Genomic DNA, 72089 nt, shown 5'->3' on the forward strand with positions numbered 1-72089 from the left:
AATGCAGTTGAATTTCAGGCTTTAATATGACATGCAACCTTTTTTAGATATAACTTCGATGAATGAAGTTCATGCATGACGAATATGTGACATGCAACCTTTTCCAGATATAACTTCCTTAAATGAAGTTCATGCATGACAAATATGTGACATGAAACCTTTTCTAGATACAACATCGGTAAATGAAGTTCATGCATGACGAATATCATAAGACTAATGTTGACTTCATCCGTTCTACCGCAATTGATCCGACTTAAAATGCACGCATCTTCGCATGTAACAGGCAAGTTCATGGTTTCGTTTCCATGCAGTGCAACTACTTGGACAATAGCGGCAATGATTATGTCATACAAATCTACAAGTAGAAAATTACTACCTAAATGTCTTATGCGCTTTTCTTTTCTGCGGCCAATCAAAGATGCATTTAAACAATTACATCTTTTTAAACCTATGCAATAAGCGCTTAGGGTTTGCAACTTGGAAAATGCAAGGAGCCCAAATGTACGACATGCAGTAACTCTTGTAAATCGTCCAAGGAGATAATTTTCCAAATGTATTTTAACTTTAATACGTGAATTGGAGACAAGCATAAATGCATTCTTTCCATGAAGTTAAACATGCCTAATGCATTTCTTTTATGCGGAATTGAGCTCGTAGAACCTAGGCATGAGAACTTGTAGGAATGTCCACGCGTATGCTCGGGGAAGAAACTCCTACGTGAGCACCTCGCGTCTTTGGCTTTGGAGCGATGTAGTGGACTTGGACTCTGCAATTTGTTCCTAGTCCTTATTCTCGTTCTCCGAAGCTGCCTATTAGGTCGATACCTCTTTCCTTGCGTAGAAATTGGAGCTTACGAGCCCGATTTTTGAAACGGAGAAGGGCATGTGAAAACAAGACTTAAGGAAGCCCCTTAGTAGAAGCTTCCAAAGAAGCTTCTATGCTCCTGAATCAGAAGCTTATGTGGAGAGAGAAGAAGGTAAATGGAAGGATGAGGACGCCGACGATGGGGAGGGTGGTGGTAATGATGATGGGGTCGTGAAGTGGGGCAGCGTGGCTGCAGGAGAACTACGTGGTAGAATTGGCGACGGCGATGGCGGCAGCTCTTCTGACAACAGTAGCACAGCATTTTTTTTAAATTCCTCCTTCTCTCCCCTCTCCCAAGCTCAAGGGGAGGGGGTAGTTTTATAGTGCTGGGGGGGGGGGGGGGGGGAAGGTAGCCTCCATGAGTCAGCTGCATGCCACTCCCCATGCCCTCCACGTCTCAAGGACTTCTCACACTCCCTCTTACACTCCTCTCCCCTGCCATGCATTGGTTGAGGGGAGAGGATAATCATTTATCCATTTGCCTTCCCGTAAGGGGTGTTCTCGTGTGGCTTGCGGTTTTTTAACCTCGACCTTATTTGCACAACGCGGATGGGGATTATTATCGTGCACGCAGGGTAAGTGTTTAACTGCCAACATTTTTTAATGTGGGAGATCACTTTGGGGTGCTTTACTGTGCGGGGTGTGCGGGGTTTAAGGCTGACTTAATATTTTGAGGGGAAATACTACATTCTCTCCCCCTTAGAGGAATCGAGATGTCCTTATCTCAAGAATAACTGGGGGTATTGTTGGTTGAGAGCACTTGCATCCATCCAAGTGGCATCCTCTTCGGGATAATCTTTCCACTGGACAAGGTATTCTCTCAAGGTTTTGGATCCCAAATATATTTTCCTAACATCTAATATCCTGTTAGGCCATAGCTCAAGGACTCCTTGGCTAGGCATTACAACTTTTTGATCATCAAGTATATGACTAGGGTTAGGTACATACTTTTTCAGTAGACTGATATGGAACACATTATGAACTTTTAGGTTCTCGAGGAGTTGCAGTCTATAAGCATTAGGTCCTAGGCACTGGAGGATATTGTAAGGTCCACAATACCTTGGACTTAGCTTCTTGCATTCACCTAAGGATAGGGAACTCTTCTTTGGGCATACGGGAATGAAGACCATATCTCCTTCAGCAATGAAGGATCTATCTTGACATTTCAAGTCTGCGTAAGCCTTCTGTCTATCCTTGGCGGCTTGGATGTCCTGTCTTATTGACTTCATTTGGTAATCCATATCTCCTAGCATTTGCTTTGAAGCTTCAACCCTTAAGGTTGGATGCGAGAAGTTTAAAGGACTTCAACAATCGTGCCCATACAATGCTTGAAAAGGGGTCATCTAAATGCTTTGTTGGTAGGAAGCATTGTAGGTGAACTCAACCAGTGGCAAATATTGAATTCACTTTTTGGGTTCGCGATAGCAGTGTTCCCTTAGCATATCCTCAATGAATTGGTTGATTCACTTTGTTTGGCTATCGGTTTGGGGATGGTAAGCTGTACTGAAAACGAGTTGAGTCCCAATGGCTTCGAAAATAGCCCTCCAGAAACGTGATGTGAGGAGAGAGTCATGATCACTAATGATTCTTCTAGGCAACCCATGCAGTTTGAATATCTCCTTGATGAATAACCTTGCAATGCTTGAGGCTTTATAGTTTGTCTTAACAGGAATAAGATGTGCAACCTTGGTGAGCATATCAGCCACAACCATAATGGAGTTGTATCTTCCCTGAACTTGGGGTAGGCTAACAACAAAGTCCGTACTAATGAATTCCCATTTCATTTGGGGAATGTCAAGTGGTTGCAACTTCTCTGGCATTTTGACATGTTCAGCCTTAATCTGTTGACAAGACAAACATTCAATGAAATATTTGAGAACGTCACCTTGAAGCCTCTCCCAATAATAGCTCTTTCTGACTGCATTGAGGGTCTTGGCATAGCCAGGATGTCCTAAAAAAGGGGAGTCATGAGCTTCCCAAAGTATTTTCTGTTTGAGGGACTGGCTTACCGGTATGCATAATCTCGTTCTATAGTAGACAAGTCCACCATTGATAGAGAATTCTAGGTACTTAGCCTATAGCTTCGGGTCTTCATCCTTGATGGGGATCTCCCTTAGAAACTTTTGATAGGTTGGATCATGGCATGCCTCTTCTCTAGCTAGCTCAAGAATCCGTTCTATGGCAATTGATCCAACTTAAAATGCACGCATATTCACATGTAACAGGCAAGTTCATGGTTTCATTTCCATGCAATGCAACTGCTTGGACAATAGCGGCAATGATTATGTCATATGAATCTACAAGTAGAAAATTACTACCTAAATGCCTTATGTGCTTTTCTTTTCTGTGGCCAATCGCAGATGCATTTAAACAATTTCATCTTTTTGAACCTACGCAATAAGCGCTTAGGGTTTGCAACTTGGAAAATGCAAGGAGCCCAAATGCACGACATGCACTAACTCTTGTAAATCGTCCAAGGAGATAATTTTCCAAACGTATTTTAACTTTACTACGTGAATTAGAGACAAGCATAAATGCATTCTTTCCATGAAGTTAAACGTGCCTAATGCATTTCTTTTATGCGGAATTGAGCTCGTAGAACCTGGGCATGAGAAATCATAGGAATGTCCACGCGTATGCTCAGGGAAGAAACTCCCGCGTGAGCGCCTCGCGTCTTTGGCTTTGGAGCCATCGTCGATGTAGTGGACTTGGACTCCGCGATTTGTTCCTAGTCCTTATTCTCGTTCTCTGAAGCTGCCTATTAGTTCGATACCTCTTTGCTTGCGCAGAAATTGGAGCTTACGAGCCCGATTTTTGAAATCGGGGAGGGCATGTGAAAACAAGGCTTAAGGAAGCCCCTTAGTAGAAGCTTCTATGCTTCTGAATCAGAAGCTTATGTGGAGAGAGAAGAAGGTAAATGGAAGGATGAGGACGCCGACGATGGGGAGGGTGGTGGTAATGATGATGGGGTCGTGAAGTGGCGTAGCGTGGCTGCAAGCGGATTGCGTGGCGGATTGGCGACGGCGATGGCAGCAGCTCTTCTGACGGTGGCAGCACTGCGTTTTTTTTTAAATTCCTCCTCTCCCCTCTCCCGAGCTCAAGGGGATGGGGTGGTTTTATAGTGCTAAGGGGGGGGGGGGGGGGGGAAGGTAGCCTCCATGAGTCTACTGTATGCCACTCCCCATGCCCTCCACGTCTCATGGAGTTCTCACACTCCTCTCCCCTGCCATGCATCGGCTGAGGGGAGGGGATAAATAATAAAAAAATTTGCACTACTTTAATAATTTATCCATTTGCCTTCACGTAAGTGGTGTTCTTGTGCGGCTTGCAGTTTTTTAACCTTGGCCTTATTTGCACAAAGCAGATGCAGATTATTATCGCGCATGCGGGGTAAGCGTTTAACTGCCAACATTTTTCAATGTGGGAGATCACTTTGGGGTGCTTTACTGCGCGGGGTGTGTGGGGTTAAAGGCCGACTTACTATTTCGAGCAAAAATATTACATGATTGCTCACTTGTCATCCACCTTGTTGATAATCCACAAAAAATCCTCACCGTATTTTCCTCAAGGTAAGTCCACGAACAAGATCTTGGTGAATGTCCTAATAAAGGTAGTCTTTGCTTCATGCACTGAGACTAGAACAACAAGCTTATGGCAGCTTTATGGGCATATAGGATAGCATAAAAAATGGCTATAAGACAGACCACATTCAAATTGCCCTACGAAAGTAAAGTGATTCTACCAGTAGAATTCTTTGTTCCAAGCTTGAGAATAGTAGTCCTCCAAGAGAGATGGGAGGGAAAGAAAGCATTGACAAATTGGTTGGTAGAGCTAGAATGCTGATGACACCAGAGAAAAATGAGAAATGGGCAAGAAGGGTGGCCGGACAAGGCTATGCAGTCAGAATTGAACTCCAAGGAGAACAGGGCAGGTTCCTATGAAAAAAAAAAGGTAAAAATTTGCACAAAAAAAGACATGAAACCACACAAAAATTAATTACGAACAAACTGTATGTCAGAATAACAGGCAGGTAAAAGGAAACATGTCCAAGGGAAGGTTTAGGATAGGGCTGGTACGTCAGATCAGTGTTTTGAAACAATAAAGAAACGTTCACATGAAAAAACATCCAAGTAGCGAGAATTTCTTCAAAAAGTAATAACTCAAAAACAGTAAGCCGGAACAGGGGGATGTAAAAAGGAAAAGTGTGTCATTCAAAGGGACGAATAGGGGTATGAGGTTGGATTAGGAGTTTGGTGAATGTAGGATATGTTCACATAGAAAAAAAATAAATTGTGCAATAAAAGTAATGACGAGAGAAAGGACCTTGACGACACGGGGTACGAGGGTGGGTGGGTGAGGAAGGGACCCCATCAGGGCAAAACTAGTATGTGGTAGACACGCATGATTGGGTAATGACATATGTAGGGGATATGCACATCAGACGCGCAGGGACACGTCCCCACACTTAAGACCTTATATGTTAGGGTAGATTGATGGACATGGCCACAGACTTGTCAACCGACTGGATGCTAGCTTTCCCATACTTAAGACATAACATGCACTTGCAAATAGAAAGGTAGGGTTAGGAACACTTGCATAGATGATTGAAGGGAACCGTGATTATTGATGTAAAAAGATCAAAGCCATCATCGAGCGGCAAGAGGGACCAGGGCGCACCATAGAATAGGTCTAGCATGGCAGGGACCATGCAATAATACCTAGGGAGGTAGCTGTGTTGATAAAGTCCATCAATTCAAGTGTCGATGAAGAAGAATAGAACTCTTAGCTCACGGGCACTCAAGAGGATGATAGAACAATTACTCACCCCATGACGCCCATAGCTCAATGAATAAGCATGAAATCCCATAACTTACGACCGGTTTAGAACTAAACAAGGGGAAAGCGATTGGAAAGAAGTATGCTAGTGTGCACAATTGATGGTGCATTTCTACATTCCACTTATCTAGCATAGGTGCAAGGAGGAAGGCCAAGGAGCCTTGTAGTGTAGTGCACAGAATAGGGTGATGTGTCTTGTGACGATGGCAGAGACCCATCTCATGTGTACATATGGAAACATAAATGTATGTGACTCTAATTTTCATAACGTCTCTCATCCTCACCTCTTAGAATTGATTGAGGAGAAACACCAGCCATACTCATCCCACCTTCTATCTTAGGCTTTGTTGAAAGATACAGAGTGCAGCCCATTCCTAAACCCCATTGATGTAATCCTCTTATTCACTTGTGTAAAGGTTGTATGCCTTGTGCACATTTGATGGTGCAACTGTGCATCCCCCCCTGTGTCGGCATACGGTGCAAGAAGGAAGGCTAGGGAGCCTTGTAGTGTAGTGCACAGAAACAGATTGTGCTTTGTGCATTGAGAGGCCCATCCCGTGTAGGCAACACTCCATTCACACATCGCATCACTCAATTTAATTGAAGGGAAAGGACTGGTCACTCGGCCAGCCCTTTGTCTCACACTTTGTTGAAAAATACAGAGGGCAGACCATACTCACATCCCCATCCGGTTAGGATGAAAGCTCACATCACTCAGGGGATTGTCGATGAAGATCTCTTAGTCTGTTGATGAAGAGGCATACCTAGGGAGGTAGCCAATAGATCAGAACTGTGTATGATATATAGAACATGTCTTCTACTAGAAGACTATCAAATGCTCGGTAGAGAGGCGCAGGACACAGTGCACTAAGGGAGGTGTCTTTGGAACTAGGTCCTAGAGATGTCAACTGATGGATCAACTTTTTGGACTATTGGGTATTACCACCTTTTCCACAGCCAACTTCCCGCCCAAGGGTATTTGCCAAATTTTCTTGGAACGAGGCCTGCTATGACAAGGAATCGCTTCCTTTTTTCCTATAACAGTTTGTTTATTGTTTTTTCCTTATTTTTTTCTTTTTTCTAAAAATTGTAATTAAAAAAAATGTTAGAAATATCATGTGGTAGGACCATCCACATTTTACCACTATTGGATCAAAGGAGAGGAGAACATAGTAAGGATGGGAGGTGTCTGGGAGGGGCTAGTAGAATGAGACCACCTCATGAGGAAGATCATAAGGGCTGTCAGAAGCACGAAGAGAAGGACATTGGGATGCCCGAAAGGGAAAGGGTAGGTCGACTGTGATTGTGAAGATCTCCAGGGAGAAAAGTACTTCTTTAGGCGATAGCCATTGATCAGAAAGAGATCATCAGAGGCATCAATTGTATGGACTTGGACGGAGCCATTCGGATTAACGGCAAGTACCTTATAGGGACCCATCCAAGGTTGTTGAATCTTTCTAGGAAAATTCCCAAATCGTGAATTATAAGATAGGACAAGATCACCATCTTTGAACTCCTTCTGCTTGATAAAGATATCATGAAAGGCCTTGCATCACGCTTGAGTGGTTTCCATGCACTGCAAGGCCATTTTTCGAATCTCATCCAAACATTCCAAATGTAGTAGGCAGCGCTAAGAGAGACTCATCATCTCCAAAGCATTCTTTAACTACCACTTGCAAAGAGGGCAACTCCAGCTCAACAAGGAAGACAACTTCTGTGCCATATACCAACTAAAAAGGAGTTTGTCTTGTAGCAGCCTTATAAGAGGTTCTGTATGCCTAGAGAGCCTCTGTAAGTCAATCATCCCAATCGCGAGGATGTGCATTAATGGTCTTGGTCACAATCAAGTAGAGGATGTGATTGGTGACTTCAATTTAGCCGTTGGCTCTAAGGTAATAGGAGGTGGACTTGCGATGGCAGATCTTATACAATTCCATCAACTCTTCTATGATTTTGTTAAGAAAATGAGTACCTTCGTCACTTACTAGCTCTAGGGGTTTGCCAAAACGGGTGATGATGTTCTTATACATGAACAGAGCTATGTTGTTACCATCATTCTACTTCAGAGCTTTAGCTTCACACCACTTTGTGACATAATCCGTGCATACTAGGCTGTATCTCTTATGCTTCCGTCTAGTGGGCGGATCAATGGGACCCACGAAATAAGTCCCCCACTTCTCGAACGACTTTAGGGGAAGTATAGGTTACAGTGGCATGGCATTGGTTTTTGTGGACTTTCCCATTCAATGACAAGCATCACATCTCTTGCAATAGTCATAGGCATCCTTGTGAAGGGTCAGCCACCACCGGTATCCTACAAGCAGAGACTTTCTGGATGTTGCTTCTCCTGCGAAGTTTCCACCACATGGCTCTTCATGGCATGCTTTCAATACTATGCCGATTTCGCCTCTTGCAACACATCATCTTTGCCTCTCTTGTATAGTGCACTACCAAGAAAGTTGTAGGGGGCTGATTCCAACAGAAGCTTCTTCTTCTCATAGCTCGAAATGCCAGGTGGATACTGTTGAGTTACCAAGAGGCTGGTTGTATCTGTGTACCATGGGGTAACTATGTCCAATAGAAACAAGGAAGCATGAGGAAGGTCTAGATCATCATGTTCCTCTTCTGTAGTTTGAGGGATCCGTGACAAATGATTGGCTAGGACATGGGAACATACAGGCTTAGTGACCACTCCGAGATCAAACTCCTAGAATAGGAGCAACCATCTCATCATTTTTCAGTTGACATATGCTCTGTTCATCAGGAAGGACAGGGCTTCATGGTCCACGTAGAACTTGAAATGTGTCGACATTAGATAGTGTCGAAACTTTTCTAATGCAAACACCATTGCTAAGCACTCAAGCTCTGTCACTATGCAGTTCGGTTCTCTATCAATGACCTTTTGGCTTGTATAATATATTGGTCGATCCAACTTGGAAGAACCCTTATGGCATAGGAAAACGCCTAGCTCTTTGATCAATGCATTTGTATGCACATGGAACTCCTTTGTCCATCCAGGAGGTTGTAGGATGGGTGCTCTAATGAGGCATTGTTTTAGGGTATGAAAGGCTTCTTCGTAGTCATCAGTCCAAAGGAAATCCACATTTTTCCTTAGGAGCTTGTGCAAGGGGGCAGCCTTGTTGCAAAATCTGCAATGAATCTTCTGTAGTAGCCCACATGGCCAAGAAACCATCTCAATTGCTTGAGGTTTGTTGGTGTTGTCAAGACTGCAATCTTCTCAATCTTTGTTGGGTCTGTTGCAATCCCTTTTGCATAGATAATATGGCCTAGAAGAACTCCTTATGAGACACCAAAGGAATAATTGTTGAGGTTAAGAGAAATCTCGTATTCTTGGCATCTTTCAAAACATTACTCTAGGTGCCCCCAATGCTCACGGATTAAGCTATAGACACAAAAGTGATCAAGATACACCTCAATGAAATCATGTAGATGGTTCTGGGAGGCCGCCATTATTACTCCTTAGAAGGTAGCAGGAGCATTATAGAGCCCAAACGGCATCACTTTATAAGCATAGGTTCCCCATTATGTTGTGAAGGTTGTTTTGGATTGATCCTCTTTTGTGATTTGGACTTAGTTATATCCGCTGAATCCATCCAAGAGGGAATATAGTTCATGGCCGGCCACTATGTCTAATAGTTGGTCTGTGAAAGGGATCGGGAAATGATCATTCTTCGTCTTGGAGTTTAGCTTTCTAAAGTCCAAACATATTCAAAGTTTTCTATTCTTCTTAGATACGAGCACAATGGCAAAACCCATTCACTGTTTGCAACTAGATAAATGAACTCTGCTTCAAGAAGCTTTAATAATTCAGCCTTCAGTAGAGCAGAATAATTAGGATTCATGTGCTGTTGTCTTTGCCTTACAGGTTTGGCATTAGGCTCTAGGTCAATGTGATGTTTGCATATTAAGGGATCAATCCCCTTTAAATCTCTATACAACCAAGCAAACACATCTAAATTCTCCTTTAGTAGATCTCATAAGACCACTAGTTCTTTTTCTAGAAGATTTAGACCCACTTTTAGGTGATGTTGAATACCGTCAGCATCTAGGAACGCCAATTGCCTTTCACCTTTCACTTCACGGATAAAAGTCCCATGGATTGCTTTTGGATAGAGGTCTGACTCCTTCAAGGGAGTGGTCTCATCTTTTGATGTTTCAGTAGAACCAATGTCCTCCTTCTGAACAATCGATTCATTTGTCTGGTGAGATTGCTGGAAGGGTATCAAAGCTTTGTTTGTTTCTATGTGAGTGGTGATTTCTTTTAGACTTAGGGATTCATCTTCAGAAGATGCATTCGAGAATGTCACATAGCACGGACCTTCTATAAGCCGTGGCTCTGATGACTCTTGCTTCTCTTTACAAGGGGCATCATCACCATCTTTTCTCCAAAATGAATGGTCAGGGTGATAGGAGCCATTGGTGAACTTAATTTTTATACCTTTGATCTATTGCTTACGCAAATTCTACATACTTTGTAATCCATTGGTCAACTCAAATGGAACCACCATGGTCATTCCATCCAATATCCCGAGATCCTCGGCCTCTGAGATCTCTGTAGGGACATCAACAAGATCATCTGGTATTAGAGAAACTTCTTCAACTGCACTTTCATAACATGCTTCTTTTTCTTCCTCATCATTTTCATCCTCTTCCTCTGGAGGCTCGGTCATTGTTACTATAGAGGCTTTGTAGGAGAAGAACAGGTCCTACGTCTCTGTGTCTACTTCTGCGTTTGCTTCTGACTCTGCAACCACCATGTAACAGGGAGAACATATACATTCTTGCTTCTATTTCATTGTCAAAGGTGATTTCAGAAGTCAATTCGAGTTAAGGCAGGAGGTATTCTCTCATGGAAAAGGACTTGACTTCCTTTGGTAGTTGGCTTACAGTGCCCACTGTTAGGGACTGCGCCTCTATTTTCTTGGGAAAGATCTGTTTGACAACCTCTTCGTCTCCTGATGTACCATCTGTTACTTCATTGAAGGAGTCTGTTATGACTTCGATGGATGTGGATCCATTTTTTTTGCAATCCATACAATTTGAACACCACTTTATGGGGTCCTCTGTCTAGGGTTAGGATGCCTTTGAACCAATCTGTCCTGGCTTTTGCTTCAAAAATCCAAGGTCTTCTCAACAGTAGAGGATATGCGGTCCAGTAGGAATTTGGTTTGACCACCAAATATGTCAACCAATAGTCTCTTCCTGCAAGGGTTGTTTTTACGTATGGGAGAATGCCCAACGGTTTGATTCTGCATTGGTCTACCAATCTGATAAGCCACTGTGTAGGCTACATTTCTTGCAAACCTAGATCCTTCATTGTCACATCTGTCATTATGTTTACTAATAAGCCTCTATCAATCAATGCATTTGAAATAAAGCATCCTTCTATCCATACACTAATCTCTGGGATTCCAGGATCTAGGAAGGCATTAGCCACATCTACTTTCTTCATGGGTTCAGAGGCTCTGTTGGACTTTGTTGTTGTTGGAGGAGCAATCCCTAGGCCGCGTCTTCTTGTCAATATGCTTTTGAATCTTTTTCAAAAACTGGGAGAGAGCATCAACAAAACTGTCAGAATGTTTGGTTTGATTTAAAGGTGTCTAGGTCTTTGACCAAATCATACTCTTTAATAGGATCCACAAGCTTTTCCAATTGACTTAAAAATGGAGCCATGCCCACTTTTATCTTCCCTTTTTCTTCCAGGAGTAGCAACATATGCGCTTCTTTGTCATGAGGAGGAAATTCTGCATCCTCTATTTCCTGAACCTCAGGTCTTGTCTCTGCAACTGTCTCTGTAGCTCTCTCTGGATCTGTGGTGCTATGTACTTCCTTATTTTGGATTGCATTGTTATATTTTTTTCGAGAAAGGTTGAACTTCATAGTCTTGGAAGAAGGAACGTTCTCCTTTGGAAGAACGGGTTCTCCCTTCTTTGCTCGCGTTATTGCGGCCACTTCCAATTCCACCAAATTGGAAGCAGGTGAAAGGTAAGAAAGATTGAAGCTTTCTTGGAAGTGAGCTATGGCGGAGAGCAAGAGCAAGAAGAGAGAGAGAGACACAAATGGGAACTCCAACAACCACAATGTGTGGCTCAGCCTTCCTTTATTCAAATCGTTATTAAAAGAATAAAGAATAAGTGACCATGACGGGTACCCGCCACCTGCAGTAAGTATGCAGTGGCGGGTACTGTCAGTGTAGTCGAAATCTTTCTCACCATATGAATCATGAATCATTATACTTCATCAAATTGTTTTGTTCATTATATACTTGACTAGTTTGAGTACATTTGTCTTTCTTATCACTTGGATATACCATAATGATCAACCGGTGTCAAGCACCGGTATGGTGCGGTGCTTTGCATTGCGGAAAGTGCCTAGTGGTAGTTATAGGAACCACCATATAATCTGCATCAAAGTACAGACAATGCAACTCTTTACCCTTACGTTATAGAATAGAAATTTATGGGACTCCTTCCGAGGTTCACTTTCCATAACTAGTCATCGGAAGGCAAACTTTTTCATGTAAATTTTCACATTGAAACGAAAGGGAAGGAAAAAAGAAAGATAAGGGCTCAGGAATTTGTACAATCTCATTTAGAAGGCCTCACTTGAACCAAGTCATTACAGCGTAATGTTGCACGTTATGTGTAACACGACTCACGGCCATGCATTCTCGTTTGACGAACAGAGTGAATGCATTCTAAGTTGAAGGGTGCGGCTGTCTCTCGAAGTCGAGGAACAGTTTGCCGACGGAGTCGTCCATGGAGATGATGATGATGTCACCCTTGGAGAGCTGATGTTTTTCTACATAGTGCCTGAAGCGCTTCAGATTATAACAGCCGGGGCCATTCCAGTAGGCAAGAAGGAAATCGAAGGTGGTACTTCCGCCGTCTCTCTCGTCTACCATGCGGAGAAGCGCCTGCCCGTTGGACGGGCATGCTGGGTCGGGCACCCCAAAACAGTCTTTGAACTGACTGCGAACCAGCAGCCGGTCTTGGCGAGGATCCACATCGCTCTTCGTCAGAGTCTTCGTGTAAACAACTCTCTTCTTCTTAGAGCATATCATGGACGTGGGTTGACTACTATTGAGGGCGGCGGCGGCTGCTTCAGCTTGTTCTTCTTTGTCATCATGATCGTCTAGATTTTCTCCTTCTTCTTGACCTTGCGTTTGTGTTGCTCCTAGTTCCATGCGGCCTCCAGTCGATTCTTCGTCGTGTCGTTGACGCGCTTCTTCCTCGGCCTCCTGTTGGGTACTGCAGCCCAGTGAGAGCATCTTGCCCCACTCCTTCATAGTGTTTCGCGTTGGACTGGAGCTTGCCTTATAAACATCCCCTATTGAGAGCGCCGCGCCCCATAATTCTTTCCGGATGTCGAGATCATCCGGAACTATGTCTCGACCAGCAGCTGGAGCATCGTTAGCCTTATTATCACTCTTATAGACGTTGATGTTCATCTTTAGTATGTGAAGCACACAGCACGCTTGTTTTCGATCCGACAGTTAAATCGATCAAGAACTGCGTTTTGTATAGCATCTGTCAGAAGAGCAGATTTTGATGTGTCTAGCTACCAGAAAGAAAACAGAGAAAAAACACGACCTAGAACCTCAGTCTTAATGCAACTACCTTTTAATCTTGCGCTCCATGGAATGAAAAAACGACTCAAGCAGTAAACTGCCCTTTATTATTAAAGCAGGTTGTAGCTAGTGATCACGTACCTGGGATATTCTCAATGTGAGCCCGCAGTCGAGGATCTGCTGTTAGACTGAAATGCAGGGTCTAAATAAGGTTATATGTGGCGATCAAGCAAACAATCCTCATCACTCGGGGTATATTTCCTATTGAATTGCGCAGTCGGACGATTCGCTCCTTGAGAAATAACCTTGTAGGAATCACAACACGGGTGCCAGCTGTGCGATCACGAAGGACGTCAAGACCCAAAAAATATGTGAGGGGTCCAAGATCAGTAATTGCAAAGGCGGAGGCAAGCTCTTGTTTGGCAGAATTAATGATTGACAGACTAGAACCTATAACAGGAATGTCATCCACATATAATGCAACAAGTAAAAAAGAATTATCACAATGACGTGTATAAATATTAGGTTCTGAAAAGAGACGAGTGTACCCGTGTTGAAGCATGAAGGCATTGAAGCGCTGGAACCAAAGCCTGGGAGATTGCTTGAGGCCGTATAATGATCGTTGGAGCTTGCAGACATGATTTGGTTGCGTCGCTGAAGCGTAATAAGGAGGCTGCTCCATATAGATGTCTTTGGGAAGGTCACCATGGAGGAATGCAGTTTGTACATTGAGATGATGCATCTCGAGATCCAGCGCAACAACCAGGGCAAAAAGAATGCGAATAGAGGCATGCGCAAGACGGGTGAGAATGTGTCCGTGTAATCAAGGCCAAGGATTTGGCTAAAACCCCGTGCAACCAAGCGTGCTTTGTAGCGCGCAACAGATCCATCGGGATTGAGTTTAGGGTGAAGAATCCATTTCCACGATATGGGTTTTCGGTCAACAGGACACAGAACCAACGTCCAGGTCCCGTTCTGATGTCTACAAGAGAGCGAGTGTGCAGGGTTGGGGAGGCTTGTGGAGGTGGTTCTGACGCGGAAGAAGGGAAAGAAGTTGTTGGAGACGATAGTACTTTTGAAGGTGAAGAATCAGCGACATTAGACACGTGGTTGGTAGGTAGAGAACGCGTGGGCTCAGTGGAGCCGAAAGGAGGCTGACACGCATGATCCATGGGAGAGGATGGAGTGGACAGATCATGTTGACAAGTGGAGGGTAATGTTGAGTTACGTGGCAAGTGAGGAGTGGGTAAGCTGATTGTCGTGGCATGCGGGGTGCCACGTCGTTGGCTCCGGCCAATTAAACCCGATAGTTTAAAGGGAGGTCGGAGAGGACGGGATGGACGCGTGTCGCCATAGTCAAGGCATGTTAGGCTTGTACGCCGACGGCTTCGTGTGGAGCGCCCAGAGCTGGCAGCTCGTTTGAGGGTCGTTGGGACTGGACTGGGTGTATTCGGAACCGCCAATTGGGGTGGCCGCGGAAGGGGAAGAGCTTGCGGGACCAGAGGCGCTGCTACTGGGATGGCATTAGGTAAGGCCATTCTGGCAGCACCGGGAATGTGGACGGGCCACGTGATTGCTGATCGGGAAGGAGATGCCAGGCATAAGGTATGACCGCGAGTCAATGAGGTGAGGATGGTAGGTTGTGTCTATTATCGCATCTCGGCTTGAGACATCTGACGGATTTGCGTGTTTGTTTGCAGAGGTACTAAGAAGAGAGTCCTCATCGAAGATCAGAGTACGTGCATACAAGAACCTTCTTTGTCGAGTATCATACAGGCGATATCTTTTGATACCAAAGGGTTCTCCGTAACCAACGAAATAGGCACGTACAACATGTTCTTGAAGCTTGTTCCGTTGTGTTTCAGGAATGAAGACATACACATGGGACCCAAAAATTCGTAAAGAAGCATAATTTGGGGGTTTGTGAAACCACTGGGTATAGGGTATGGCTTTGACTTGTGAGTGTATACCCGATTTTGAATGTAACAGGCTGTAATAACCACCTCCTCCCAAAAGGATGGGTGTAGGCCTGCCACTTGAAGCATGCTTTGCGCAGAATCTATGAGTGTTCGATTCTTACGCTCAGCAATTCCATTTTGTTGCGGATTTTCAGGCACAGTTAAGCGTTGTTTTATGCCTTTGTCTTTGCATTAATTTTTAAACAGATTGGAGATATACTCGCCTCCATTATCAGATTGAAGAGACTCTATTTGTCTTCCTTGTTGTTTTTCAACATAGGCTTGGTAATTTTTAAATTGTTGTAACACTGTCTGGCTGGATTTATTGTTAATAAATGTTACGATAGTGAACCTGGTGTAATCATCTATGAAAGCGAGGAAATACCTATTACGAGTGAGGGAATGAACAGGCATAGGACCACATAAGTCCGAATGTATAATTTGTAATGAATGAGTGGTGTGATTTCTAGATGGAGGAAATTTTTTGTTGGCCATCTTCCCTAGGAGACAACCTTCACACAAGGTGATTTTACATTGACGGGGCAATGTGTAATTGTGAACTAACCTATGGTTATGTATATGTTTCATACTAGCAAGATTTAAATGCCCAAGTCGGTAGTGCCACAAAAGGGTAGTATAGTTAGTGGGATCAATGTCAATGGCACTATAGGATTCATGGCAGGGGTGACTTCTACCTAAAAGATAAAGGCGTCCAAATTTAGGACAAGGAACACTGTAAAGTGTTCCATTTGGAAGAATATGATTAATCAAACAATGTGTGTGATGGAACTCTATGTAGGTGTTGGCATTGGTAATTTTACTAACTGAAATAAGGTTCTTTGCAAGGTTGGGCACGTAATAAATGTCCCAAACAAGGACAATTTTACCATCCGTCAATTCTATGTTGGCATGACCAATGCCAACAGCTTGAAGGGTATCATTATTGCCGAAACAAATGTTTATGGGTGTATTCAATTCCCTATATTCATTTAAATATTCTTTATTAGTCGTTAGATTATTTGTAGCCCTGGTGTCAAGGATCCATGTGTGAGGTGTGATGATTTGAACATCATTATAGGCCATAAAGGCTAACAAAGCATCATCATCATCCGAGTAGTCAGACTACGATGGGCTTGTTGAGTTTTGATCCTCCGATTCATGACTAGAGGAGTCAGATACTGAAGCACAATTGACTTGTGCTTTAGGCCTATTTGTGCAGCCCTTAGAACGACGCTAACAATCTTTAGACATATGTCCAGCCCTATTGCAAATGCAGCAGTAGGGTGTAGTAACACTGAAATTGGGTTTTGAATGGTGAGATCGAAAATTTCTTCGTGGAGAATAACTATTTATTTTTGAAATATGGCGAGTATTTCTATGGTACTTGCCTTTGGATTGAGGATACATAGCTAATGTAGAGGATGAGGAGTGAGAGTGTTGATTTGCTTGTTGCATAGAATGTTCTTGTAAAATTAATGGAGTTAAAGTGGGAACTGACAGATTAACTTGATTTGATTGGGTAGGGGTAAAAGATTACCACAATGGTGGGAGAGTTGCAAGAAGAAGGATGGCTTGGACGCGCGGTGGAAGATCTAATCCCAAAAGGAGGACATCATCCATTTTTAATCTCCAAGATTGTAATTTTTTTTCGACTGGTTGATCTTCTTGCATAGAAATATTGATTAATATTTTAAGATTGTGTACCTGACTGCCAACAAATTTTGGTTCGTAGGTTTCACGCAATTGTGTCCAAATGGAGTTTGCTGTAGTTCGCATGCGTACAGACTGTTTTTGGGCGTCGTCCATGTGGAGAAGAAGTTTGAGGCGCGTAGTCAAGTCGCGCTCATCCCACAATTTAACATCATTGACTAATTGTGGATTAGTCCGATCTGGACAGGGGACACTACCATCAAAAATATCAAGGAGGTCCTGTTTTTGAAGAATCATCTCCATTGTCATGCGCCAAGGGTGGTAATTTTTGTCGTTGAGCTTGTCGATCTTGTAAGTTCGCGTTGATGACGTTGCTTGCGCCATGGTGATCAGTTCACAGGAGCAAACGACCACGCGATGCTTGTGTGTGTTTCATAACCTGGTTATTGATCCCATGTAGGAATCACAACACAGGCTCTCTCGCTCAAGATTACTCACACAAAGGCAACGAATCAATCAATTGCATTACTGAAAGCATATTTGTACATGATGGCTTAGCGCCCTTTGAGTTGTCGGTTGACGTTTCGTCAAACTATTTTTCGATTTATATTTTATAAAATAATAATTAACTAATGTTAATTGCTTGTGTTAGTGTTATTTCATCAAATTTGATAGGCGATCGATAAGCGGATATAAGAAACTATTGTGAAGAGCAACGTATTGCCAATGGTAAAGGGCATTGTTTCGAAAATTGATGGGGCTTCATTTATAATCTTCTTCGTTGAAACATTCTCATGGCCATTAGAAAAACCCACTTCTATCATCCACAGCTTGAGTTCCCAAACTACTTCTATCATCCTAGAATTCATAGAGAGTATTTCCAAACTACTCCAAAGTGCACAACTGCCTTTTGTATTTGAAATAATTCCAATAGATAATTTATCTAAGCAAGGGCCAACCTCTGATTGCATCCTCATCCTAAATAGTAGCACCTAGCTAACACAAACTTCTTCTATCCAACTATTCAAACCACCTTTGTTTCGTGCATACAAGGCCTTGCGTTCTTTTGAGCTTAAAGGTACCACACTACTTGATATGAGCGGCACATATGACAAGTATGCATTCTTGGTTTTGAGCTTGGTTTTGAGCTTCCATTTTGGGTAGTATGCAGCCTTGAGTCTAGAATCCAAGTAAGCCTTAGTTTTGCACACTCTTTGGATCAAAATTAATCACGTCTATTGATTCATATCTACCTTATATTAGCTTCTCGCAAGGTGGGGTCTCCCATTAATCAACTCTTGGGTCAAAATTTAGGATAAATTCAATTACATTATTATTTCCATTGTTTATTCTTTCTAAAAGAAAACAACATAACAAAGCAACTATAAACACATAATGAGAGAGAGAGAGAGAGACATAGAGAGAGAGAGAGAGAGAGAGAGAGAGGGAGAGAGAAGAGATGAGACCCAACGTTGTCGATACCCAAAATGGGCCCAACACTGGCTCTCTAGCACTAGCCGGACCTCTAAGACACACAAGACACCCTCCACAGCCTCACGGCTAGGAGTGTCTAAGGCTCACACTACACTAAAGTCTAATATCAATTTGGCATTTGTAATAGGACACAGTCCAACGTTTGCCTTCCCCTACTCCTCAAAGGGAGATTCCTTAACATTTAGGTATAATACCTCATATCATATACATAGGAGGCAACCTCTTGGCTAAAACATTGCGGCCTCACTGCAGCTCTCCTACATATCGGGGATTGGCCCCAAGATGTGCTGCTTCAACATAAAGAACAAATATACAAACTCCACTCTTTCTTATATCGAACGATCCAGGAGTTGATGTTTCCTCACTAAACTTACCCCAAGGAACTACTCATCTAACCTACAGCAAAGGACTTCCTCACACTCTTAGTGTTGGTGAATGTTCAACATACAAGTGCTATGCATCCAGGAGATTATACCATGTGGCATGTAAAATACAAAAGTGAATACTTATTGTGCACAAACATTTATCATTAAAAAATTAGCACATTGGAGTGTAGAAATCATCCCTTCAATGATTTTCAATCTACTCATTGTTGTTGCATTTCTAGAGACTAGCACCGAGATACCTCGTGCTACTAGCCTCTTAAAATTTAAACGATTATCATTCTATATGACGTGTACAAACAAAATATTAGACTTTACCTCACCTTCAGCACTTAAACTCTTCCACAACCCTTCCTTTTTCCCTACCGCTTATGCGTTGCATTGTTGCATAGGTGCAAGTTTTTTTTTTGTCATTTTCAATGTGTAAAGCAATAAAAATGCACTAAAACATACACACAGGGGTGAACTAATACTTAACCGCATGCCTCAACCTTGCTACACATCCACAAAACATTAATCATATTTTTCTCTAATTATTTATCGCAAAAATTCTTTTTTATTTTTCTCTATTTATTCCTATTTATTTCTTCAAAAACTATGAAAAATAAGAATTGTAAGCACTCACTGATCAAAAGAACTTGGCCCATTTTTGTATTTATTTTTATTCCATGGGAACTCAAAACACTCACTAAAACCCCCAATTTCCATGATTTTGTCAAAAAATCGCACTTTGCGAGTTTTAGGTATTTTTGAGGAATAACTATTATGTCATCTGCATAGATCAGGGATCTCCATCTCTCTCTCTCTACATGATTGAGCATCCAAGAGGCACAAAATCCCCCAAAAAATGGGGCATCAATCGAAAAACACCCCCTCTCTGCATCTCAACATATTTTGTATGTTTTCTTCATTTAGAGTTTCATTTAATTTAATTTGTAAAGTGTCCACTTTAAAAAAACCACTTTCACACTACCCCGAAAGGGTTTTTGACCTGTTTGGGGGTGTAAACAAACTTTGATTCGCGATCCGACTGGACGGCTGGCTTCATGACATCAAAATCTTCAAAGTTGGACCCCATCATATACTTTTTGGCTCTCGAATCCAGTGGGGCTGATTTACAATGCCAAACCTTGCAAGAATTAAATGGGGGGGGTCAAACAACCTCCAATCGATGAACCGAGACTTGCATTGGATTCCTGACGTCGAAATGCATCCAGAAAAGCTCCATCTCGGTCATTTGCCACCACTTGATTTTTTATGAAAATTGGCTCTTTAGTGCCTCCTCGGGCACTTTTCTGCTCCAAAAACGGGCTGCAGGGCTTCAAGAACATGTCCAAATCGGGTCCTCTCAAAGGTGTAAGAGCTCCCATGGTACCAAGCAAAATCTCTTCTTAAAAGCTAAGGTAGCAGATTTTTTAAAAAAAAATAATCCATAGTTTGCATATTCTTTATTCTCTTTGGTTAAGGAGTGAACTAGTTTAGGTTAGAGGATAACTATTTGTATCTATTTCTCCTTTCTCGATACACAACTTGTGGTTATAGGCCCATCAACTAGAGTTGCTAATTTGGAACATAAACATGCAAATAGAAATAACCTAAACACACTTGGATGTAGTATAAATGCCCCTATAGCCATGACCATAAACATGTTGCAAGTAGAAGCAATGAAATAACTTTGTGACGAGTATGTTCGTTCTACTATTTTAAAAATGTTTGTACTAAATGTAGTAACATGATAGATGCTTGTATAAATTCAAGAACATGGTTTTCCAAGCCATAGATACTAGTATATATTCTTTATCTTGGAGATTATGAAGGTTCAGAGAATAATTGTGCTTCAATTTTTATGGAAAGGGTGTACATTTACCATACCAAATATCATCAAGGATAAGTCTTCTTGGATGTGCAAGATTAAAAGAAGGGTTTCTTACGAGAATCTTAATTTCCATTAGATTTCCCAAGAAAATGTAGTGGATCTAACTGACTACATGAGACTCTATATAATATCTAATTTTAACCATGATTATAGTAATACCAACACCTTCAAGAGCTAAGAGGAGCCAAGATGCTTACTTGGGAGAGAGAGAGAGAGAGAGAGAGAGAGAGAGAGAGAGAGAGAGAGAGAGAGAGAGAGAGAGGTAGCACTCCATCACAAACAGCCATCTCATAGGTTTGGAGACTCAATATGTAGAGAGACAAGGTCTCATTGCACTCATCAATAGATTGTATATGTGCGGAGGCCTAGTAAGTCAATCATCCTCTTGTCGGTATTCATTTTTTTAAATGCATTATGTATGGTGGATTGATGTGTATTGTGGATGTTTTTTTATGAAGTCTCAAAAGAAAGTCTTTCATATCTTTAATTATGTTGAGAGAGAGAGAGAGAGAGAGAGAAGGTGTAAGGTGGAAAGAGACCTAATCCATCATTTTCACATTTTCTATTTTGTTTCACGAAGGAATGTAATTAAGATTAGAGGACTACTATTTCTATACATTGCTACATTTTAAAAGTTCACATGCAAGTCATGGTTGTAGGCTTTCCATATTAGTAGCTAATTTGGAATATAAACACACATATAGAAACAACCTATACACACTTATATGTAGTATAAATGCACCTATAGCCATGACTATCAACATATTAAGAGAATAGAACCCAAGCAAAAACTTGGTCATGAATTATATGTTTGATTTACTATTTAGAAAATATTTGTGTGAACGATAGTGTTCTAATAGATGCTTGTATAAATTGAGAAGCAAGGTTTGCCAAGCCATTATTAGACATTAGCAAGACTTTTATATTGGAAATCATGGAGGTTAAGAGGATTATTTTGTTTGAGCTTATGATGGAGATGTCATCCATTTACCATACCAAATATCATCAATGAGAATTCATTTTAAGTAAATTGAAAAAGTTTCTTTGATATGAATCTTGTTTCCCATCAAATTTTGGTAGTGAATTTATTGGCTCTAACTAACTAGATAAGGATCTATTAGTGTCTAATTTTCACCATAAATATAGAAATAAGGAATTTCTCATGAGACCTTATAGAAAACAATATTTGTGATAAAAGCTAATACATCACTATAAGGGAATGGGCAAATAGTGATACCTATTTCCAATGGAAAATAGTGGAGTCACTATGTGCGTCGCTATTCACATTTGTATTTTCAACACTATTTTTTTTAGTGATGCACATTGCGACATCAATAGTGATGCCCATTGTGATGCAAATAGTAACATCATACTAAGAAAAGATAGCATTGAAAACCCAAGTACGTCATCTTAATAGACTAGCTGTGAAAGAAAAGGGAGAGAGCGAGAGCTCAAAGCTTTGAGAGAGAGAGAGAGAGAGAGAGAGAGAGAGGAGGGGAGAGCTCATCACCACCTCTGCCACCACGACTAGTGTACCTGAAGAAGGAGAGGCACGCAAAGGAGAAGAGGGAGGGAAGCCGCAAAGGTGAAGAAGAAGGAGGAAGGTGTGAAGGGTTTCATCTTCAAGCCTTTGAGTTGGTACATTGCCTCTCCCTTCATTGTTTTTCAATTTTCTTATTTTTCATTTTTTTTTGTGGTTAGATGCATTGAGAAAGAGGGAGAGAGGGAGAGAAGGAGGGAGGGAAAGTAACATAGAGAAGAAGGGAGGGAGAGGAACAAAGAAAGAGGGAGAGAAAAAAAGGGACAGAGAGAGAGCTTCATAAAAAATAGAGAGAGGAAGTGAGAAAAAGAGGAACAGAAGGGAAACAAAGAGGGAGAGAGAGGGGAGAGGGACAAAAAAGAGAGATGGAGGTAGAGAGAGAGAAATAGAGAGAGATAGAGAGAGAGAGAAGGGAGGAGAGAAAAAAGAAGAGTGAGAGAGGAGAGAGAAATAGGGAGAGTAGAGTGAACAGAAGAGAGACTGAGGGAGAGACACATAGAAAGATGGAGGAAAAGAGAAAAGGAGAGAGAAATAGAGAAACAAAGAGAGAATGAGAGAGAGAGGAGAGAGAGGAGAGAGAGAAAAGTAAAGAGAAAGGGGGGAAGATAGAGATAAAGAGAGGGAGGGAGGGGAAGAGAAATAGATAGGGAGGAGAGAGAAAAATAGAGAGAGAGAGGGAGGGAGGGAGAGAGAAATAGGGATTTGGAAGGAGAGAGAAATAGGGAGAGGGAGAGAGAGAGAGAGAAATAGATAGAGAGGGGAAAGAAACGTAGAGGAAGGAAAGGCGAGATAAGGATAGGAGAAAGAAATAGAAAGAGAGGAGATAGAAAAATAGAGAGGAAGAGGGAAATAGAGAAGGAAGGGAGAGATGTATTGAGAGAGAGGGAGAGAGAAAAAGAGGAATAAATTTCCTCCCCTTTCTTTGTTGTTCTATTTTTCATATTTTGTCTATTTATCTTTATTTGTGGAGAAATGCATCAAGAGAGAGGGAGAGAAAGAGAGAACAAGGGACATAAAAAGAAAGGGAGAGAGAGGGGGCTTCATGAGAAATAGAGAGAGGGAATGAGAGAAAGAGAAAGAGGAGGAGGGAAACAATGAGGGAGAGAGGGAAAGAGGGGGAGAGAGAAACAAAGAGAGAGAGGGAGGAGAAATAAAAGAAGAGAGAGATAGAGAGAGAAATAAAGGAGGAGAGAAAAAATAGAAAGGAAGAGAGAGAAAGAAGGGAGAGAGAAGAAGAGTGATGGAGAGAGAGGGAAGGGAGAGAAATAGAGAGGGAGGAGACTAAAAAGAAGAGAGAGGGAATGAGAGACAAATAGAGAGATGGATAGAAAGAGAGACAGAGGGAGGGAGAGTGAAATAGGAAAAGAAAGAGATAATGGGAGAGAAACAGAGAGAAGAGGGGAGGGAGATCGGGAAGAAGAAAAAGGAGAGAGAAAAAGGGAGAGAGAGAGGGCTTCATGAAAAATAAAGAGAGGGAAGAAGAGAAAGAGAAAGAGGAGGAGGCAAACAATGAGAGAGAGGGAGGAGGGGGAAAGAAGAGGGAGAGAGAAATAAAGAGAGGGAGAAATAGAGATAGGGAGAAAGAGACATAGTGACTTAAAGAGAGAGAGGAAAAGAGAGAAAAATAGGGAGGGAGAGACAAAAAGAGGAGAAGAAAAGGGATGTGACCTTTGGGGCCCCCGAAGCCCCCAGTTTTTCTTATGATAGGGGGAGGGGGGGCATTGGTGTGGAAAAAAAGTATCCTCTTCCAGGCAACCATAATGAAAATGGAGGGGGATGGCTAGAGAGGAAAAGAAAAAGCATATAATCCGACACATTAGCCTCCTCCTACATGTTTTCAATTCCAATCATTGCCTCCACCTTTACAAATAATGGACTAATGAGGGAGATTGAAAATCAATATTTCTCTCTCCTCCGTGTCTCTCCTCTTGTTTTTGGAAGAAAGGGCCATTGTGCTTGCATGCACACTAGGTGTGAATGTACCCTTTGGGGTTATACCATATACATATACCTATCTCAAAAATCTTAAGTGGTACTATCATTGTATCCACGTAGTATGTATGCTTCTCTCTCACTCAATCTACATCTCCATTGACATTGATAACTCCATTGAAGCTCTGTGGATCCGTGCATTTAAAAATGGTATCACAGCTAGACTAGGAGTTATGTTTTTCCTCAGCTTTGTGGGTGCTTTTGTAGGTTTTCAACTCAATTCCCACAGGTCCGTTTTATTATTTTGCACATGGAGATTTAGAAGGCTTGATATAGGCTTGGTCTATGCTTATCGTAGCCTTCTTATAGTCTTGATTTAGGCTTGCAGAGCTTTCCTTGTTGTTGTGCAAACCCTAGGAATAGGAGGCATAGATTCACACCAATTTTCTAGATCTTTTCTCTGACAATTCAATCCTCTCTTGCTTCTAGCCAAACTCAATGGCGTCTTATCTTTCCTAGTTACACCATTGGTAAGTGGCAATAAACCCCATCATCAACTATTGACATTTGATATTGAGATTGACCACCATATCTTTAGTTCTAGACTTTGAAGAATATTTTGCAAGCTGTGTAAAACTACGTAGTCTCTTGTCTTGATGGCTCATGCTCCTTGGTTATACTCATTTGATCTCTAAATGGCTATGATCGATGCTTGATACTTTCGAGATGTTATGCTCATGCTATGAGATGTCTCTTGAATTATTCAAGCACTTTAGTTTTTCAATTTTTGACATAGATATATGTGTTTAAAACACAAGATTGAATACACTTGATAGAGGTTTATGCCATGCCTATTGTATTTGGGCTATCTCTCCTACTGATGTTATATTCATTTATACCATGAATATTACAATTCTGGAACTGAATTTGGGGATATTTTGAGCTTGGTTTAGAGTTTTTCAACATTGTCTTTGACTATAAAATTACAAGTTACTGGTATCATACTTATAAGAGATTTTGGTTGAGTTCTATGCTTCCAATGAGGCTCTCTAGTACTTATTTGGTACCGACATAATAGCATTTGCTTGAGCAGTGATTGCACATGCTTTGTGTCTCAATTTTAGGATACAATATATGGGTTTATTTAAGAATTTTCTGATGTTGTATACTACAAAGAGCAAGGCACCATTTGTAGACAATCTATGCCTAGAGTTGTCATATGCTATCTGGTAATGCATTCATGTATGCTATTGACTTAAAATGCCTTGGCTATGCTAAAATATGATCACCAGTCAAAATGAACAATAGAATTTGGAAATATCTTGCTGGTTGGATTTTACATCTCTTCTTGGTCAGTTGTGTGACACTTTAAATTTGTCTTTGGTAACATTTTTTGTCATTTTGGACTGCAATCATAGCTAGGAGCAGTTATAGCATGAAGTTTCTACATATTAAGAAGCTCGAGGATGCACACAACTTTTCCATATGGCAAATGCAATGCTAAAAAATCTTGGTGTAGAAGAAATAGGTATTGCCTACTAAGTCTAAGGGGATATGACTTGTAGACAGAGAGCTAGAAGATTGGGATGATCTCGATGAGCTTGCATGCTCTACAACTGAGCTTTTTGTTGCAGACTCTTTGTTGTTTAACATAGAGAAGTTGGATTCTACCTATGCTATGTGGATGAGACTTGAGGATTTGTATGCTCAAAAGAATACTACTAGCAAGGTTTATAGCTAAAGAAGTTGATGGATCTCTACATAAGGAGGATATAGCCATGTCTACATGCCTGAATGAGTTCAAGTCAAGTTTTAGCTAGCTGATTGCTTTGAAGTTTAATATCAATGATGAGTTCAAGACCACTTTCTTGCTATGTACTTTGCCTGAAAGTTGGGATACATTCAAGACAGCCATGAGCAACTCTAATGCATTATTGATATACTCTGATGTGGAGAGCTCTTTGCTTATGGAAGGGCTGAATCAACAGAACAATGCAGCCAACAAGTCTTTGAGTGCATTGCACACTAGAGGCAAGTCTCAATAGAAGGAAAAATATAAACATAAAGGACATAATATTTCTTGTGGGAAAGATGGATAGTGCCATCATTGTGGCAAGAAAGGTCACTTGAAGCATTGAGACCTTAGGTCGTAAATAGTCATTTGAGTTATGGGTAAAAGATAAAAAAAAGGATACGTGAGAGTGCACACTACTTCTCACTGTGTGTTAGCTCCAACCTCTCTCACTGACTTTTATCAAATTCATGTAGCTGTTAAGATATTTTCTCTAATAGTTCAGTCCTCTCCCACTTCTATCCTAGCTCAATGGTTTCTTATCTTTCTAGGTAACACCCTTGCTAAGTGGCAATGAATCTTCTCATCGACTATTGACACTTGAGATTGAGATTGATCATCATATCTTGAGTTTTGGACTTTGAAGGACAGCCTGTAGGCTATGTAAAACTAGGCAGTTTTGTATCTTGATGGCTCATGCTCCTTGGTTATACTTATTTGATGTCCTAATGACAATGATTGGTGCTAGATACTTGGGGGATGTTATGCTCATGCTATGAGATGTCTCTAGGATAATTCAAGCACTTCAATTTCTTAGTTTTGACATAAATATATGTGCCGTAATACATATGAATTAATACACTTGACAAAGTTTTACGCTATTCCTAATGCGTTTGGGCTATCTCTTGGGTGATACTAATACTGTATTCATCTATACGTTGAATGTTAAAAACCTAGAGATGACTTTGAGGATGTTTTGAGCTTGGTTTAGAGCTTGTTTCCAACATTGTCTTTGGCTATAAAAAGTTGCAGGTTACAAGAACATTGAAGATTGAGTATTTTTCCCTTCTCTGCCTTGTCCTTCCCCATCTATCCATATACCTTTCACTTTTCTTGCTTATCAATTAACACCTTTCTTAATTGATTATCCTAAATTTTCAGCTAATCCTTCTTTAGCTTATTCCTCATTTTATGATTTTTCCTACCCATTTCTTCATCCTCTTTTATCCATTCCTCTTCCATTTCCTACTTCTATTTCTCAACCCCCTCAATTGGTTAGTGGATATGAAGGATTTGATCAGCAAATTCCAAGAAGACAAGGATGGAGCTCCACTGATTCTCTTACGGAACCACATATTAATTGGCCATTAATTCCAGGGGACTCGACAATTGCTAGTCAAGCGTACTAATACAATCTCCAGATCCTTCCATGAGATTGATAGCCCACTTTACTTGGCACCTAGCATATATGCATAGGCATTCCCATAATGATCAAGAGGCCATTTCAAAGTTATGTATAAATGTCAATGTGAACATTGATTCCCATAATGATCAAGAGGCCATTTCAAAGTTATGTATAAATTTCAATGTGAACATTGATTCCCAACAAGTGGATGTCCTATATTTTCATGCTCTTTGTCTACCTAGCAGATACCTTATTTTGCTAGAAAGGATGTGCTGACTTCAAGTCTTTCAGAATCCTGAGAAATCTTTTGTAGATGAAACTTTATGCATAGATATTTTTTATAATCATCAAGCTTTCAAGAGGAATCATCTTCACTGATACCCTTGGATGTATCTTCTATGCTTTCTAACGATATATCTATCTTTTGGAGGTGCTATTTGGATGGTTGTGTTTATGTTGTATTAATTTTTATGTGATCAATTCGTGGTGGTTGAATGTTAGATTTGTACAAGAACTCTCTTTTCAACTATTGACACTGATGGTGATGGTGGATTCAAAGCCTACGATGAAAAGCTGAGGAATCTCTTATATCCTTTACAAATTTGTCATGACTTTCTATTGTGTATAAGATGTGTTACTCGATAATAGTATTTTCCTTTAGTTGTATTCTTTTTTAGACACAGGTGATACGTTGGAGTCATGGTTGGGTTATTATTGAACATGCTAAAGAAGATTGAATTGAGCTCTTTACTGAACTTATATTCTTATTTTCCTTCGATCGCGAGGATGCTTTCCTTTTAAGTGTGGGGATATGTTGAATGCTGAAATGGTTGGATTTTTTGGCTGATTTTTGTTGTTTTTTAGGCTTGAATGGTTGATTTTTGATAGATTTTGAGTGATGTCTAGTTGTTTTGGAAGTTTTTGAAAGTGTTTTGGATGATATTGATTATGTTTTGGAAGCTCATGATGATTCTCAGTAGAAATATGAGGTTCTGTGAAATTTTGATAAGGTTTTGTTGAGGTTCTGATTCGTTCTGATACCTTCTGTTTAGCTTTTGTTTTGTTCTGATTTTCTTTTATATAAATCATGGATGAAGGTTGAGATATTTTGAAATCTTATTGAATAGTTTTTAATATTCTGGGATGGTTTTACTATAAGTTATGAGGTTCTGACGTTCTCGATTGACCTTCTATAATCCTCTGTAGACCTTCTGTAGAGTCTCTATTCTTGCTCTATTTCTATTCTGTAAATCCTATATAGATCTTCTGTAAGTGTTCTGTGATATGAGGGTGTACTTTGGGAAAGTTTTCTAACTTTTCGAAAGGATTAATCTAAGTTCAAAAGAGATTTAAAAAATGGAAGAAGTAGCTGATGAAGACTAAAGAAAAGATTGAAGTGAAGTGATAGTAGTGAGCTATGAAGAGACACTATAGTGGCTCTGGTGCCCTTTCATACCTCCCATGCCTCTTGGGAGGTGCATCCATGACCTAAGAAGGATTATTAAGAGTGATTATTGAGTATTTTAGTGAGGAGATGATGTACTATTGATTGAGAGAGAAAGAGAGAGTCAGAGATAGCCAATTCTATCAAAACAATGTATCTATCTATAAGAGATTAAGAGAGAACTATGAAGACAATGAAGATGAATACTATGTGATTGTTTCCATTAAAAAGTGGTGTGTTCTTTTGTGTTTCTTTTTCTATTGATAGATTCTATGAAGACATTGAATATTATGTTGATTCTATCAAATCTGTGGAAGATATCTACTATGATGTTGCGTGAAGATTTGTTCTTTTCCTTGTTGCGGTTCTCAAATGAATGAAACAAAAGCTTGTTGATGTTACAAGATAGATTTTCTTGCAGTAGAAACCCCTTTTCCTTGGCATTCCTCTTGGGGCTCCATCTAAATAGTAAAATAGGCAGGCCACTTACAAACCATTCGTAGTACAAACCTGACATATCTTATGTCCATCATGGGACTTTAGCCATGATAATTGGTTGTCTTTAGAAAACGCGGACCTGAGAGAACGCATCATACCCGTCAAAGTACAGATAGACTTGATAATTTTCTTCACAACACGCTCTTCTTTAGTGGACAAAACCCAAGGAGTGCAAGGTAGCTGCAAGCAACCAACATGACTTTAAGTATGGATGGCTATGGAGGGAGGCTTAAGGATGTCTCACTCCATTGACGGAGGGGGTGGTTGTGGTGGTTCTAGGGGTGCTATGGAGATGCAGATGTTGTGATCCCATGGTGGTTGCTACTCCTTACTCTCCTACCAATTCTAGAGAGGCTGGCTTAAGTGGATGTTATGGAAGTACTGGTGCAATGTCCCCATCTTGTTAGTAGAGTAGACATGTATCACCTCAAGGGTTTGTGACATCTATAGAGACATCTACTCCCATGAATCCAAGTTTCACTCATCTGTTTGTAGGTGGCACCCCTATGGATACTACTCTAAGAGATACCAGTCTTGCATGCATGCCAAGTAGACAAGGGTCGGCCAGAGCGCCTCCATCTTGCCTACCTGCTTCAAATCCATTCGTACCCCTATAGTGTGTCTCTTTCCTGTGATGTGGTCACATAGTAAGATGCCCACATTCTTGAAAATATGTATGGGATCCACCAAGTGGTTGATCTGTAAGTGGGTCCAATATAGCAACCCGTAGAAAACTAAGAACCGTCACATTCCGTTTGGATGTGACTTTGTGTGTATCATTTTTAGGTCATACCAACTTTAGGCATTCATACGTGCTGGAGATCGTCCAAGAAAACCTTCCCTCAGATCATGACCCTCCGAAAAGAAAGCGGCGCATCCTTGATATACCATCTTCTTTGTGGTTTGTGACCTTTGGGAGTCTAATTGTGGCCCACACGATGGACATATATGATAACCTGAGGTAACTAGACTTGTCCCAACATCTCTATCCAGTGAATACAAACTTGAACGAGCTATGATAGATATTACCAAAGAACGGAAGCCTACTTACCTAAGCACTCCCAAATCCCGAAAAATCATGCATGGTCCACATGAGAATGGCTCAAATATTGGCGGACCGTCGACCATCGTGCTTGCTCATATCTTCCACGATGACCCCCTCCTCCCACAAAATCTTAAGCTCATCGACTAATGGACAAGGATACATGTCCATATTTTTAACTTTGTAGTGGCCTAGAACGAGTAAGCTAAGGATGAGGTGTCCTTTCTTTGTAGAAAGCCATGGAGGGATGTTGTAGTTGACAAAGACTACAAGCCATACATTGTAAGAAGTTGAGTGCAGACCAGATGGTTTTATGCCATCCATAGCAACATTGAGCAGAAGATTCCTTGGCTCTCAGGAAAAGCCTGGAAAGGTAGAGTCAATGTGGCTCCAGCTTGTAACTCAACAAAATTAACGTTTGCAAAGTCTCCACCCATGGGCCTACAGTATGTAAAGTCTAATATGCTATGCATGGGGACGAGGGAGTAGCTACCCTATGTCGGAGTGTTTCCCGTCCCGTGGTATTGCACCAGACCTCGCTATCTTTTTCCCTTTGTGTTCACCTTTAACAAAACCTCTCTCTCTCTCTCTCTCCTCCTACTACTACTACTACTACTACTACCACCACCACCACCACCACCACTACTAGACTCACCTTCCCGAAGCGTCGAACACACCCAAGATGCACCCTAAACAAAATCTCTCTCTCTCTCTCTCTCTCTCTCTCTCTCTCTCTCTCTCTACTACTATCACTATTACTACTAGTACTATTACTTCCTCCTCTTCTTTGCAAATGGCGGTGGCGGCGGTGAGAAGCTTACCTTCTCCCTCTTTCTTTCCCTCTCTCTCTCAAATGCAAGATGCAGTTTTCTCTCCCTTTTGCTTCCTCTTTCGCTCTTTTGCACAAAATGTCGTGCTTGGGTTTTAGCCCACTTTTTTTCACTTGAGTACCATTGCTATGATGCAAATAGCAATGCCACTAATTTGCGTTGAAAATGGCCATCACTATACTCCTATATCCTTGTAGTGAATGTTGCTACAAAGAGAGATAACTATCCATTATCGTACACCAAGCACATGCTCGAGAGAGTGGCTAGCAAAGAGGCCTATAGTTTTTTGGATGGCTTCTCTAGATACAATCAGGTGTAAGTGCAACCTAATGATAGGCATAAGACCACATTTTCCACTAAGTTAGACATCTTTGCCTAGATAATCATGCCCTTTGGGTTGATTAACATGCCAGCTACCTTTCAATGACTTATATGCACTATATTAAAGGATTTTCTTAGGAAGGAGTTAGAGGTCTTCGTGGATGACTTGCTTGTTCACTCTACTTGGAGGGAACACTTATAAAAACTTTGAGTAGTCTTTGAACGGTGTCGACTATATCGTCTCTCATTGAACCTCTTGAAGTGCCAGCTTTGGGTAAAGCAGGGATACATCCTAGGGCATGTAGTATGGAAGAATGACATTGCCACAATTTTCTCGAAGGTCAGGGTCATTGTTGACCTTCCACCCCCAACTAATTACAAGGGCATTTAGTGCTGCTTATGCCATAGTGGATATTATCGACGGTTTGTGTTGAACTATTTAGCATTGATTAGGAGATCTCTATGGAGGCTGCTAATCATATTAGAATGGACCGAGAAATGCCAACACACATATGAGGAACTGAAAAAATCTCTCACCAGTGCACCAATTCTACGAGCCTCAGATTCGACACTCAGGTTCCATGTGCACATTGACGCTTCGAAATTTATTGTAGAAGCTATGTTGTGCAAATGTGGTGAACACAACCTAGATTACCCACTGAGCTTTGCTAGGAGACAACTCACTGAGACTAAAATAAATTACTAAAAAATGGAGAGATAGGATTTGGCCATGGTGCTTGCTGTAAAGAAGTTTCAAAATTATCCTTTGGCTATGCCTTTTACCTTCTTTGTTGACCATCAAGCCTTGTTATATCTTGTTAATAAACCTTGTGCTACAGGAGGCATCGCTCGTTGGCTCCTTCTACTTCTAGAATTTGACTTCTGCGTGGTGATACATAAAGGGAAGTAGCACTACATGGCTGACCATATGTCTTGCATCCCCATAGGAGAAGCTGCTAAAAAAGGCATTATGAAAAAACTACCAGACAAACATCTATTCAACTTATCCAGCAAAAGAGATTTGCTACCACTATGAACAAGAAAAGAAGAAATTAAAGAACTACTACTATTACTACTACTACAAACAAGAAAAGAAGAAATTAAAGAACATGATCTTACCCTCTCTTTGTTTTTTATTTATTCATTCTCCTCTCTCCCTTCCTCTCTTTCTCTTTCTCTCTTTTTTTATTATGTTTAATGTTTTTTCCCTCTCTCTCTCATTCCTTCTTTCTTTTTCTCGCTTCCTCTCCCTCTCTCATTTCCTCTCTTTCTCTCTCAATACACATGATTTTTAACAAAAATAAGCAAAAGAAAATGAGAAAAAACAAAAACAAAGCAAGAGGGAACAATGCACTCACCGCAAAGGCCCGAGAATGGATTCGGCGACTCCTCTTCGCGATAGCGGCTCCTCTTCGCCCTCTATACACTTTCTCTTATTCGCAACGGCGGCGGCGGTGGCGGCGGCGATGAGAAGCGCTCATTCTCCCTCTTTCACTCTTGATGCCAGGAGGCATATTTTACGGTGGATTCCGTGAGGTTTTACGGTGGATTCCGTAAACTTAGATGACCGGGGCTCATACACAAAGAGGATTCTTTTTGCGAGAAGTTGATGGGGACGCCTGTCCTTTTCGGGCGTTTCATTAATTTAATGTGTACATGAGTGATTCCATAGCGGGTGATTCCGCAAAATGCATATTAAATTAATAAACGTTTATGAGTTTAGAGTGCGCACTCGTAATAAATTAAGGTTAGGATTTATTTCTAACCAGTTGATTTATTTATGTAGCTGAAGAGCAAATCCAAATATACCTAGACTTCCAGCCATTGCAAATAATGTAACCAAAGCCAAGCCAATAGTATGCTATAAGTGTCACCAGCCAGGGCATCTCGCAGTAAATTGTCATTCAAAGAAGCCACCAGCACATATCAACTATCTTGGAGCCATGGACGAAGATGAGCATGAGGATATGCGAGATTTCACTGAAGATGAGGATGATCCTACTGCTACTTTCGACACTTTACCAGGTATGCCTACTCCACATTCATTGTTGACTATGAAATGTATGGTGCATGGAAATGAAAGAACTATCTTGCATGATGACGGTAGTACTCATGACTTTATTTCAGCAAAATTGGTAAAGGAATTGAAATTACAGACTGTACCTACGCATTATCGCATAAAAGCTGCATTTTTAGGCACTAGGTACAATGGCACACAAGAAGTATAAAATTTAGAGATTCAAATTGGTGCATACATTGAAATAAGAAATTTCTTAGTTGTCCCATTACAGTCAAGCGACATTATTTTAGGAATGCCTTGGAGACACCAATAATCCAAATATAGATTATTCCACACACACAATGAATATTAATTTTCAAGGAAAATCTATTACATTATATGGTATGCATGCATCTAGTATTTTTCCATTGCTTTCGCATACTCAAGCAAAACGTGCATTACGCAAGAGTACTAAATCATATCTCATTTGGGTGAATGAATGGCACGCAAAGGAAAATCATATGCATCCTAGGCATAAGGAATTTCTTGCATATTTTAAGGACTGTTTTGCAGAAGACCTACCACCACGTTTACCACCTTCACGTCCAGAAGACCATAAGATTGATTTAATTCCTGGCACACAACCACCTTGCAAAGAACCATATAGGCACAATCAAATAGAGCAAAAAGAAATCCAGAGTCAAATTCAAGAATTACTAAATAGAGGCCTAATTCGACCTAGCAGTTCTCCATTCGGTGCACCTGTACTCTTAGTCAAGAAAAAGAATAATACCTATCGTATGTGTATTGACTACCGAGCATTAAATAAGATCACTGTAAAGAATAGGTATCCTATACCTAGAGTTGATGACCTTATGGACAAACTGCAAGGATCTTCTATATTTAGTAAAATTGACCTTAAGTCTGGATATCATCAGGTGAGGCTAGATAGATCCGACATATTTAAGACTGCATTCAGAACACAATTTGGCCATGACGAATTTTTAGTCATGCCATTCGGATTAACTAATGCACCTGCTACTTTCAGTAGAATGATGAACCGTATCTTTCTGAAATATCAGTATTGTGTGATTGTTTTCTTTGATGATATTTTGGTGTTTAGTCAAACTGAAAAAGAGCATTATGAGCATTTATCATTAGTTTTTCAATTGCTGAAAGAAAATCAATTGTTTGCAAATCCTAAAAAGACTGAATTCTTTAAGACAGAAATAGAATATTTAGATCATATTGTATCAAAAGAAGGAATTAAAGTTGATCCTAAGAAAATTGATGCAATATTGCATTGGCCTGTTCCTAAAAATGTGCATGAATTACGCTCATTCCTTGGTCTTGCTAGTTTCTATAGGAAGTTTGTACGTAATTTTTCATTACTTGCTTTACCATTAACAAAACTTCTTAAGAAAGGAATCGTTTATCAATGGACTGAAACTCAGCAGAAATCCTTTGACTTACTAAAACGTGCATTAACTAATGCCCCTGTTCTACAATTGCCTGACTTTAATAGACCATTCTTTCTACTTGTGACCGATGCTAGCGGATCAGGAATAGGAGCCGTACTAATGCAAGACAACCATCCAATAGCATATTCTAGTTCTAAGTTGAAACCCTCTGAGCTCAAATATTCCACTTATGACAAAGAACTATTAGCAGTTGTACAAGCATTAAAACAGTGGAAGCATTATTTAATGGGTTCAGAATTCATGATAAAGACTGACCAGCAAAGCATTAGACATCTACTTAGCCAACCCCAAATTTCTGACCGTCATATCAAATGGGCTTACTTCATTCAAAGTTTTCATCCTATCATTCAATACCAACCTGGAAAAGAAAATGTAGTTGCTGATGCATTGAGTAGAAGACCTGCAATTCATAATATTTCTATCATATCTTTTGATTCTTTGATTGCTATGAAAGATACATATCACCAGGATATTACTTTTCATTCTGATTGGCAAAAATTAGTTCAAAATAATTTCATTCCTGTTGATTCATTGTCATATAATGATGGATTTATGTTTTTTGAAAAGAGACTGTCTGTTACTATTCCATTCCGATCTTTTGTTTTGAATGAAATTCATTGTCCCCCATATCAAGGTCATAGAGGTATCATATCTACATTACGCATGTTAACTGAAGATTTTTATTGGCCGCATATGGATGCAGATGTATCTAATTTCGTTTCTGAATGTTTGATTTGTCAAAGAATAAAGAGACATCATGGTAAACAATATGGATTACTAATCCCTTTGTCTATTCCATCTAAACCTTGGGAACATATTTCTATGGATTTCATTACTAGTTTACCAAATACTAAATCTAATCATGACATGATTTGGACAATTGTAGATAGATTTAGTAAGCAAGCATATTTCATTGCATGTAAGAAAACTTTAACAGCATCACAAGCAGCACAGTTATTTTTGAAAACTGTTTTTACTAACCATGGCTTGCCAAAAGTGATTATTTCAGATCGTGATTCTAGATTTTGTAATAATTTTTGGATAACACTGTTTGCAAATCTGGGCACAAAGATTGATTTCTCATCTGCATTTCATCCAGAAACAAATGGACAAACAGAAGCCACAAACAGCACCATTTTAGATCTTTTACGTGCATATACTATCTCTAAATCTCAGACATGGGATACTCATTTGCATTTATTACAGTTTGCATATAACAATACACCGCACACATCTACAAAGAAAGCACCTTTTGAAGTCATTTATGGATATAGATTATCTACACCTGTTGCATCTTTGTCTAATAGAATTCAGAGTGCTGATGATATTGCTACTATGCATAACAGTATTTTTGATGAGGTTAAGGATATGATTGCTAAAGCCCAACAATCATATACCAAACAAGCTAACAAGAAAAGACAAGCTATGAATTTCAAAGTTGATGATTATGTTTGGCTTAGAATAGAAAAGCGTAGACTGCAAAGTGTAGATAGACATCTAGTTGTCAAATTAGCTCCTAGATTCTATGGACCATTTAGAATCATTCATAAGATTAATGATAATGCATTCAAGTTAGAATTGCCATCTCATTGGAAAATTCATAATACATTTCATATTAGTTTATTGAGACCATTTAGAGGCCAATTACCTATCCACCCTGTTTATGAAAACCCACCTTTATTAGAGGAAGAGACTGAAATACTTGAACCAGAAGCCATCATAGACACTTACTACATGACTACTAGAACTGGCCGAATGTATTCTAGATATCTAGTCAAATTTAAGAACCATCCTATAGAGGAAGCACAATGGATGCACACTAGAGACTTAAATGCTTTCCCCACTCTGTTAGCTCCACATTGAGCTAATAGCAATTGAGGTCAATTGCTATCCCACCCCGGGGGTATGATGCCAGGAGACATATTCCATGGTGGATTCCGTGAGGTTTTACGGTGGATTCCGTAAACTTAGATGACCGGGGCTCATACACAAAGAGGATTCTTTGTGCGAGAAGTTGATGGGGACGCCTGTCCTTTTCGGGCGTTTCATTAATTTAGTGTGTACATGGGTGATTCCATAGCGGGTGATTCCGCAAAATGCATATTAAATTAATAAACGTTTATGAGTTTAGAGTGCGCACTCGTAATAAATTAAGGTTAGGATTTATTTCTAACCAGTTGATTTATTTATGTAGCTGAAGACTGCTAGGTATTCACTTTTGTCGGTTTAATTGTATTATTTTACTAACGATTGTGAATGCTTCAGTTGATGTGTAGAGATAGCAGCAGTGGCGGAGGAAAGCATTGGAGTCTAGCGAGTATTCGACCTTTGGACTATATTTTGATAGTCGCCACGCCTATATTTTGTTATGTCTATAGAGATATCGATTATTGATTATTATTTTGTATGCGCCTATGCGCACGGATATGTTATTTCTATTTGGACATTGAGATTGGGCGTGCCAGACTCTATAGGCACCGTCCATTAGCTTTATTTTCCTATTTTTGTAGAACGCAAACTCAAAAGCTAAAAGCTTGTCATATTTTTGTAAATTGGGCTATTATTGAGCATGAAGATGGAAATATACATAAAATACATGCTTTGTGAAGCGCTCACACAAGGCATGGGGGGAGATTGAACCCAATTTGTCTCTTGCTTCTTGTCGTTCATGCTTTTACATTGTTTTTTGTGCAAAAAGGTAGAGTTCATTGTTCATTGTGCAAAAAGGTAGAGTTCATTGTACGTGAGCATACTGCGACCGATCTGCGCGCCAACTCTTTCTCTCCATCTTCCTCTCAGACGCAAGATGCAATTCGCTCTCCCTTTCGCTCCCTCTTTCATTCGTTCGCGCAAAATGACGTGCTTAGGTTTCGGCCCGCTTTTTTTCGCATGAGTACCGTCGCTATTTGTGTGGCATTTGTGACACAAATAGTAACACCCCTAATTTACATCAGAAATGGCCATCACTATACTCCTGTATCCTTGTAGTGAATTAAGAAACAAACCCACCAATAGGAGTGCTACCCCAAAAACTAGATGAGTGATCCAAGACAATAGGAACAAAGATCTATGAAAGATAGAACCATCAGACCATTTAAGGAAGGAAGGACTAGCCAAGATCGTGACTTGTATAAAAAGTAGAGGGTTGTCTAATAGGTTTATTGGTTGAAAAAACCCATTGATCTCCATAAACACAATATTAGTGAGTTTGGAATCTCCCGATTCCCATTTTTTGAATACTAAAAAGGTGGCACCCGGATAACATGCTCATAAGTTTCTCAAAACCATATGATGTGACCTATCATTGGAAAGTGCTTGAAAAATGGAATCTATTGAGCTATAGAGCACTCGATTTGGAGTTATATTGTTCAAGTTATGACAAATCCAAAGATTTGACCACGTGTCCTAAACTTATGGGAAATTCCCATATTTCCCAATATGGTGTTCATATGGAAGAGGAAATTCTATGTCAAACCATCTCCATGAGTTTAAAATAAATTTTGACTAGTTGACATTAGAGAGAATCACTTTTCATGATCTAGTTAAGGCTACATTCTCTCGTCTAAGAGTTTGGACACTTTCAAGATAGCTACTTAACAACTCTTCGCCTCTAGGTGGTATCATGAATAATATTTAGAAAAGTTTGGTCATCACGGAGAAGCTAAAAGAACAATGCAAGATCAAAGATTTCAATGTAATCACTTTGAGAGGAAGGTCAAATGCTAGGGATAACCCTCGTTAGAGAGACAAGGAGTAAGTCTTGTAGGAAGAAGGATGTGGAATGCTTAGTATAAATAAAGATTTCTACAAGTAAAAGAACAAGCAAAAGGACAAAAACCATAACCTAGATGATAGCAAAAAGAAAGAGAAGTCTAAGGTAAAGATAGAAGATATTAATACATGTGATAGTGATGATGGAGATATATTTTCTCATTTTGTTATGAGTTTTTGGTTAACTTTGGATAGTAGTATGTCATAAATTTTGCTTTTGGACTTAAAAAGAATTATTCCATACCATATTATCAAGGTGTCACCATAATTAAGGTAGTATTGGATAAAATATAATCAACTTCTAATGTTTATATATATGCATATCAGTTACGCACATAAAAGAACTTATTACGTACATATACATATCTATATTAGGATGATATTATGTGATTACAATCTAGATGTATCAATTTCTTATACCATATGAATCACGAATCATTATACTTCATCAAATTTTTTTGATGTCAACATTCATTATATACTTGACTAGTTTGAGTACATTTGTCTTTCTTATCACTTGGATATACCATAATGATCAACCGGTGTCAAGCACCGGTATGGTGCCGTGCTTTGCATTGCGGAAAGTGCCTAGTGGTAGTTATAGGAACCACCATATAATCTGCATCAAAGTACAGACAATGCAACTCTTTACCCTTACGTTATAGAATAGAAATTTATGGGACTCTATCTGGTTCCGAGGTTCACTTTCCATAACTAGTCATCGGAAGGCAAATTTTTTTCATGTAAATTTTCACATTGAAACGAAAGGGAAGGAAAAAAGAAAGATAAGGGCTCAGGAATTTGTACAATCTCATTTAGAAGGCCTCACTTGAACCAAGTCATTACAGCGTAATGTTGCACGTTATGTGTAACACGACTCACGGCCATGCATTCTCGTTTGACGAACAGAGTGAATGCATTCTAAGTTGAAGGGTGCGGCTGTCTCTCGAAGTCGAGGAACAGTTTGCTGACGGAGTCATCCATGGAGATAATGATGATGTCACCCTTGGAGAGCTGATGTTTTTCTACATAGTGCCTGAAGCGCTTCAGATTATAACAGCCGGGGCCATTCCAGTAGGCAAGAAGGAAATCGAAGGTGGTACTTCCGCCGTCGCTCTCGTCTACCATGCGGAGAAGCGCCTGCCCGTTGGACGGGCATGCTGGGTCGGGCACCCCAAAACAGTCTTTGAACTGACTGCGTACCAGCAGCCGGTTTTGCCGAGGATCCACATCGCTCTTCGTCAGAGTCTTCGTGTAAACAACTCTCTTCTTCTTAGAGCATATCATGGACGTGGGTTGACAACTATTGAGGGCGGCGGCGGCTGCTTCAGCTTGTTCTTCTTTGTCATCATGATCGTCTAAATTTTCTCCTGCTTCTTGACCTTGCGTTTGTGTTGCTCCTAGTTCCATGCGGCCTCCAGTCGATTCTTCGTCGTGTCGTTGACGCGCTTCTTCCTCGGCCTCCTGTTGGGTACTGCAGCCCAGTGAGAGCATCTTGCCCCACTCCTTCATAGTGTTTCGCGTTGGACTGGAGCTTGCCTTATAAACATCCCCTATTGAGAGCGCCGCGCCCCATAATTCTTTCCGGATGTCGAAATCATGATCCGGAACTATGTCTCGACCAGCAGCTGGAGCATCGTTAGCCTTATTATCACTCTTATAGACGTTGATGTTCATCTTTAGCATGTGAAGCACACAGCACGCTTGTTTTCGATCCGACAGTTAAATCAATCAAGAACTGCGTTTTGTATAGCGTCTGTCAAAAGAGCAGATTTTGATGTGTCTAGCTGCCACAAAGAAAACAGAGAAAAAACACGACCTAGAACCTCAGTCTTAATGCAACTACCTTTTAATCTTGCGCTCCATGGAATGAAAAAACGACTCAAGCAGTAAGCTGCCCTTTATTATTAAAGCAGGTTGTAGCTAGTGATCACGTACCTGTGATATTCTCAATGTGAGCCCGCAGTCGAGGATCTGCTGTTAGACTGAAATGCAGGGTCTAAATAAGGTTATATGTGGCGATCAAGCAAACAATCCTCATCACTCGGGGTATATTTCCTATTGAATTGCGCAGTCGGACGATTCGCTCCTTGAGAAATAACCTTGTAGGAATCACAACACGGGTGCCAGCTGTGCGATCACGAAGGACGTGGAAGATCTAATCCCGAAAGGAGGACATCATCCATTTTTAATCTCCAAGATTGTAAATTTTTTTCGACTGGTTGATCTTCTTGCATAGAAATATTGATTAATGTTTTAAGATTGTGTACCTGACTGCCAACAGATTTTGGTTCGTAGGTTTCACGCAATTGTGTCCAAATGGAGTTTGTTGTAGTTTGCGTGCGTACAGACTGTTTTTGGGCGTCGTCCATGTGGAGAAGAAGTTCGAGGCACGCAGTCAAGTCGCACTCATCCCACAATTTAATATCATTGACTAATTGTGGATCAGTCCGATCTGGATAGGGGGCACTGCCATCGACAATATCAAGGAGGTCCTGTTTTTGAAGAATCATCTCCACTGTCATGCGCCAAGGGTCGTAATTTTTGTCGCTGAGCTTGTCGATCTTGTAAGTTTGAGTTGATGACGTTGCTTGCACCATGGTGATCAGTCTCATGGGAGCAAACGACCACGCGATGCTTGTGTGTATTTTACAACCTGGTTATTGATACCATGTAGGAATCACAACACAGGCTCTCTCGCTCAAGATTACTCACACAGAGGCAACGAATCAATCAATTGCATTACTGAAAGCATATTTGTACATGATGGGTTAGCGCCCTTTGAGTTGTCGGTTGACGTTTCGTCAAACCATTTTCTAATTCATAATTTACAAAATAATAATTAACTAATGTCAATTGCTTGTGTTAGTGTTATTTCGTGAAATCTGATAGGTGATCGATAAGCGGATATAAGAAACTATTGTGAAGAGCAATGTATTGCCAATGGTAAAGGGCATTGTTTTGAAAATTGATGGGGCTTCATTTATAATCTTCTTTGCTGAAACATTCTCATGGCCATTAGAAAAACCCACTTCTATCATCCACAGCTTGAGTTGCCCAAACTACTTCTATCATCCTAGAATTCGTAGAGAGCAGTTCCAAACTACTCCAAAGTGCACAACTGCCTTTTGTATTTCAAATAATTCCAATAGATAATTTATCTAAGCAAGGGCCAACCTCTGCTTGCATCCTCATCCTAAATAGTAGCACCTAGCTAACACAAACTTCTTCTATCCAACTATTCAAACCACCTTTGGTTCGTGCATACAAGGCCTTGCGTTCTTTTGAGCGTAAATGTACCACACTACATGATATGAGCGGCACATATGACAAGTATGCATTCTTGGTTTTGAGCTTCCATTTTGGGTAGTATGCAGCCCTGAGTCTAGAACACAAGTAAGCCTTAGTTTTGCACACTCTTTCCATCAAAATTAATCACGTCTATTGATTCATATCTACCTTATATTAGCTTCTCGCAAGGTGGGGTCTCCCATTAATCAACTCTTGCGTCAAAATTTAGGATAAATTCAATTAAATTATTATTTTCATTGTTTATTCTTTCTAAAAGAAAACAACAACATAACAAAGCAACTATAAACACATAATGAGAGAGAGAGAGAGAGAGATAGAGAGAGAGTGTGTGTGTGTGAGAGAGAGAGAGAAGAGATGAGAACCAACGTTGTCAAGACCTAAAATGGGCCCAACACTGGCTCTCTAGCACTAGCTGGACCTCTAAGACACACAAGACACCCTGCACAGCCTTACGGCCAGGAGTGTCTAAGGCTCACACTACAGTAAACTCTAATATCAATTTTGCATTTGTAATAGGACTCAGTCCAACGTTTACCTTCCCCTACTCCTCAAAGGGAGATTCCATAACATTTAGGTATAATACCTCATATCATATACACAGGAGGCAACCTCTCGGCTAAAACATTGCGGCCTCACTGCAGCTCTCCTACATCTCGGGGATTGGGCCCAAGATGTGCTGCTTCAACATAAAGAACAAATATACAAACTCCGCTCATTTTTATATCGAACGAACCAGGAGTTGATGTTTCCTCACTAAACTTACCCCAAGGAACTACTCGTCTAACCTACAGCAAAGGACTTCCTCACACTCTCAGTGTTGGTGAATGTTCAGCATACAAGTGCTATGCATCCAGGAGATTATACCATGTGGCATGTAAAATGCAAAACTGAATGCTTATTGTGCACAAATATTTATCATTAAAAAATTAGCACATTGGAGTGTAGAAATCATCCCTTGAATGATTTTCAATCTACGCGTTGTTGTTGCATTGCTAGAGACCAGCACCGAGATACCTCGTGCTCCTAGCCTCTTAAAACTTAAATGATTATCGTTCTATATGATGTGTACAAACAAAATATTAGACTTTACCTCACCTTCAGCACTTAAACTCTTCCACAACCCTTCTTTTTCCCCTACCACTTATGCGTTGCATTATTGCATAGGTGCAAGTTTTTTTTTGGTCATTTTCAATGTGTAAAGCAATAAAAATGCACTAAAACATACACACAGGGGTGAACTAATACTTAACCGCATGCCTCAAGCTTGCTACACATCCACAAAACATTAATCATATTTTTTTCTAATTATTTATCACAATTTTTTTTATTTTTATCTATTTATTCCTATTTATTTCTTCAAAAACTATGAAAAATAAGAATTGTAAGCACTCACTGATCAAAAGCACTTGGCCTATTTTTGTATTTATTTTTATTCCATGGGAACTCAAAACACTCACTAAAACCCCCAATTTCCATGATTTTGTCAAAAAACCGCACTTTGCGAGTTTTAGGTATTTTTGAGGAATAAGTATTATGTCATCAAAATATCTGGTTTTTTCTTTCATTTTAGAGATAATTTAGCATATGTAATCAAGATCAATCATCATCAATTCTTCAATTATCTTTCATCAAACAAAGAAAAAGACCACTTACTCATAGAAACCCATGTGTTCAAGGCGTGAATCTCGAGATTGAGAGGCCACTAACGCTTTCCTCCTACTAGTGACGTACTCTCCAACCCCAATCTATTTCCTCTATTGCTCCATTAGCATCATTTGCTTCAAAATCGTCATCAACCCTCCACCCCCTTTTCTCTTTCATTAATGCATATGAACAACCCACAAGAGGAGAGAGAAAGGAGGAAAGAGAAAGATTAAACATCAGATTTTCATTCCCTTCATCATATTACACATGGTTACCATCAAAATCTTGCCCTCTTTGCATAGATCAGGGATCTCCATCTCTCTCTCTCTACATGATTGAGCATCCAAGAGGCACAAAACCCCCCAAAAAATGGGGCATCAATCAAAAAACACCCCCTCTCTGCATCTCAACATATTTTGTATATTTTCTTCATTTAGAGTTTCATTTTATTTCATTTGTAAAGTGTCCACTCAAAAGAAACCACTTTCACACTACCGCGAAAGGGTTTTCGACCTGTTTGGGGGTGTAAACAAACTTTGATTCATGATCCGACTGGACGACTAGCTTCGTGAAATCAAAATCTATAAAGTTGGGCCCCATCATATACTTTTTGGCTCTCGAATCCAGTGGAGCTGATTTACAATGCCAAACCTTGCGAGGATTAAATGGGGGGGTCAAACAACCTCCAATCGATGAACCGAGACTTGCGTTGGATTCCTGACATCGAAATGCATCCAAAAAATCTCCATCTCGGTCATTTGCCACCACTTGATTTTTTATGAAAATTGGCTCTTTAATGCCTCCTTGGGCACTTTCCTGCTCCAAAAATGGGTTGAAAGGCTTCAAGAATATGTCCAAATCGGGTTCTCTCAAAGGTGTAAGAGCTCCCATGGTACCAAGCAAAATCTCTTCTTAAAAGCTAAGGTAGCAGATTATTATTATTTTTGAATAATCCATAGTTTGCATATTCTTTATTCTCTTTGGTTAAGGAGTGAAATAGTTTAGGTTAGAGGATAACTATTTGTATATATTTCTCCTTTCTCGATACACAACTTGTGGTTATAGGCCCATCAACTAGAATTGCTAATTTGGAACATAAACATGCAAATAGAGATAGCCTAAACACACTTGGATGTAGTATAAATGCCCCTATATCCATGACCATAAACATGTTGCAAGTAGAAGCAATGAAATAACTTTGTGACGAGTATGTTCGTTCTACTATTTTAAAAATGTTTGTACTAAATGTACTAACATGATAGATGCTTGTATAAATTCAAGAACATGGTTTTCCAAGCCATAGATACTAGTATATATTCTTTATCTTGGAGATTATGAAGGTTCAGAGGATAATTATGCTTCAATTTTCATGGAAAGGGTGTACATTTACCATACCAAATATCATTAAGGATAAGTCTTCCTGGATGTGCAAGATTAAAAGAAGGGTTTCTTACGAGAATCTTAATTTCCATTAGATTTCCCAAGAAAATGTAGTGGATCGAACTGAGTACATGAGACTCTATATAATATCTAATTTTAACCATGATTATAGTAATACCAACACATTGAAGAGCTAAGAGGAGCCAAGATGCTTACTTGGGGGAGAGAGAGAGAGAGAGAGAGAGAGAGAGAGAGAGCACTCCATCACAAACAACCATCTCATAGGTTTGGAGACTCAATATGTAGAGAGACAGAGTCTCATTGCACTCATCAATAGATTGTATATGTGCGGAGGCCCAGTAAGTCAATCATCCTCTTGTCCGTATTCATTTTTTTAAATGCATTATGTATGGTGGATTGATGTGTATTGTGGATATTTTTTTATGAAGTCTCAAAAGAAAGTCTTTCATATCTTTAATTATGTTGAGAGAGAGAGAGAGAGAGAAGGTGTAAGGTGGAAAGAGACCTAATCCATCATTTTCACATTTTCTATTTTGTTTCACAAAGGAATGTAATTAAGATTAGAGGACTACTATTTCTATACATTGCTACGTTTTAAAAGTTCACATGCAAGTCATGGTTGTAGGCTTTCCAATTTAATAGCTAATTTGGAATATAAACACACATATAGAAACAACCTACACACACTTATATGCAGTATAAATGCACCTATAGCCATGACCAACAACATGTTAAGAGAATAGAACCCAAGCAAAAACTTGGTCATGAATTATATGTTTGATTTACTATTTAGAAAATATTTGTGTGAACTGTAGTGTTCTAATAGATGCTTGTATAAATTGAGAAGCAAGGTTTGCCAAGCCATAGACATTAGCAAGACTTTTATATTGGAAATCATGGAGGTTAAGAGGATTATTTTGTTTGAGCTTATGATGGAGATGTCATCCATTTACCATACCAAATATCATCAACGAGAATTCATTTTAAGTAAATTGAAAAAGTGTCTTTGATATGAATCTTATTTCCCATCAAATTTTGGTAGTGAATATATTGGCTCTAACTAACTAGATGAGGATGTATTAGTGTCTAATTTTCACCATAAATATAGAAATAAGGAATTTCTCATGAGACCTTATAGAAAAGAATATTTGTGATTAAAGCTAATACATCACTATAAGGGAATGGGAAAATAGTGATACCTATTTCCAATGGAAAATAGTGGAGCCACTATGTGCGTCGCTATTCACATTTGTATTTTCAACACTATTTTTTTTAGTGATGCACATTGTGACATCAATAGTGATGCCCATTGTGATGCAAATAGTAACATCATACTAAGAAACGATAGCATTGAAAACCCAAGTACGTCCTCTTAATAGAATAGTTGTGAAGGAAAAGGGAGAGAGCAAGAGACCTCAAAGCTTTGAGAGAGAGAGAGAGAGAGAGAGAGAGAGAGGAAGGGAGAGCTCATCACCACCTCTGCCACCACGATTAGTGTACCTGAAGAAAGAGAGGCATGCAAAGGAGAAGAGGGAGGGAAGCCGCGAAGGTGAAGAAGAAGGAGGAAGGTGTGAAGGGATTCATCTTCAAGCCTTTGAGTAGGTACATTGCCTCTCCCTTCATTGTTTTTCTATTTTCTTATTTTTCATTTTTTTTTTGTGGTTAGATGCATTGAGAGAGAGGGAGAGAGGGAGAGAGGGAGGGAGGGAAAGTAAAATAGGGAAGAAGGGAGGGAGAGGAACAGAGAAAGAGGGAGAAAAAAAGGGACAGAGAGAGAGCTTCATAAAAAATAGAGAGAGGAAGTGAGAAAAAGAGGAACAGAAGGGAAACAAAGAGGGAGAGAGAGGGGGGAGGGACAAAAAAGAGAGATGGAGGGAGAGAGAGAGGAATAGAGAGAGATAGAGAGAGAGAGAAGGAAGGGAGAGAAAGGGAGGAGAGAAAAAAGAAGAGTGAGAGAGGAGAGAGAAATAGGGAGAGTAGAGTGAACAGAAGAGAGACTGAGGGAGAGACGCATAGAAAGATGGAGGAAAAGAGAAAAGGAGAGAGAAATAGAGAAACAAAGAGAGAATGAGAGAGAGAGGAGAGAGAGAAAAGTAAAGAGAAAGGGGGAAAGATAGAGATAAAGAGAGGGAGGGAGGGGAAGAGAAATAGATAGGGAGGACAGAGAAAAATAGAGAGAGGGAGGGAGGGAGAGAGAAATAGGGAGTTGGAAGGAGAGAGAAATAGGAAGAGGGAGAGAGAGACACTACAAGGATTTGGGCCATTAGCGACGCCGATTAGCGACGGCGGATAGCGGCGTCGCTATTGGCGTCGCTAATAGCGTCGCTATTTGCGTCGCATTTGCGACTCATATAGCAACACAAATAGCGATGCCGCAGGGAAAAAACGCGGCCGAAACCCAAGCACGGTTTTCATTTCTTTTGCTTCAAGTTTTGAAAGTGAGAGCGAGGGAGAGAGCGAAGGCTTTGTGAGAGAAGAAGAGAAAGAAGACTTGCTGCCGCCGCCGCCGCCGCCGTTGTTCGCGAAGGAGAGGAGGAGCCTTCATCGCAAAGAGAAGCCGCCCCACGCTTGCCATATCTCATTGGTGAGTCTCCCTCTCTCTTTCTTTTGCTTGTTCAAGGTTTAAATCACTCTCTTTTGCTTGTTTAGGAGAGGAAATGAAAGAGAAGGAGAGGGAGAGGGAGAGAGAGGGAGAGAAAGAGAGGGAGAGGGAGAGGGAGAGAAAGAGAAAGAGAAAGAGAGGGAGAGTGCATTCTCTCTCTCCCTCTCCCTTTTGCTTGTTTAATGTTTAAATAAAGAGATTTTTTGCTTGTTTAGGAGAGGAAATGAGAGAGTAAGAGAGAAAGAGAGGGAGAGGGAGAGGGAGAGGAATAGGGAGAGGGAGGGGGAGGAAATGAGAGAGGGAGAGAAAGAGAAAGAGAGGGAGAGGGAGGGAGAGTGCATTCTCTCTCTCCCTCTCCCTTTTGCTTGTTTAATGTTTAAATCACTTTCTTTTTTGCTTGTTTAGGAGAGGAAATGAGAGAGAAAGAGAGGGAGAGAAAGAGAGGGAGAGGGAGAGGGAGGGGAAGAAAATGAGAGAGGGAGAGAAAGTAAATGAGAGGGAGAGTGCATTGTCTCTCTCCCTCTCCCTTTTGTTTGTTTAATGTTTAAATCACTTTATTTTTTGCTTGTTTAGGAAATGAGAGAGAAAGAGAGATAGAGAGGGAGAGAAAGAGAAAGAGAGGGAGAGGGAGGGGAAGGAAATGAGAGAGGGAGAGAAAGAGAAAGAGAGGGAGAGTGAGAGGGAGAGAAAGAGAAAGAGAAAGAGAGGGAGAGTGCATTCTCTCTCTCCCTCTCCCTTTTGCTTGTTTAATGTTTAAATCACTTTCTTTTTTGCTTGTTTAGGAGAGGAAACGAGAGAATAAGAGAGAAAGATAGGGAGAGGGAGAGGGAGAGGGAGAGGGAGGGGAAGGAAATTTAAGATAATAGACTTATCGATAATGGTATGCAATGTGCTTTGCCATGGGCCACGTACATTGGTGACTCTTTAAGATGGCTTAAAAATGGTCAATTCCTTCATAATGTCCAAGTAGGGGATCTAATTGTAATATGCATAATTCCTTGTTTTTGTATTAACTTTATAGGCATACCAAATTAGAAATCATGCTGACTAGTCAACGGAAGGACTAAAAGAAAATGATACCCTAGCTAATGGTCATTACGGTACTTCATCAAAATGAACCCAAAAGTATTGTTATAGAAGAAGAAACCCTTAAATTGAGTATAGGATATTTTCTCTCAGGTCTTATGACTATGAGTAGAATTGATTGAAATAAATTTTATTACTGTAGTTATTAAATCTCATTGATGGCGTGCATTAATTTTAAAATGGATTACTTATACTCAAAGCCGAGATATAACAGATAATTATCTACCGGGACAAACAAATCCTTGAGCATGATACAAGGCCGAGATATAACATCGGAAAATCTCTCAACTACTATACACAATGCAAGATTTATGGTCAACTTGCAACTTGACGTACATCTCCATAAAGCTATCCATTTAAGCGTCGTTTGCTATAATGTAGATAAGATGGAAAATGAAGAAGGTCTTATTGTTCAAGACCGCGAGACGTATCTTAATCAGCGTGTCCCATGTCCTTGCTCTCAATGCAAGTTGGCAATTAGACGAAAACGCCGATTGTCTATAGAACACGTACGACGATTTGGCGAGTTTCAATCTGAGATCATTGATCAGGCGATTGCGGATTTTCAGCAAATGGTAATTTGAAGTTAATATTAATCATGCATTGTACTCTCAAGCTAATTGAAAACCATACACAATAAAGATTGGGTCTTGTTGGCAAATTTTCTATCCAGGGGGGTGATGTCTCGACCCAAGGGGGAGTGCACCCTTTGCGGCCAATTAGAAGAGTTCGTGGACGTGCGATGGATGGATTGCAGGAGCCAATCGACCACTCACAAGGCCCATCTATACCGTCAATGCCAGAGGAGATAGACAACCTTCCTGACCTACCTACAATCTTGGAGCCTGAGATGGAGGCAATGATCGATGCATTGATTCCCATGGATGTTGAGACATCTGACCCGCTTAGAGAGGAAGCATCCATACCATTATATGATGGGTGTCGAGTATCTCGGTTGAATACATTGCTTGCACTCTTAAGTGTGCAAGCAAAATACGGTTGGAGCGATACGAGTGTGACTGAGTTATTCAGGTACCTTGCACACAGGCTTCATTGATTTTTTTTTTTTACAATATTATTGCAAACATTTGTGTTTTTTCAAGGTATTTTATGATTTTTTTCAGGTTATTGAAATATCATATATTAGCACCTGCAAATACCATGCCTGAGTCTCGTGATGATGCACGACATGTTTTACGGAAGCTTGGCATGGACTACAATAACATCCATGCATGTATCAACGACTGCATATTGTTTCGAGATGAATACGAGACTATGGAAACATGTCCAAAGTGTGGTGCTCACAGGTATCGACAGGACTTGCAAGGGCAAACCATCCCTCAAAAAGTTCTCAGACACTTTTCGCTCATCCCCCGCATAAACCACATGTTTCGCACGTCTGCCATGGCAAGCTTGACAACGTGGCATGTGCAGAATAGGTCCACGGATGGAGTTCAACGAATATCAGCGGATTCGCGCGCATGGAGCCACATTGACTCTACCTTCCCAAGCTTTGCGCGAGAGCCAAGGAATCTTCGGCTCGGTCTCGCCATGGATGGTGTGAACCCATTCGGTCTGCGCTCGACTTCTTACAGTGTGTGGCCTATAGTGCTTGTCAACTACAACATCCCTCCATGGCTTTCTACGAAGAAACGACATCTCATCCTTAGCTTGCTCGTCCCGGGCCGCTACAAAGTAAAAAATATGGACGTGTATCTTCGTCCATTAGTCGATGAGCTTAAGATTTTGTGGGAGGAGGGGGTCACGGTGCAAGATATGATCGACGGTCAGCCAACATTCGAGCCATTCTCATGTGGACGATGCATGACTTTTCGGGATTGGGAGAGTGCTCAGGTGAGCAGACCTTTGTTCTCGCTGGTAATATCTATATTTTATTTCATTCAATCAAGTATTCACTAGGTCGTGGCTCGCCTTACAGGTCTGGTTACCTCAGGTTATCATGCATCTCCATTGTGTGGGCCACAGTTAGACTCCCGAAGGTCACGAACCATGAAGAAGATGGTATATCAAGGACACACTGCTTTCTTGCCGGAGAATCATGAACTCAGGGAAGGTTTTCTTGGAGGACCTCCAGCACGTATGAACACTGCAAGCTGGTATGAGCTGAAAATGGTAAACCCGGAATCACATCCAAATGGAATGCGATGGTTCTCACTTTTCTATGAGTTGCCATATTGGACCCATTTACAGGTCAACCACTTGTTGGATCCCATGCATATTTTCAAGAATGTGGGCAGCTTGCTATGGAACCACATCACAGGAAAGAGAGACACTATAGGGTCATAAATGGATTTAAAGGAGGTAAGTAAGATGGAGGCGCTTTGGCCGCAGTCGAGTGCTGAAGGGGGAGTGCAGCTTCCTCGCGCTCCGTGGGTTTTTTCTACCAAAGAAAAGCGCATTGTGAAGCAAGTAATCAAGTCTATCCGCACTCCGACGGGTATGATGCGTTCTCTCAGGTCCGCATTTTCTAAAGATGACCAAATGTCTGGGCTAAAATCCCATGATTGGCATAAGATATGTCAGGTTTGTGAACAGAATGGATTTTAATTAGCGTGGACATTTTGCAATTTGAAAAGTGGCCATTATTCATAGTGCTTTCTCATTTATGGTAGTTTGTCCCACCGATCGCGATCGCGGGATGCCTTACTCCAGAAATTCGCGGGGCCATTTACAAGTTGTCGACTTTGGCGCAATGGATCTCACAGAAAGAGATTAAGACGTCCTCTATTGAATCCGCAAGGCGGGGAGCAGTTGAGACGGTCTGTCTCTTTGAGAAATACCTACCCACTAGCATGCTCACGATACAAGTTCACCTTCTTGTGCATCTTGTGGACGAAGTGGAGATTGCTGGACCTGTCCATACGCGATGGATGTTCTTCCCGGAGCGCTTCATGAAAACCTTGAAAGGCTTTGTGCGACAACGAGCTCGTCCAGAAGGTAGCATGGCGGAAGGTTGGTTGGTGTCAGAGGCGTTAGTGCATATCTCACAATGGCTACCAACGGTGGAACCAGACAATGAAATGCTATGGACGCTAAAGGACGATGATAGGCTGACTGGAGATGTGGTGGTTGGAAATGGGGTAGAAAAAAGAATGGATGCCTCAATGGAAGAGAAGGTGAATCACTTTTGTATGTTGCACCATGCCTCCATGGAGACGTGGCTCCCCAAGTACGAGATTGCAAGGCAAGATTGTGAGGAAGCGCGAGATGAATTCCGACGCAGTACGCGTCACCGACCGATTCGATATCCCGAAGGCATGGAGGAGATGGTGACATGTCTATTGAACTTCCAGTGTATGCAGAGTTGTGTTAGGAGATTAACATGGGACCATAGAATACTTCATTCTTGGAGAATTGTATTACTCAATTCGTTGTTTAGATCTTCCATAAAGGTAGACAAGATATGCATTTTAAGAGGGATTTTTCAAAAATGATTTATATTACTGTGCTTTGTATAGTTTAAATTGATTATTCTAACATCATTTTTTATCTGTGCAGGTGACATTTTCAGGATGAGTCGAGGGATGAGCGATGAGGAGTTTCAGGACATGATGGCACGCATGTCTCTAGATCAGCTCGTGAGATTCAGAGAGATGGCAGACCAGGAGCTGTCTCGTTCTTCGTCAAGGCGCTCTACTAGATCTGCTTCAGCGCGATCAAATGCTCCAGCTTCGAGTAGACAATCTCGACGCTCATGACTTGGGCCAGAGGGAGGGACTACAGGAGGATCAGGGGGGTGCTGCTATGGAGACACGAACGTGGTGTCTCCGTCTCGTCGTTCAGCTGGATCTGCGTCACCTCCAGGATTTGTCACACCTGTGGGGATGTCTACTCCAGTTACTCCGGCTTTTGCGCAGCCGTCGACAGGTGGCAGGCCTTTTGGTGGCACTCCTTTTGGTGGCACCCCCTTTGGTGGCACCCCTTTGAGTGACACTCCGGGAGAGGGTACCCCTGTCGGTATACCGGATGTACAGGGGTCTCCTGGATATGCCCAGGAGCGTGGACGGAGATGGAAGAGGGCCCATCTTAGGCAGACTCCTAGGGGTTATGGATACCTAGTGGATAGTAGATCAGGAGCCATCATCATGAATGATGAGGGGAGGAGGGTGATGGCTCGCATGAGGGAGTTGTGCCAACAAGTTTTTCGGCACAACGTCCTGGATCATTGGAGGAACATACTGGAGGGGAGCAAGGACTACATAGTAGCATCCTTGCACGAGGAGTTCTCAATGCCAGTCGCAGTAGATAGATTCTCTACGGGCTTGATGATGGATTGCATGCATGCATACATGTCACATAGACGATCCGACGCACGCAAGGCAATCAAGAGTGGGGCTCCAAAGCCCGAGTGGTTAGATGCAAACGACTGGCGCCGACTGAGGGAGGAGGCTACAGATTCGCCAGAACGTTGGAGTCAGCAGCGGGAGGTGGCAAGGGCACGAATCGAGGCCGGATCGGTGCATCATCTTGGAAGTGGCGGCCACAGGACATATTTGGAGGACTTTGTAAGTTTCTCTTCTGTTTTGCTTATTTTTTTTTCTGAGATATTCTTTGTACTGACAATCATGTTTCTAACAGTTAGCATTTTGTTTTCTTTGCAGCACTCCATTACAAATCGCAATCCGCAAGGCCTTGAGACTCGATATGCAGAGAGGCACAGTCTCAGGGCATTGATCGACCGATTGTATAGACGTGGCGGCCCTATAAGTCACTCATCTTTCTTATCCGTAGTTACCATGAGATATTTGAATGCATTATTGTATGGTGGATTGATATGTTGTTTCTTTTTCTGCAGAATCCGTTTGATGCTCCTTTGCGACGGGACGAGCTTTCGGGGGACGAGGATTTGTAGCTCGCCCTTGGATCCTTAGAGCTCACACACCTTTAGTTTTTAGTCGCCTGATCTATGTAGACATTTTCTATGTATTAGTGATATCGTTTCATGATTGTACCAATCGCATTTTATGCGATCATGTATTTATTTCATGTATCAGTTTTATGATTTCAGTATACTACCACAAAAAAAAAATTTCTCTGTTACCGTCACTATTTGCGTCGCAAATTTACTGCTCGCATCACTATAGGCGTCGCTATGAGCATCGCAAATTCTCTGTAACCGTCGCTATATGTGTCGCAGATAGCGACGCAAATAGCGACGCATATAGCCACGATTCTATGGCGTCGTCAATAACGACGCTTTTTGCGACGACGGGGGCAAATTTTGTTGTTTGTATTTTCGTCGCTTTAAACGTCGGTATAAGGTCTATATCTTGTAGTGAGTGAGAAAAATAGATAGAGAGGGGAGAGAAACGTAGAGGAAGGAAAGACGAGATAAGGATAGGAGAAAGAAATAGAAAGAGAGGAGATAGAAAAAAAGAGAGGGAGAGGGAAATAGAGAAGGAAGGGAGAGATGTATTGAGAGAGAGGGAGAGAGAAAAAGAGGAAGAAATTTCCTCCCCTTTCTTTGTTGTTCTATTTTCATATTTTCTCTATTTATCTTTATTTGTGGAGAAATGCATCAAGAGAGAGGGAGAGAAAGAGAGAACGAGGGACATAAAAAGAAAGGGAGAGAGAGGGGGCTTCATGAGAAATAGAGATAGGGAATGAGAGAAAGAGAAAGAGGAGGAGGGAAACAATGAGGGAGAGAGGGAAAGAGGGGGAGAGAAACAAAGTGAGAGAGGGATGACAAATAAAAGAAGAGAGAGATGGAGAGAGAAATAAAGGAGGAGAGAAAAAATAGAAAGGAAGAGAGAGAAAGAAGGGAGAGAGAAGAAGAGTGATGGAGAGAGAGGGAAGGGAGAGAAATAGAGAGGGAGGAGACTAAAAATAAGAGAGAGGGAATGAGAGACAAATAGAGAGATGGATAGAAAGAGAGACAGAGGGAGGGAGAGTGAAATAGGGAAAGAAAGAGATAATGGGAGAAAAATAGAGAGAAGAGGGGAGGGAGATCGGGAAGAAGAAAAAGGAGAGAAACAAAAAGGGAGAGAGAGAGAGCTTCATGAAAAATAAAGAGAGGGAAGAAGAGAAAGAGAAAGAGGACGAGGCAAACAATGAGAGAGAGGGAGGAGGGGGAAAGAAGAGGGAGAGAGAAATAAAGAGAGGGAGAAATAGAGATAGGGAGAAAGAGATATAGTGACTTAAAGAGAGAGAGGAAAAGAGAGAAAAATAGGGAGGGAGAGACAAAAAGAGGAGAAGAAAAGGGATGTGACCTTTGGGGCCCCCGAAGCCCCCAGTTTTTCCTTTGATAGGGGGGGAAGGGGGGCATCGGTGTGGAAAAAAAGTATCCTCTTCCAGGCAACAACAATGAAAATGGATGGGGATGGCTAGAGAGGAAAAGAAAAAGCATATAATCTCACTACATTAGCCTCCTCCTACATGTTTTCAATTCCAATCACTACCTCCACCTCTACAAATAATGGACTAATGAGGGAGATCGAAAATCAATCTTTCTCTCTCCTCCGTGTCTCTCCTCTTGTTTTTGGAAGAAAGGGCCTTTGTGCTCTCATGCACACTAGGTGTGAATGTACCCTTTGGGGTTATACCATATTCATATACCTATCTCAAAAATCTTAAGTGGTACTATCATTGTATCCACGTAGTATGTTTGCTTCTCTCTCACTCAATCTACATCTCCATTGACATTGATAACTCCATTGAAGCTCTGTGGGTCCGTGAATTTAAAAATGGTATCAAAGCTAGACTAGGAGTTATGTTTTTCCTCAGCTTTGTGGGTGCTTTTGTAGGTTTTCAACTCAATCCCCACAGGTCTGTTTTATTAGTTTGCACATGGAGACTTAGAAGGCTTGATCTAGGCTTGGTATATGCTTATCATAGCCTTCTTGTAGTCTTGACTTTGAAGAATATTTTGCAAGCTGTGTAAAACTGCATAGTCTCTTGTCTTGATGGCTCATGCTCCTTGGTTATACTCATTTGATATCTAAATGGCTATGATCCGTGCTTGATACTTTCGAGATGTTATGCTCATGCTATGAGATGTCTCTCGAGTTATTCAAGCACTTTAGTTTTTCAATTTTTGACATAGATATATGTGTTTAAAACACAAGATTGAATACACTTGATAGAGGTTTATGCCATGCCTATTGTATTTGGGCTATCTCTCCAACAAGTCTTTGAGTGCATTGCACACTAGAGGCAAGTCTCAATAGAAGGAAAAATCTAAACATAAAGGACATAGTATTTATTGTGGGAAAGATGGATAATGCCATCATTGTGGCAAGAAAGGTCACTTTAAGCATTGAGACCTTAGGTTGTAAATAGTCATTTGAGTTATAGGTAAAAGATAAAAAAAAGGATACGTGAGAGTGCACACTACTTCTCACTGTGTGTTAGCTCCAACCTCTCTCTCTGACTTTTATCAAATTCATACAGCTGTTAAGATATTTTCTCTAACAGTTCAGTCCTCTCCCACATCTACCCTAGCTCAATGGTTTCTTACCTTTCTTGGTAACACCCTTGCTAAGTGGCAATGAATCTTCTCATCGACTATTGACACTTGAGATTGAGATTGATCATCATATCTTGAGTTTTGGACTTTGAAGGACAGCCTATAGGCTATGTAAAACTAGGCAGCTCTGTATCTTGATGGCTCATGCTCCTTGGTTATACTTATTTGATGTCCTAATGACAATGATTGGTGCTAGATACTTGGGGGATGTTATGCTCATGCTATGAGATGTCTCTAGGATAATTCAAGCACTTAAATTTCTTAGTTTTGACATAAATATATGTGCCGTGATACATATGAATTAATACACTTGACAAAGTTTTATCCTATTCCTAATGCGTTTGGGCTATCTCTTGGGTGATACTGATACTGTATTCATTTGTACCTTGAATGTTAAAAACCTAGAGATGACTTTGAGGATGTTTTGAGCTTGGTTTAGAGCTTGTTTCCAACATTGTCTTTGGCTATAAAAAGTTGCAGGTTACAAGAACCATACTTGTAAGATATTTTGGTTGAGTTTTATGCTCCTGATGAGGCTCTCTAATAATGATTTCATACTATATATAGTAGCATTTTCCTGAGTAGTGATTGCACATGCTTTGTGTCTCATATATGAGTTGAAGAAAATTGGTTTATTTAAACATTTTTTAATGTTTTACACTGTGAACACCATGTACAATTTTTAGACAATCTCTGCCTAGAGCTATCATATACTATTTGGTGATGCATCCATGTATGCTACTTATCTTAAATGCCTTGGCTATGCTGGAATATGATGAGTAATTAGTATTCAATAGAAGAATTTTGAAATATCTTACTTGTTGGATTTTTCATCTCTTCCTAGTTAGTTGTGTGATTGTTTAGGCTTGTCTTTGTTGGTGACATTTCCTATCATTTTGGGTTGCAACCATGGGTACAACACTAATTACAACAACCTTTACTATATTAGGAAGATTGAGGGTGCACATAACTTGGCCATATGGAAAAAGTAGTGCTACAACATCTTGATGTAGAAAAAATAGGTGACGCCTATTAAGACTAATGAGATATGCAACAAACATAGAGCTACAATATTGGGATGATCTGGATGAGATTGCATGCTCTACAATTAGCTTTTAGTTTTGAGAATCTTTGCTATTCAACGTAGAGAAGTTGGATTTTGCCTATGATATGTGGATTTGACTTAAGGAGTTGCATGCTCAAAAGATTGCTACTAGCAAGGTTTACTAGCTAAAGAAGTTGATGGATCTCCACATGGAGGTTAAAACAATCTCTATACACCTCAATGAGTTGAATTTGATATTTAGCCAGTTGATTTCTTTGAAGTTTAATATCGATGATGAGTTCAAGACCACTTTCTTGCTATGAATTTTTCCTGAAAGTTGTAACACATTCAGGAGAGCCATGAGTAACTCTCATGAATTTCTCCTATACTTTGATGTGGAGAGCTCTTTGCTTATGGAAGAGCTGAATCGACACAATAATAGCCAACAAGTCTTCAAGTGCATTGCACAGAGGTAGGTCTCGAGAGAAGGAAAGATATAAAAATAAAATACACACATCCATTATCCATCCTTCTCCCTTCACATAATACTCCATCATTTCTTCCTCTTCTTGGACTCCTTCAAGTTGGCATTTTTTGGGATAGGGGTAGTTGGAGTAGAGATATTCTCCTTCTAGGTGGCAGTCAATGGAAAAATCTTTGGGATAGTAGTATATCATTGTAGAGGTATTACTCTTCAAGGTCATCTTCTTAATTAGTAGTAGTCTTCAGGATAGTAGTTAGTGAAGTAGTAGTCCGCTCTCTTATTGGGGATGAGAACTCTTTTTTGGGCTGAGATTATCCTCTCCCTTCTCTTCTTCGTTATCATCATCTGATCAAAACTCTTATTTTTTCACTTGCTTCTTCTTTTCTTGTATCCTTAGTTCTTCTTTGGTCAGCTTCACTCCATTCCTTAGCTTTTGGACTCTTTTGGCTCTCATTTTCTTCAAGTATAGCTCGGCCTACTCTTTGGCTTCCTTGGATCCAAAGGTAATCTCCCAATTCCACCTCAATATGATTTATTGTTGTGGCTTCCTGTCAAGGCCTCGGGCCATCTTCACCTCTCTCTCTCTCTCTCTCTCTCTCTCTCTCTCTCTCTCTCTCTCCATTTTCCCTACTTTTCTTTTACCTCTTCCTCTCCTCCCTCTATTTCTCTTTCTTCCTCTTCTTTATCACTATCCTACTCTCTCCCTCTCTCTATGCATCTCTCTTTCTTCTTATTCTCCTTCATCTATTCCCATCTCCTTTGCACTTACTTCTCTCTCTCTCTCTCTCTCTCTCTCTCTCTCCCCCCTCCCTATCCTTATTTCTCTCTCTCTCATTCCCTCCTTTCCTTCCCCTCTTTCTATATATATATATTCTCTCTCTATCCATCCATCTCTCTATTTTTCATTCTTCTCTTTATTTTTCTCTCCCTATCCCTCCCTCTATTTCTCTCTCCCTTCTGCTTTCTATCTTTATTTTTGTTCTTTCCTCGTGCCCTCCCTGCCTTCCCCCCTCCCCCTCCCCCTCCTCCTCTCTCTTTCTCTCCCTCGAACGTAGCACAAACCCTAGAGACTAGTGAGAGTGGCTAGTGATTGAGCCTCAATGGCCGAGAACAAAGATGGAAGTGCGGAAGCTACATTCATTACCTCATGTTTGCACCCACATTATTTTCAACACTTAAATTGTACTTGAAGAAAATTGAAGTCCTAATTTGGCACAATGCACAAAAAAGGCACCACACATACACTGAGTGAACATAGATTGAGGATTGTTTGTAAATAAGAAAGAACACACTCAAATTTAATGAACAGAATGATTCCATCACTAAGAGACAATCCATTAAACCTAGACGAGTGATCAAGAGCCCCACTTGGTAAGACTCAGTATAAGAGACTGTTGAGAGTGGAAAAAGACTGAATTTTTTATTGATTTTTATTGATTTTTAGGCCTGAATGGTTGATTTTTAATGGATTTTCAGTGATGATTGGTTGTTTTTGAAGTGTTTGAGAGTTTTTTGGATGATATTGATTATGTTTTGGAAGCTCATGATGATTCTTAGTGGAAATATGAGGCTCTGTGATGTTTTGATAGATTCTGTTGAGGTTCTGATTGGTTCTCATACCTTCTGTTTAGCTTCTGTTTTGTTATGATTTTCTTCTGTATAAAGCATGGATTGATGATTGATGAAGGTTGAGGTCTTTTGAAATATTATTAAATATTTTTTTATATTTTGGAATGGTTTTAGTATGAATTATGAGGATCTGTTGTTCTCTGATGACCTTATGTAGAGCCTTTGTCTCTGCTTTGTCTTTGCTCTATTCTTGTTCCGTTCTGTTCTGTTCTGTGGATGTTCTGTAGAATATATGTGTGACTTTGGAAAAGTTTTCTAACTTTTGGAAAGGATGAATATAAGTTCAAAAGATCTAAAACAAATGGAAGAAGCAGCTACTAAAGACTAAAGAGAAGACTGAAGTGACAGTGACAGTAGTGAGCTATGAAGAGATACTGTAGTGGCTCTGGTGCCCTTCCATACCTCCCATACCTCTTGGGAGGTGCATCCACAACCTAAGAAAAATTATTAAGTATCATTCTTGAGTATTGTAGTGAGGAAATGATGTACTATTGATAGAGAGAGAGAGAGGGAGCCAAAGAGAGTCAATTATATTGTAAACAATGTGTTTGTCTATGAGAGATTGAGAGAGAAAACTATGAAGACATTGAAGATGAATACTATGTGATTGATTTTCATTCGAAAGTGGTGTATTCTTTTATGTTCCTTGTTCTAGTGATGGATTCTATAAAGATGTTGAAGATTATGGTTGATTATATCAAATCCATGGGAGATATCTACTATGATGTTGCGTGAAGATTTGTTGTTTTCCTTGTTTTGGTCATCAAAAGAATGAAATAAAATCTTGTTGATGTTACAATATAGATTTTCTTGCAGTAGAATCCCCTTTTCCTTGGTGTTCCTCTTGGGGCTCCATGTTTTTGGTGAGCAGCTGGGGAAACTTGCCATCAACAAGCATCAAAAGAGGCTGAAAATGAAGGAAATGGCATTGCCAAGAAGAGAAGAATTCAATGGATGTTTGCAAAGTTCCTTTTTCCCATTAAAGCTTGGAGATTCTCATTTTCGAAGCCACTTTCCACAAGTCTCATTCTGCTAGCCCCTCCTAGACACCTCCCATCCTTACTCTATTCTTCTCTTATCAAAGCCAGCAGTGGTGATGAGGATGGTCCTGACATATAGTATTTCTACCATTTTCTTTATTCATGAAAAAACAAAACAAAAACACGAAATCTTCACGCAACATCCATGGTAGATATCTCCCATGGATTGTTTTGCGTGAAGATATCTCCTTGGGCGAGAAGCTGATTGTGGAAAAGGTGTTACCACTCCATATTTCGACTCACTAGCAGAACTTCTTTAGCTACAATTTCAAGCCACCTCCCTTGGTGCACTGTCTCTGCAACTTTATCAATCTGTCTAGCCCTCTTTAACTGAAAATCTTTCTTACAAATCATCGAAATACCAGACATGCTAGCTACCTCCCTTGGTATATCTTATCTTCAATACCATGATGAACAATCATAGCCCAAGTGATGTTCATCGACATCCCCTTGAGTGATGTGAGCTTTTTGTTGAGATAACAAGCTCAACACGTGCGGACATTGATGATAGACCACTTGGCTAGATGAGTTCACACGTCTACACTTAGCACATTGGTGGTCATTATGATACTCACATGGCCCCTGACTTATCACTTATTATATTTAGTTTGTTACACCTACCTACAATTGGCAAAGATATTGTGCCAGTCGATTAGTGTAGTCGGTTATGCAATGTTTAACTTAGAAGGCCACTTTCCTTTATGTTGTATCTTATCTATACTTTGTGTACATTGTATAGTGTGTGGAAGAAGAAGAAAAATTAGAAAGAAAACGTTTTGGCCTCCATCTCTCTTCTTGTGTTTTTGAGTGAGCTTCCTCTTGTGTATACAGTGTGTATTTGGAGCATCAGCTCAAGCAAGTCCTCCCACCACCTGATTTTTGACATGGTATCAGAGTCCTGCCACTGAGGGAGGCTGAATTTGAAGGCTAAAGCGAAGGACAAGAAGCAAGGTTCGAGAAATCATGAATGGGTAAGAAGCTCTCCCATTCTTCCACTCTCTCTCTTGGATAGTGTCTATGGAGGCATCGAAAGCAGGGTCAAGTAAAAATCTCAGGTTGCTGTGAGATTTCCTGTGCAAGCAGATCACTATATATTCTGTAGATCAGCCCTTAAGGGCTATCCTATAGTTTTTTTGGGCATCTGAGGCCGTTTCAGGCCCCCTTTTAGAGCTCCAAGGTTGCGGATAGCAGTTTCAGGGTACACTGTGATTTCTTCTATATTGACCAAAAGTGGGTGCGCAGGTTGCAGATTGCAAATCTATAATTTTTGAGGTGTTTGCAGGAAGCAAGCATAAGGTTTACTTATAAACAGGTTGTAGATTACATGTACTATTGAGCAATTAGTGAAAAAGGTTGCTTGGTGTATTGTTGTGCAAGTGTTGTGAAAGATTGCAGAAGACTAGCTTGCTATATTGTATCCTTGTTTGTGATAATGGCAGAGAATAGTGGAAATCCCATTATTGAGAAGCTCAACAAGAATAACTACCCTTCATGGAAGTTTCGTGTGACAAAATTCCTCATTGGAAAGGGCCTTTATGATTTTGTTTCAGGTGAAGAAAAGGAGCCAGAGCTATGTATCCCTCCAACTGTAGATGAGTTAAAAGCATGGAAAGACCGAATGCGAAAGACAAAAAGATGATGTACTGGCTATATGCAGTCATTGATATACTATACTGGGACATATCAGGAACGCATAAACTTCACATGCAGCTTGGGCAATTTTTGAGAGCATGTTTTCTGTAAATACAAAGGCACGAAAGATTCAACTAAAGTGAGAGTTGAATGCCTTGAAGAAAGGAAAAATGTCTGTCAATGAGTATGTGTTGAAGGAGAGAAGCATTGTAGATGCTTTAGCAGCGACAATTGATGTAACATTGGATGATGATGATTTGGTTTCATCCACTCTGAGTGGCCTTAATAATGAGAAGGCATGGAAATCATTTGTTACTTCAGTATATATAAAGAAACCATTTCTAGATTTCGATGAGCTGATCTCTCTCATGATTACTGAAGAGATCAATATGCAGGGTGATTCGTCTGAAAGAAATGGTGAACAGGTCCAAGCATTTTACTCGTGTTCAGGAAGGGGATGTGGTAGATCCTCTTCAAGAGGACTTGGTATGGGACGTAATGGAAATAACCAGCAGAACAAATTCAATCAACACTTTGGTGAAATGTAGGTTTCTGGAGGCAGAGGAAACTTTAGAGGTAAGGGGAGATCTAGAGAAAGAGGTGGATGGAAGAACATAGCCTTTGGAAATTCTTCTATTGTTTGCCATTATTGTGGCAAGATAGGACATATGGCAACCAATTTTTATGCTAAGAAGGATGATATTCGCAGTGGTAAACTGCAGGAATGAAACTATGCATCGTCTTCACGACAGAATGAAGACAAAAATGAGTATCTGTTTGTTATGCAGCATATGATGAATGTAGTTACAGGAAAGGGGACACATGATGATGTATGCTATGTTGATTCAGGTGCATCTAATCATATGACCAGTCATGTTGAATGGTTTGGAGAGATGAAAGACTTACAAAACCTAGGTTATGTGCAGACGAGTGATAATTCATGCCCACCCAATTTCACATATTGGAAAGGTTCCCTTGTCCTTGTATGATGGCCAGACAAACAGTCTGATAGATGTAATACATGTGCCATCAATTACAAAGAGTCTAGTGTCTGTTGGCCAAATGGTAGAGCAGGGGTTGCAAGTCTGATTTAATGCAAAAGGTTGTTTTGTAGAAGACTTTAATGATAAGTGCAGGTTGGTTGCAAAAGGAAGTAGAGTTGGCCGAATGTTCACTTTAGATGCTGGAATTCCTACAATGGATGCTACTATGTATGCTAAAGGAAAAGGAGTAGTTGCAGATATTGAAATATGGCATAAATGTATTGGACATGAAAATGTGCAAAGACAGAAATTAATGCAATCCAGAGGATTGGTTACAGGGTTGCCTTCTTTTAGAGTTGCAGAATTGCATAAAGTCTGTGAAGCATGCCAGTTTTTGTGTAAGCAGGCAAGACAACCCTTCTCTCATGATAGAGAAGTGAGTAGAAAAATAATTGATGTAGTGCATACAGATGTTTGGGGGCCTACACAGAATGTATCTCTTGGTGGCAACAAATACTTTGTCACATTTATTGATGAATCTTCAAGGAAGTTATGGGTATACTTCATGAAAGAAAAGAGTGATGTGTTTGAGCACTTCAAATCTTTTAAGGTAGCTGTTGAAACAGAAACAGGCTTAAAAGTAAAGTGTTTGAGATCACATGGAGGGGATGAGTATCTCTCTAATCAGTTTAGTGGCTTCTTCAGGACTCATGGGATAAAAAGGCAAATTAACTTGCAGGTATACCCCACAGAAAAATGGTGTTGTAGAAAGAAAAAATAGGTATTAATGGCTGAAAAGAATATGTCCAAATTTTTTTGGTTTGAGACTATCCATACTACTGTTTACATTATAAACATAACTCCCATAGTTGTAGTTCATGGGATGACTCCTGAAGAATGCTTTACTGGCAAGAAGCCTGATATATCACACTTGAAGGTATTTGGTTGTATTGCATACGTTCATGTGCCAGATGAGCTACGGAAGAAGCTTGATCCAAAGGCAGAAAAATGTGTTTTTATTGGATACTCTTTAGAGCAGAAAGGGTATCGTTGTTTTTATTGGATACTCTTTAGAGCACAAAGGGTATCGTTGTTTTTATTGGATACTCTTTAGAGCAGAAAGGGTATCATTGTTATAACCCTCTCATAGGTGAGTTTAGATGGAGCAAGAATGTTATCTTTGATGAGGTGGGAAGTTGGTATACACCTTTTGGTGATTTTTTGGATGATAATAATGATTAGGACAACTATGTGCAGAAAGATAAACAAAAATTATGGAGTCTTAGTAGACCAGAAACATCATTTGGTACTACACCTACAATGAGCCCTTGGTCTAAGAGACTAAGGAGTAGCTCCACATCTTGATGTGGATCTGTAAGTGTTGTAAGGAATGACAAAAGAAAGAAAAAAGTGTTGGATAGTAATGATGCATCTACCAATCATTTTGGATTGGATGGAGATTCTAGTGGTTTGGAGAGTTTGGATGATGAGCTTGTTATTCCTTCAATCAGGACACCAGGTGTACAGAGAGCTCATAGTAATGCAAAGGCTCCATTGAGAGATCCATTGGTACGCAGATCTAGCAGGGTCAGATACCCTATTAAAATATTTAGCTTTGAAGGTTATACAACTCACCATTATTCTTATATGGTGAAACTAGTTGAGGATGTTGAACCCACTTGTTTTGAGGATGCTTTCATTATACTCATTGGGATGCAGCAATGGATGAGGAGATGGCTGCATTAGAAGCCAATAAGACTTGGGATTTGGTACCCTTACCTAAGGGTAAGAAAGCTATTGGCTGTAAGTGGGTTTACAAAGTTAAGTATCATGCAGATGGTACAACTAGCAGGTACAAGGCTAGGCTGGTTGCAAAAAGCTATGCTCAAACATACGGCATAGATTATGAAGAGACATTCAGTCTAATTGCTAGGATGGCAACTGTTAGGTGTGTGATTGCCTTGGCAGTAGTCAAAGGTTGGAGTTTGTAGCAAATGGATGTTAAGAATGTCTTCTTGCATGGTGAATTGCAAGAAGAAGTGTATATGGAGCAGCTAGCGGGGTATGAGGCTTTAGAGCATCCTATATATATGTGTAGGTTAAAGAAGGATCTCTATGGGCTCAAGCAAGCACCTAGAGCATGGTCTGACTGTTGAGATGGAAAGCTCAACACGTGTGCACATTGATGATAGACTGCCTGGCTAGATGGATCTGCACGTCTACACTTAGCACATTGGTAGTCATTATGATACTCACATGGCCACTAACTTATTACTTATTATATTTAGTTTGTTACACCTACCTACAATTGGCAAAGACATAGCACCAGTCGATTAGTATAGTCGGTTATGCACTGTTTGACTTAGTAGGCCACTTTCCTTTATGTTGTATCTTATCTATACTTTATGTACATTGTATAGTGTGTGGAAGAAGAAGAAGAAACCAGCAAGAAAACGTTTTGGTCTCCATCTCTCTTCTTGTGTTCTTGAGTGAGCTTCCTCTTGTGTATACACTATGTGTTTGGCACAACAACTCAACCAAGTCCTCCCACCACGCGATTCTTGATATGGTATCAGAGCCACGCCACTGAGAGAGGCTGATTTCGAAGGCTGAAGTAAAGGAGATGAAGTAAGGTTCGAGCAAGCAAGCAACAAGTAAGAAGCTCTCCCATTCTTTCACTCTTTCTCTTGGATAGTGCCTGTGGAGGCACCGAAAGCAAGGTCGAGCAAAAATCTCGGATTGCTTTGAGATTTGGTGTGTGAGCAAATCACTATATATTCTGCAGATAAGCCCTTTACGGTCATCTGCAGTTATTTTGGGCGTCTGAGGCCATTTCAGGCCCCGTTTTAGAGCCAGAAGAAGGTTGTGGATACATTGTGATTTTGACTGTATTGACGAAAAGTGGGTGCACAGGTTACAGATTGCACATCTGTAATTTTTAAGGTGTTTGCACGAAGGAAACATAAGGTTTATTTGCAACTTGGTTGCAGATTACATGTACTATTGAGAAAATAGTGAAAAAGGTTGTTTAGTGTAGTGCTCTGTACTTGTTGTGAAAGATTGCAGAAGACTAGCTTGCTGTGTTGTATCCTTGTTTGTGATAATGGCAGAGAATAGTGGAAATCCCATTATTGAGAAGCTCAACAAGAACCACTACCCTTCATTGAAGTTTGGTGTGAAAAACTTCCTCATTGGAAAGGGCCTTTATGAGTTTATTTCAAGTGAAGAAAAGGAGCTAGAGCTGGGTATCCCTCCGACTGCAGATGAGTTAAAAGTATGGAAAGAGTGGAATGCGAAAGACAAAAAGGTGATGTACTGGCTATCTATAGTCATTGATAATACTATGTTAGGACATATCAGGAATGCAGAAACTTCACATGTAGCTTGGACAAATTTTTAGAGTATGTTTTTAGTAAATACAAAGGCACGAAAGATTCAACTCAAGCAAGAGTTGAATGCCTTGAAGAAAGGGAAAATGTATGTCAATGAGTATGTGTTGAAGGTGAGGAGCATTGCGGATGCTTTAGCAACAATTGATGCGACATCGGATGATGATGATTTGGTTTCATCCACTCTGAGTGGCCTTAACAATAAGGAATGGAAATCATTTATTACTTCAGTATATGTATAGAAGCCATTTCGAGATTTTGATGAGCTGATCTCTCTCATGATTACTAAAGAGATCAATATGCAGGGTGATTCGTCTGAGAGAAATTGTGAATAGATCCAAGCATTTTACTCAAGTTCAGGAAGGGAACATGGTAGATTCTCTTCGCGAGGCCGTGGTATGGGACGTGCTAGCGATAACCAGCAAAACAGGTTCAATCAACAATTTAGTGATGTCAAAGATGCAGGATCTAGAGCATGGCAAAGGTAGAAGCTACGGAGGATGGAAGATAAAGACACAACTCATGTTGACATGACAATGTAGACAACTATTACACAAGTGAATTAGGTTTCAAGATTGAGACTTGAAATCATAAACACAATCTTGTGTATGGACAACAATGACACAAACACTTGACAGAAAGAGATAAGTACTATTGCATTATCATATATGAAAGTGATAGTTCAAGTACATCATTATATAGAGTTCCTTGGTAGCACTTAGCATCCACTGTGCATATGGGATTTGTCTCTCTTCCTAGAATGAATTGCATTTTCCTAGCCTAGTTGTCCTATTCAAAGGGACTAAAGTAGATGTGATTGCAAATATCTCAACACCCCTCCTCAATCACAACCAATAATACAAAGTGCGTAGAGGCTTTAGTGAAAGCAACACTTGCAAAGTGTGGGCACACCATAAACATGGCAAAACACCAAAGGCTGTCGCAGAAAAGGCTAAGTGTGGGTACCACAAACATGATGGACATCCAAAGGCTATAGCAAGGGTCTTACAAAGTGTACAGAGGATGTAGTACAAGGATAACTGAGGAGTTTTACAAGTTTATGTTTGAGACATTAGGGCTAGGAAATACAAAACTAAAAATGTCTATCTGAATAGAAGGACTAATGAGGTTTGTCCTTCTCTTGGTGGTCTTCTTCTTCTTCTTCGTCCTTTGCTCCATTTTCTTCTTCTTCTTTCACTGCAACTAGATACGCTTTTTGGGACCTCTTTCTTGCATGCCAGAACTTCTCAGTGTGTCCGGTCCTTTTGCAGAAGTCACAGAAGAGCTGATCCTTCTTGCCTTTGTACCTATTGCCAACATATAATGCATGCTCATCTCTAGAGGTACTTTGTTCTTCCTTAGTTTTTAGCTTCTTTTCCTCTTCTAACAGTGATGCGTGAATATCAACAAGTTCAGGATTTGGCAGGTTGATTAAAGTTGTTGATATATTATTATATTCAGGAGGCAAACTCTTAAGTAGAACACCGATGCAAACATCTTCTTCCATTTTAATGTTGATTCCTACAAGTTGGGTTAGAAGTTCTTCCATGTAATTTAGATGTGTGGCAAGTGATGTGCTGGACTTCATTTCAAGCATGAAAAACTCAATCAGGAGACCATACTTTGATGATTTAGACTGTGCACTGAACAAGGTGTGAAGTCTCTTCCATGTATCATGTGAGGTCTCACAGTTATCCACATGGTGGATATAGTCATCATCTAGCTCTAGTTTTATAATGGCCTGGGCCTTATTATATTTCTTTTGCCAAGTTACAACAAGATCTGCATCATGAGGCTTCTTTTCTTTTCCAGTCATAATGTCCCAAAGACCCTTCATCAAGATGAGTTTGATGTGGGTTTGCCAAGTGTGAAACCTGACTCCTTTGAAACGAGCATTTGGAGAGTCTTTGCCCATGTTAGACTTACGGGAACAGTACCAAATCAACTTCATAATTTTGAGATTTATCAGTGGAAGAGCAGATTACAATGTGTCAAGAGACACAAGTAATGACAATGCGAAAACACACTATACGGAGACTATGTCTTTGTTGATGTTGAGCTTGAATCTTCTTTGTTCGGGGTCATCGATCCTTCTTCAATCTTTCCAGGTTCTTCCCCTCCTTTATTTGATGCTCAGACAATAGATCAGAGTGGCAGTGTGTTGCTCCAGGTGGCAGGAGAGAGAAAATAATGAGATTTTTGAGCTTGAGTGGAAAATTGGCTATGGTGGATTTTAGGGTTTCATGACAGGGACCTGGTTTTTTGCTAATTGTAGGAGCTATGGTTGATCATTTTCAGAACTTTCTTTATGAAAGTTTAGCTCTTTTCAAGGCCCATCAAAGCCTTATGATCATCGTCCAGATTGCGGCCTATAGCGATGGCGGCAACAGCTCGAACATCAGAAGGCATAGTTCAACCAGATTCTCGCGATTTCGTGAATGCTGGAGCAGAGAGTGATCAATGTCATGATGTGTTGTGCCACGATGAAGCGGCTTGATGTAAGGAATGATTCCTTAGAAGAAAGCAAGAGGAGATATGCTGTGTGTTGGGAGATCTAGGGATTCCAATCAATGTATGTCCTGCAGGTCACAAATTTAGGCTATGGCAGTGAGGATTGACAGTTTGAGCAATGCTGAGCTATGGAGTGGCCAATGTCAAGCTCTTAAGTGATATGAAGAAGCCTTGGAGTCAAGGAACAAATTTCCAGAAGAGAGAAGGTTTAGATATGACTTGTGGAGAGAGATCCAAGAGCTTCAAGTTGACAGGGTGTTGCTGGCTATGGCTACCAAGGAAGGTCAAGTAGAGATGGAGGTGAGAAATGGAACCATGAGCTGAACTTGAGCTGACCTGAGGTTAAGAGGGACTAAGAGAGTAGAGAAGGGAGTTATGCCATGCCCAACTGGGCTCTGATACCATGTCAAAGATGCGGGATCTAGAGCATGGAAATGATGCCAGGAGGCATATTTCACGGTGGATTCCGTGAGGTTTTACGGTGGATTCCGTAAACTTTGATGACCGGGGCTCATACACAAAGTCGATTCTTTGTGCGAGAAGTTGATGGGGACGCCTGTCCTTTTCAGGTGTTTCATTAATTTAGTGTGTACATGGGTGATTCCATAGCGGGTGATTCCGCAAAATACATATTAAATTAATAAACGTTTATGAGTTTAGAGTGGGCACTTGTAATAAATTAAGGTTAGGATTTATTTCTAACCAGTTGATTTATTTATGTAGCTGAAGACTGCTAGATATTCACTTTTGTCGGTTTAATTGTATTATTTTACTAACGATTGTGAATGCTTCAGTTGATGTGTAGAGATAGTAGCAGTGGCGGAGGAAAGCATTGGAGTCTAGCGAGTATTCGACCTATGGATTATATTTTGATAGGCGCCATGCCTATATTTTGTTATGTCTATTGAGGCATCGATTATTTATTATTATTTTGTATGCGCCTATGCGCATGGATATGTTATTTCTATTTGGACATTATGTTGGGCATGCCAGACTCTTTGGGCACCGTCCATTAGCTTTATCTCCTATTTTTGTAAAAGCAAACTCAAAAGCTAAAAGCTTGTCATATTTTTGTAAATTGGGCTATTATTGAGCATGAAGATGGAAATATACATAAAATACATGCTTTGTGAAGCGCTCACACAAGGCATGGGGGGAGATTGAACCCAATCCGTCTCTTGCTCTTGTCGTTCATGCTTTTTACATTGTAATTTGTGCAAAAAGATAGAGTTCATTGTTCTTGGGGACCTTCCGAGATTCACTACGTGAGCATACAGCGACCGATCTGCGCACCAGTGGTATTAGAGCGGAGCTGAGATCAAGAGCTTCCAATCGCTACCCATCTCGTGCGAAGGCAGAGCTCCTAGAACGATTGGGCTCTACAGTCAATCTCGTCGCGAACCGTCAATACAGGCAGACTTCTGGCGATCAAGAACCCCTGTTCCTGTCATCAGATCGCGAAGGACCAGGCAATACAGGCGGAGGACCACTCATTCATCTCCATCATCAAGTCGTCAACAGAGAGAGATAAGCTCTATTATTTTTACAATTATTTCTTTCAAAAAGCTTAAGAATAAGCTTAGAAGCTTGGTTAGAGGCCACAAATCAATCCGCCTGGTATCAGAGTACCTCCAATTTTTCCGTGTGGCGGAAAAAACGGCCCCCCCCTCACGACTGCGCCGTTTTTCAAAAGTTAAGCCCCCCTCTCAAGCTTAAGCAATTAAGCTTAATTCATTAAGCCTTAATCAAGTCTGACAAATCACCTCTGGTCACCAACTCCAGGTCCCGCACTTCAGAGATCAAGTTTTGCAAGTCATCTGTGATCAAGTTCTGCAAGTTCACTAAGTCGGCTAAGTTCTGCAAGTCTGCAACTCTGCAAGTCACCTAAGTCTACAACTCTGCAAGTCAGACTAGTCAACCGGAGTCAAAACTGACTTGTGCTCAAAAATCCTAGAAGGGCTGTTCCTGTGCAGAAACTCCGAACTGCAAAGTTGTTCGTTGGAAGGTATTCTACCCATACGCAGGTTTGTTGAAGCATTTTCAGCATATGAAGAAGGAAAAATCGCAGATTTTCTGAAGATTGAGAAAGAAATACCCAAAAACACATAAGCCTTGTAACCCTGAACTTGAGCTACGCTCATTCCGCTAACCTGATTTTGAGTGAGAAAGGTCTTTTGAGTTTTACAGGATGACGGAACCACATATGGATGATCCTATGGCTGAAGACGACCTACCTGAGCCTATGATGGAGCAAAAGCTAGACTTAATCATGATGCAATTGGAAGAAGAACGAAGGGCTAGGCAAGCATTGCAAGCGCAATTGGCAAAATTACAAAGAGCGTCTACCGATAAAGAAGAACCTCAAGCTGAAGATTTGATTCGACGTACCATCGACGCCACCCTTGAAGCTCAAATCATTCGCAAGGAATCAAAGATAAGTAAACGAAGTTTCAAATTTCGTACTTTCAATGGCATACGAGAAGGAAAGACTGTTCTAGCATTCATTAGTCAGTTTGATGACTATTTTCATGAGGAAACCTATCCAGAAAAAGATAAAATCAAGTGTGTTACTAACCATTTGGTAGACAGAGCATCACTTTGGTGGACTGTAGTACGAAAGAGCATAGAATTTCCTGCTACTTGGGAAGATTTCAAGAAGAAGTTCATGCAGAATTTCCTACCACCGCAATTTCATGAGAAGGCTATCAAGCAATGGGATCTACTCCAACAATGGGATCGTGAGCCTATTCCTCAGTATAGAGCATTTTTGGAATGCACTCCTCCAGCTACGCATGCTTGAAGACATACCAGATACGACACATAAGCGGAAGTATATGTCTGGACTTCTTGGGCATTACTACGCTGAAGTGAACATGTTCAAGCCTACTACCCTCGAAGACGCCATTTCACTAGCTCACGACATTGAAGATAAGCTACGCGGTAGAGACAGACGACCACAGCAATTCCAAGCCAATGGTAATTATGGATCTAAACAATTCAATTCCAATTTTAGAAGATTTAATTCAAGTTGTTTCTCTTTATCATCTTTCCGCAAGAATTGGGCTAAACCACCTGCATTACCATCCAATGTCAATCCAAATCCTAAGCCTATTCCACAGCCAAATCCAAATGTACCTA

At 40.5% G+C, this 72089-nt stretch overlaps 1 protein-coding gene across 2 annotated transcripts; it reads right to left on the reverse strand.

Moving 5' to 3' along the window:
- Positions 1-12301: 12301 nt before the first annotated feature.
- LOC148042116 (uncharacterized) lies at positions 12302-14266 on the reverse strand. Of its 2 annotated transcripts, XM_087689283.1 has the most exons (3): positions 13840-14266; positions 13433-13624; positions 12302-13232 (listed from the first exon to the last, which is right to left on the reverse strand). In XM_087689283.1, exon 3 carries the CDS (start codon positions 13169-13171, stop codon positions 12419-12421), a length of 753 nt encoding a protein of 250 aa, XP_087545409.1. In that variant the 5' UTR covers positions 13172-13232; positions 13433-13624; positions 13840-14266; the 3' UTR covers positions 12302-12418. The 2 variants fall into 2 exon arrangements, with proteins under 2 accessions (XP_087545409.1, XP_087545401.1); XM_087689275.1 differs by having other exon boundaries at positions 13433-14266.
- Positions 14267-72089: the final 57823 nt, after the last annotated feature.

The sequence above is a fragment of the Lygodium microphyllum genome, chromosome 1 (assembly GCF_053477565.2).
Source record: "Lygodium microphyllum isolate KBCC chromosome 1, Lygodium_microphyllum_v1.1.10, whole genome shotgun sequence".
Lineage (NCBI taxonomy): Eukaryota > Viridiplantae > Streptophyta > Polypodiopsida > Schizaeales > Lygodiaceae > Lygodium > Lygodium microphyllum.

Coding starts and splice junctions, on each gene's coding strand:
- LOC148042116 (XM_087689283.1), bottom strand. CDS start 13,171: ATGAACATCAACGTCTATAAGAGTGATAATAAGGCTAACGATGCTCCA.